The sequence below is a fragment of the Dendropsophus ebraccatus genome, chromosome 10, assembly GCF_027789765.1.
Source record: "Dendropsophus ebraccatus isolate aDenEbr1 chromosome 10, aDenEbr1.pat, whole genome shotgun sequence".
NCBI lineage: Eukaryota > Metazoa > Chordata > Amphibia > Anura > Hylidae > Dendropsophus > Dendropsophus ebraccatus.
This window is the reverse complement of record NC_091463.1, coordinates 84,875,769-84,947,857: the sequence shown is the minus strand read 5'-3', so window position 1 is coordinate 84,947,857 and position 72,089 is coordinate 84,875,769. Positions and strand designations below refer to the sequence as shown.

At 41.9% G+C, this 72,089-nt stretch overlaps 1 protein-coding gene across 1 annotated transcript; it reads left to right on the top strand.

The window, feature by feature from the left end:
• The first annotated feature begins 14,834 nt into the window (after positions 1-14,834).
• LOC138765662 (leucine-rich repeat and fibronectin type III domain-containing protein 1-like protein) lies at positions 14,835-49,469 on the top strand. The gene is made up of 6 exons (XM_069942624.1): positions 14,835-14,913; positions 19,854-21,245; positions 38,072-38,568; positions 40,543-40,614; positions 43,038-43,437; positions 49,418-49,469. The coding sequence occupies exons 1-4, from the start codon at positions 14,858-14,860 to the stop codon at positions 40,599-40,601; spliced, it is 2,004 nt and encodes a 667-aa protein (XP_069798725.1). The 5' UTR covers positions 14,835-14,857; the 3' UTR covers positions 40,602-40,614; positions 43,038-43,437; positions 49,418-49,469.
• The last annotated feature ends 22,620 nt before the right edge of the window (positions 49,470-72,089 follow it).

The window sequence follows — 72,089 nt, the reverse complement described above, 5'->3', positions numbered from 1 at the left end:
ATACTGTGTGAGTCTATACTATAGTGTAATACTATATGTAAGTCTCATACAGATCTGACTGTGTAGGTATACTATATACACTATATACTGTATGAGTCTATATTGTGTAATACTATATGTAAGTCTCATACAGATCTGACTGTGTAGGTATATTATATACACTCTATATACTGTATGAGTCTATACTATAGTGTAATACTATATGTAAGTCTCATACAGATCTGACTGTGTAGGTATACTATATACACTATATACTGTATGAGTCTATATTGTGTAATACTATATGTAAGTCTCATACAGATCTGACTGTGTAGGTATATTATATACACTCTATATACTGTATGAGTCTATACTATAGTGTAATACTATATGTAAGTCTCATACAGATCTGACTGTGTAGGTATATTATATACACTCTATATACTGTATGAGTGTATATTGTGTAATACTGTACTGTATGTTAGTCTCATACAGATCTGACTGTGTAGGTATATTATATACACTCTATATACTGTATGAGTGTATATTGTGTAATACTATACTGTATGTTAGTCTCATACAGATCTGACTGTGTAGGTAGTCTCTGTCCTAGGTGCTGAAAGTCAGAATGTGTCTCCTGCAGCTGAGGAGGCAAGTAGAGGTCATGTACAATCCAGTCCAGCTCTAAATGGGTTAAAGCTGTTTGTCACAAAAGCCATAAAAGTTTGCTTATCTGGGCCAGAGAGTCCCAGGGGAGAGCTGCCAGTCTGCAGTGCCTGAGTGGGAGGAATGGCTAATGGCTGGATGTGAGTGTGCACAGGTCACTGCTGCTGGGTGACTAGCCATTGGCACTGATAATGTGCCTCTTCCTGATGGAGACAAGCATTAGAGTGATCTGCAGACATCTATAGGGAGACTCCAATACCAACCAAGCCTTCTTCTGCCAGACAAGGGCTGGGGGAGCTGCTGGGAAGGAGAGGGAGAAGAGGAGGAAGAAGAGGAGGAGGAGGAGGAGGAGGGAGGAAATTTAGCAAAGCTTTCATTTCCCTGTTTGTGTTTGGAGGGGATTGATCTTGGCTGAGTCTATTGGTTTGTAATTAGTGATCAGCAAGCATTGGTCAGGACATAGGGGAGCCTGGTGCAGCCTGGCTCTGCATTGCTGAACTGTCAGTGAATCATGAAAACAGCAGACTATGAAGAAATCCACTGTGTGCATCCCTGCCCAGCAGCAGCAGCAGCTCCTTTGCCTTCCACTGTCTACATAGGAATTGCAGGCATGGTTTAACATGGGCTTTCCTCAGCCCATGGGTTAATAGGATCTAATAGCCAGCAGCCTGCCCAGGTAATTGCACCCAGCCTGAACTCTGGTGAGCTGGGCTCTGGGTGGCTGGGAGGATGTGCAAGCTTCCTTGCTTTGCAGTCTTAGGAGATAGTGCTGTCAGTGACTTGCAGCTTGGAGTCAGATGGTGGGAGTGCGCCTGCTCTCTTCCATATGTATGAAGCAGATCATACTCCCCCACATTCAGTCTGCCAGAGACAGGCTGAGAGCAGGACCACTGAGCTGCAGCACAGACCTGACAGCTTAACACATCTCTGGGGGGGTTGTATCCTGCACAAACCAAGGGGGGTACTCACTAGTCTCTTCACTTCTTAGTCATCTATTCCTGCAACCTGGAGAACAGCAGCTGAGATGTGGAGTCGTGACTGAGGACTGTGCCTATGGAATACATCTTAAGCACAGCTGATATTGGGGGGGTGATGGGCTTCTCTTCTTCTTCCTCTTCTTCTTCTTGGATTATTCCATGACCATGATAAACATTGGGCACTGGAAGGTGGGAGGCTATATCCAACCCTGGAGCTTCAATAGTGGAGAGGTCTTCTGGGTCCATGTCATGTAACAGGACCCCATACTTCTTAAATTATTACCTCCTCCCTTACGCCCCCTTGTGTTGTGTATTTAAAGAACAAAATTGCAAGAGCAAAGTGTAGAGCCCCTTCATATCCCAATGGAATAACTTACAGAGGACCAAACTCCTGACATGTACTGAGCACCATTACAAGCCACTGATCTCCTCTTCTTCATCCAGAGCAGACCACATCATCACTTTGAAGACCATTAAGAAGGAGAGAATTGCTCTACAAAGCTCTTGTGCAGAATTCTTCTCCTCCAGAGTAAACACTCTCTTGTTCTGAAGAAGCTGGCACCTTCTTAACCATTGCTGTTCCAAGTAGAAGCCAAGTAGGCTGACTCCTCTTCCCAGAGACCATCATTGACACCAGGATGGGTCTTCATAGGACCAGTGGACTTTATCCAATTTGTGTCCCACATGACCTTACAACATGTATGGGGTTCTGGTGCAATTTTGGAGGATCGGATAAAGAGTGAAGAAGAAGCTACCCTGATAGCCAAAGAGTTTGGCATGATGAGACTACAAGATCTCCTCCTGAGGCCATGAGCTGACATTGCTGATCTCAACTTTTCCTTCTGCTGGGGGGAAAACACAAGAAAATCCATTGATAACCAAAATGTGATCCATCACCAATGCAAATCAGGTACCCAGAATTGTGTCATGTGTGTATTGCCTTGTATTACTGGCAGGATATCTCATTATAGTTCTGCAAATTGCTAAAAAAAAAAAAAAAAAAAAATCCAGGGCAGGGAAATGAATTAACCCTTTCCACTCCATTCTCCACCCCACTGCTCAATTCAAGACTTTTGCAATAGGTATTAGGGTTGTGATAGGAAAGGCTTATACAGTAGCTGTTGCTGGTATTTCTATACTGATCAGTCATGGGCTTTTTTTCTATGTTTTGTTGGGTTTGAAAAGGAAAGAAAATTCTTTTCTTTATTAACCTAGTAGAAAAAAAAAATAGCTTGACCCCATCTTTTCACACCAATTCCCCCAGGCCGCTCTCCTCGGCCAGATAGATCATCAGTTATTAGCACATTCTGGATTGCATTGGGAGATGTTGGAGCTTGGTTGTCATTTCCAGTTTATCTTTTCTGAACAGACTGCCAGCAAGGTGAAAGGAGTGTGGAACCACAAGTCCCAGTTTAATGGTTCAGGGCATGATGGTGCTTGCAGTTCTACAAGCTAGGACTAGCTGTGGATGGCTACTTGTAAAGCCAATGTTATTGGTGCTGTTGTTATATGATAGGTGGTATTTTCTCTTGTTTTGGCTATGGTGGTCCATATGACCACCATATCTATCTATTTATCTATCTATCTATCTATCTATCTATCTATCTATCTATCTATTTACATATATGTACCAGTAAGTTAATTTTATGTGCTCCATAATATATATATATATATATATATATATATATATATATATATATATAATTTTTTTTTTACATATATGTACCAGTAATCACATGTCATATAAGCGAAGATGATGGAGCCTGTATAAAAGATCCATAATATTCTAAATAGCATAGTAATCATTGATAATCCAGTCTACGTTGCTTTCTTACAAACTAGATGACATATGGATTAATTGATTCCCCTCGTTGACGAGTATAATTAACATGCAGATTATTGAATATGCTACAATATGGCATCGGCGTTGGGTCCAGGACACATATTTCCATGCTCTTAGCATAACATAGCGATATCTCTTATAATGGGAAGCACATCCATCTACTGTTTTCTGTCATCATTTGGCCATTAGGAGCAGTGTTCCGGGGGAATCTTGTATTTAACATCCAAACAGCTTCCATTCAAATGTTATTCATGCCAATAAGCTCATCATCTTCTTGGTGCATTGTGAGATATGGATGTAGCAGAGCTCAGGATGTACAGTGTTTTAGATACAACTAAATCTACTTGATGCAAAAAAAATTAAAAATCTACCAGTGCATATTCAGCTCTGCTACATCTGCATACAGGATACACATTGTCCTATTTGTTTTGGATTTATTTTAATGAGCTTTAAAGGGATTCTCCTCCCATACAGCAAAACCTAATCAAATAAGACATCTTGTCAAAAGTAATATTGCAGTCTTACCCCTCCCCCCGTGGAGATTTACCGGCCAGGACCAAATATCATTTGTGAGATACCCAACCGGCGCACTGATTATCGCCGCAGGGAAAGGCAATTGAATTCTGAAATTCTTTTCTTTGACACCTTTGGTTCTGGGAGTATGTCTTGGACTACTGCCCGGCTTTCCACGGAGTCATCAACGCTCAGAAAAAAAGCTTGGAGGTATACAGTCACAGGGAAAGTGACTGTCAGGTACCAGGAGGCTAGCAGCTTGGGAATGTTTTATCATCAATAGTCATTGAAGCAACTTGCCTGATTTCTGCTTTACGTTCACCACTTAACCACTTTTAGACCAAAGGTAAGTGATGGCTTATTGCAATGGTCCCCAACTTGCCTGCCCAGCTGTTACAAAACTACAATTCCCAGCATGCCGAAGGCTGTCAGGGCATGCTTGGAGTTGTAGTTTTGCAACAGCTGTAGCTCCATACTGTGGGGTGGAGAATGGTCGCTTATCGGCAAGCCCTCAGCTGTAGTTTAGCAAAAGCTGGAGGTTGGAGGACAGTGGCTCAGTAGAGGTTGAACCACTGGGCCCCCACCAAGACTGATGGAAATACAGCTCACTCTCCCCATGGAGGTGGAACAGTCTCTAGAAAATAGCGAAGAATCCATTTGTACTGGGATCATAGTGGTTCGGGATTAGTTTTACCCTGTGTATAAAAATGGTGCCACTTGTTTTTGGGATCATAGTGGTTTAGGATTATCATTACCGAAGCTCTTTTTGGTCTTGCTGTGTTAATATCCCATTAGCCAAATGGTCCACATCATTGCTAGAGTTCCTACCAACATCAGGAACAGGGGGAAAGGCATATTCATTGGCTGATCATTGTGCATGAATAGTTGGGATTGGACACCATCTTTCCAGATAGTGTGACCTTACTGGAACTTCTAAGTTGGGTCAAGACATAATATAGGGGCAAAGTGTGTAGCTGTTATTGGGCCCTTGTGTACAATTGGGCCCAACCTTTGTTGATTTGATCTTCATGCCCCTGGGTGGGGAAAACCTGCGCAGGTTGCACCCATCCAGAGGAGCCAGCTTAGTCTGACACCTTCAGCTGGCTAAGGTGTATGGCGACCTCCTGATTCTCCATGGTGTCAGTGGAGTGAAGGGTTGGGCATGTTGGATTTTTACTGCCAAAACCTACTGTGGTTTACCCCTCCCTAGAGGCAACATGAACATTTGGCTGTGCCATGGGGGTGTGTGGGACATATCAGTAAACGTTTCACCGTTTTGGTCTACTAGGCATTGCTTTGGCCCATCCAGAATCCTGCTCCCTGAAACAGCTGTCTGTGGATGGATACCTGGCTTTGGTATTTCCCTTGTCATGTTCTTAGGGCCCTATTCCACCGGACGATTATCGTTCAGATTATCGTTAAATCGTTCGAATCTAAACGATAATCGTTCGGTTGAAATGCAGTAACGATTAACGACCGAACGAGAAATCGTTGATCGCTTTATAAGACCTGGACCTATTTTTATCGTTGCTCGTTCGCAAAACGTTCGCATTGAATAAGACATCGTTCGGTCGTTCGCAATAGATACGAACGCAATAGCGAATAAATACGGAAGAAGAAACGATCGCAATTACGATCATAAGTAACGATTATCGTTCCATGGAAATGAGTGAACGTTTTCAGGTCTTTCGCAATAGCGGTCGTTTGAGATCGTTAATCGTTAACGATTATGCTAACGATAATCGTCCGGTGGAATAGGGCCCTTAGACTGCTAAATTGAGTTGGACATTGACTTAAAGCGCCACTCAACATAGTTGTTTTGGTGGTCTTCTTACAGGAGCTTCTCCTTGGTTGGGCCTATCCTTAGAGGGATACTTCCATGTTTCGAGACTCTTAAATGAGGCTCCACCAACTATTTTTGCATATGGGGAGGTTTGGAGGGATAACTTACAGACCCATAAACATTTTAAGGTTCAAGCGTCATGGGAGGGGAGAACAAACACTACGACCTTATGTCTTGGGTGGCAATTTTTGGCACCATTTTGAAAGCCATTTTAATATTTTTCTATATATGCAACAGTAGAGGGCACAGTCAAACATAAGGGTGTCAGAGACTTCACATAGGGGAAGCCAGAGCCTCAATTGACATTTCACAGGCAACTAGAATGCAAACGGCTCACAAGAACTGTTTACAGCATAGTCGTACAAAGAAGCACACAAGTGAAGCGCTACTTCAAGCCGCCATAAAATTAGATCAAAGCAATTAATCCTCAATCCATTAATAACACAGTCATATGAAGTTGCTTCTCAATCTTCTCCACTTCTTCTCATCCCCCCTCCCATCATCCCACGGATCAAACACTTATCTAAGTGTCCATGTGTTTGAAGTCAATGACTAACATTTGATGTCCATTCCCAAAGTCACATTGATTGCCACTGCAAAATGGTTGTATCCGCCGTGCAGGTGACGGAAACTAATACTAATATGAAATGTCAATCACACCATCCTCCCACTATGGGATGACACCTCATTCTCCACCAAACAGAAGAAGATGATTGTATTAACTGCTCACAGTATTTTCCAGGTCCTTTGGGTTTGGTTCTTTCCAATAACATGGAGAAACGTGTCTCCGTCAATGCATAACCCAAGTCCTTGAGTGGCCCCTATTGTATCGATAGGCAGAGTTGTGGCGGCTTATTGTGTGTATATAATAGGTGCTCTGTTCCAAAGACTTGCATGTGTGGAAATTGCTTACTGATGTCTCATTGCAGACCTATTCAGAGAATGAGAGAAGCTACCAAAGCAGACAAAATGATCCAGCAAGGGTTGAATTTAATCATATACCCAGCAACCTCACGCCATTCAGTAAAGTAATGGGATTGACAATTATTTTTGCCTCGGTAAATCTGCTTTAGACGCATTGAAGGTTAATTCAGCTGAATAATGAATTGGATTTTTTTTTAAAGGAATTCTATGGGAAGACAAAAAGGTGGAATTCGATTTGTTTTGGTCGTTGGCTGCGACTAGAACACAGTACTTGTTGGAGGATTGAATATATGTAGTCATTAGTATATTAAAGGTAATCTGCTGTCACTACAGACTTCCTTTAGAACTAGGTGTACATACAATGCTATAGTTATAGATGCAATGACACTCGCCCGTAGAGGAGCCAATCTGGAGGTCGAAAGAAAGAAGACTGGACTCTAATGCCTGTAATGTGCAGAGTTGAAGTTTGTCACGTGATCCTTTTGGATCAGATGTAAGGCTATTGGATCAGATGTAAGGGGTATTTGAGATCACCTGGTTTACAGTTGATGTGTACAGTACCCCTTTGGGCACAATGGTTGATTATTGGGTCAAGGCATTGTGTAATAATGTTTAATGACTATTTCTCTTCTATAGTCTTTGCCTGTATATAGAAGGTGGCAGTGTAGATCAGGTTCTTTTCCTTCTGGAGGAGAGCTAAGTTGTATATTATTTCCCATGGAGGATTGAATGGCTTATGAGACTGTTCAAGGGGATGCACTACCCCCTAGTCCCATGCTGAAAGCCTAGACAGCCAATAGCCTGCTCTTACTGCTTACACGTGGATAACTCTTCCTCTTGGAAAATATTCCGGCTTGGCTTCTAATTGCAAATCAAGGGGGAGATTTATCAAACATGGTGTAAAATGAAGCTGGCTCAGTTGCCCCTAGCAACCAATCAGATTCCACCTTTCACTTTAAAAAGAGTCTGTGAGGAATGAGAAATGGAATCTTATTGGTTGCTAGGGGCAACTGAGCCAGTTTCACTTTACACCATGTTTGATAAATCTACCCCCAAGTTTTTAAAGCATTCCTTTTTATATATCTAAATTTCTGAAAAGTGAATGATGTTTCTACCAACCAACCAACCAACCAACCAAATAAGCAATGGATTAACCAAACAACCAACCATAAAGAGGCAGCAACTAGACACATGGAATGGATTTATGAATACAATCAGTTGCTTCTTCATAAACATTAAATGAAGGGTAAACAATTACACACCTTAAAGTCCTGAAAGGCCAACACTATGATGTTGCGTTTTGTCATTCATCTTCAGACTTTTTCTCATCGACCTGTTTTCTAACAATACAATAGCATTGTGGATGGGAAAACATGAGCAGAGCCCCCTCTCTCCAGGAGCCCTTAAGCAGCTACATGCTATTCCTTTGTTGTATTATGCCCTTGATGCAGTTTGGTCCTTTATGTTATAGGTAGCCATGTTAGGTTTGCTTATAGAATATATATATATATATATATATATATATATATATATATAATATTTTTTCCTGGAAATGGAACATTATTGGTAAAAAGAGAACATATAGCCCATACAGTGTATTGTATTATGAGATTGGTGCAATAGTGTCTGTAAAATTGTAGATTATACGGTGTGGTTATATTATAACCTGTATAAACTGTTACTTTAGTGTTTTCTATCATGCTGAGAGTTGAAGTATTACAGCAGCTACAAAAAGACAGGTAGGGGAGCACTCTTTAAAATACCAATTTTGGACTTTAAGTTATCAGGAAACTTGAGGTCAATGATTGGTTCTTGGTTTATAAAACATTGGGGGACATTTATCAATGGGTTTTGCGCCTAATTTTCAGTGAATAATTGCATTTTTCATCCATTTTTGGTCTAAGTTCTATTCATGAACCAGTATTCAACAGGTGAATATTTTTTAGATGCAACTTTTTTAAAATTCACCCAAAAGTTAGCATTATATGTGATTAGCGCCCAATTTATCATTTGCGACTTTTTAAAAAGTTGCATAAACAGGCGCCGGCTTATGTCTGGTCAGTTCCAGGTGAATAAAACTGCACATTTTTTTTCATATTTGTGCCTTTTTTGCGCCTTTTTAATTAGATACATTTACTATGGCAGTGCTACATTTTAATGAATCAGTCACAAGCTATTGGAACAAAATACTCACCAATCTCCATTAGAATAGTTGTACATATTAGACTCCTTAGTAAATGTCCCCCTTGTGTTTAGAGGTGAGCGCTACTCAAGCATGCTCGGGTCTAAGAGTTTGGCAGAAGAAGTTGGATGCAGCCATAGGCCAAAGGTTATATCCATGTTTTTCCGAACCCCCTAGGACTGCATCCTTCTTCTTCCACAACCAAATGCTGAACAATTGGACTTGAGCATGGTCAAGTTGCGCTTATCTCTATTGCTATAACATTCAAGGGCATACACAGAGAAGAAGGGAACCTGTAGTGAATACTAAATTGAAACCCCCATCGGGGACTGGTTATCACCATCACACCTTGGACAGGATGGATTACGGCTTCCTTGCCCCAATCTCTTTCCCATGATCCTTGGATTGATTCCTCGCCCCTTCTTTTCAGCCTGCAAACATGGGAACTCTGCAGAAAAGCAATTCTATCCCACAGCTCTCCGCACAGATCCTAAAGCATGAAAGAAACCCAGCAGCCCCCACCTGTTCCTCAGTTTATCTTTGCCCCTGGGAAGGAGACATCTAGTATTCTTTTTTTTTCTTTTCCCCTGTTGTTTAATACATTGCGGTGCTTGACAGGGTATAACACAGCACCATTATCTATAGAGGAGATCAAGTACAATGTGTTCCTCACACAAGAAGATAAATATAATATGGTTCACTTCTCCCCATTCATTCTCCAATTTCATTTCAGTAGATACTGTTCCAGATACATACGCAGCCTTCCAATATTTCTGTGATGCATAGACCACAAAGCTGTCTTATTATGATGTCAAGTCTGCTCCTCTTCCTCATTCCGTCAATTTATTTCCACCTCTATTCCATCCTGAACCACTTGTGAGGCCTCTCGATACCTTCCTTGCAAAATGATTTATTTCTCGTGTCTCTTGCTCTTCTTACTTTCTTCCTCCTTTCACAAATAGTTTTTTTTTTCTCTACCAGCGATGGCATTTTAGAGGAAGGACAACTTCCAAGTATAGACAATTACGCCTTCCTTTCTTTTGGGAACTTGGGAGTCCTTCCAAGGCGATCTCAAGTTCATGTACAGACGTGGCACAAATTGCTCGCTTTGCTGAGACGACGTGATGAACTAGAGCCCGGTTCTTCATGGTTTTTTTGGTCAATAAAACTTGTTATTCTACATCTGAAGAGAGTAAACTGTATAAATTAATAATAAGGATGATACACGGAAGATACATTTCCCAGACTTCTTTACTCATTCTATTTATTTCCTAACCATTTGCCCCTTAGGGCTCATTCAAGTGGGAATACGGAACCCATGTTTAACTCTCTGTATGCTAGATGAAGAACCTAGATCCTAATGGGTCTGCTATACTAATATTATGACCATAGATTCATATAACCATGTGTGTTAAATCCATGAACAGTATTTGGTGGGTTTTGGTAAGATGGAGCCTTTGTGGTGACAACTATATCCCTTAGAGGAGGAATGGGAACCTTCAGCCCTCCAACTGTTGCAAAACTACAATTCCCATCATGCCTGGACAGCCAAAACTTTAGCTTTGGCTGTCCAGGCTTGATGGGAATTGTAGTTTTGCAACAGCTGGAGGGCCGAAGGTTCCCCATCTTTGCCTTAGTATAAGAACACAAGGAAGAAGTAGGGTCCAGACCAAATGTTATGTGCAGTATATGCATGTCTGAATAAGACCATATTCTGCAAGGGTATCTTCTTACTAGAGCTGAAGCTGTTTCTTCTTTGGAAATTACTAGTCCTTCCATAACCTAGACCCCCACAAGTCTAATATGCCCAATGTACAGGACCATAGATCCTTATAGTGCTGTGGGTTCTGTTCAGTAGAACAATGTTATAGGTAATAGTGGGATGTCCAGGGTTTATACCCAGAAACAGTATTTGGTAAGTTTTGGTAAGATGGCACCTTTGCAGTGACAATTATATCCCTTTGCATACCAACACCAGGAAGACGTAGGATCCAGACCAGATGTCATGTGCAGAATATGCGGGTACTACAGATGAGCAAATCTTGAGCACGCTCAGGTTTTTGCAGAATTTGATTGCTGGTGGCTGAAGAAGTTGGATTCAGCCCAAGGTTATTCTGGAAAACATGACTACAGCCTATGGCCTATGGCTATATCCATGTTTTTAAGGCAACCTTAGGGCTGCATTCAACTTCTTCAGCCACTGATGATAAAATTCAGCATGCTCAGGTTCAGACTTACTCAAGCATACTCGAGATTCACTTATCTCTTTAGGGTACAATATGCATGTCTGAATAGTAAAGGCTGTTTCAACCTATTGGTCCTTCCATAACCTTGAGCCCCACTAGTCAGATATGCCAAATTTAAATAACTATAGATCCTTAAAGTGCTCAAAGTTCTGTTCAGTAGAATAATATGTGGGTACAATATGCACCTGTGAATGAGAACAACTTCTATAAGAGTAACCTCTATTAAAACAGCTTCTCTCGACTTTACCAGACCTTTCACAGTCATCTCATATGATTCAGTTGCCGTCATTGTTGGCTTTTTCATAGAACACAATGAACCAGGACTTGATTCCTTGTCATGGTTGTTGGCGATTACTCCATGCATCTTATATTCCCTTCTATTTTCCTTTCTCTTTTCTCTTCTTCTGAAGATTACATATCTATATGTCATGTGTTATACAAGAGATTATTCACCATGAATAAAGGGTAGTCTTTCACTATAGACAATACACTTTCCTGCCAGAAGAGAACTTGGCAAATCTTCCAAGGCTGTCTCAGACGGAGGTGGTGGCACTAGATCTCCATGTCTATGTGGACAACACAATAAGCTCCACGACTTGCTTCATGTTTGATGGTCATCCCAAGGTTATTTTCAATCACAATACACAACCGGTCTTTATGAATTCCTTGTGTTCTATTATACCGCCATCTTTCTGTTCTTCTCGGTATTTTATTGTTACAGATTCGATAAGAAAAATGCAAAAGTGTATAATGTTGAGATATTCTCGCATTTATTGGATAATTTCATCCTATCTTCCCTTGTTGCTATCTTTTTGGAGCCTCCCAATCTCCTTCTCTCCGACTTCCAATCCCCTGTTTCTTAATTATCCAATAATCTTTAACCTTCTTATTCTTTATTTGTCTAATAGCTTTACCTTGCTTCTTCTTCCACCCCACCCCCTCCCCTTCCCCGTCTCTCCTCCAGGTCTGTCTCTTCCCTGTACATCTCCAGTCTCTTCGTAATTCTGTCTGTCACTGTCTCCCTCCGCCCTCGTTCTTGTCTTGCCTCTATCACCGCTCATCTCTCCCTCCCTCTCCCAGCCATTAGCTGGCTCCGGGCAGAGGAAATTGAACCATTACTATAAACTCTACATATTGAATCATGTATTTCGCCCACAGATAATTTGCTTGTTAGCCTCTCATTAAAGGCTTGTTCTAACTGGCAGAATTAGGGTATGGCACATTGAGTTTATAAGGTTAGCCAAAGAAAGAAAGAAAAAAAAACAAAACGGTTGCAATCTGAGAAAATGTCGAACTATGTATATTTATTAAATGGCCACAATGTCGATGCAAAATTTTTTGCAAAGAGATGAGCAAATTAAGACGGGGTTTTATATCAGCGGCGGATAATTGTAGAGGAAGAAGACCAAAGCTTTGCGATGTACAGCGGCTCCGTGGCTACATATAAGTCATACAGTACCTTAATGATATCTTACTTGATTAATCAGAATAGTAGTCACCATTAGAGAAAAGGAAAACCTACCCTGAGGGTGGAATAGACTGAAGAAGAAGCCGAGGAGATGCCATTGTGGTATAGAATATAGCTCAGAAATGCAAAGGAAACTGCTTGCTTCAAAAACACTTTCAATCTCGATTCAGCCAGCAGTTGGATTCCGCCGATGCTAAGGCGTTTGTACGTATAGGAGCAAATTAAAGCGAGTGTCATGGGGCCTGGGAAGCACTCAAGCCGCGGGACGGGAGCTAAAAAGCATCTCCGGCATACAAATCACAGCAGCTTGTGTTCACATAGAAAAGTCAAGAAAGTTTTAGAAAGGGGAAAGCACAGAGGATCTAATTGTTGTGCCTAAAGGAGTCGTGGGTGGCCCAATTCTCCCAATGAATGGAGCAGACTTGATCGGGGAAGTTGATTGTGATTGAAGAACTATAAGAAAAAAAAAAAAAGATTTGAAAGCTCAGACAAGATTATTGTTAGTTTCGAGCTTGTTGGCTCAACGTGCCCCTATCTTAGTAATCTCCAACCTATGGCTGTCTGGTTGTTGTAAAGCAATGACTCCTGTGTAGCTGTAAGCTGTGGGAGACCACTGTCCCATAGATGAAGATCAGCCCAGTAATGGCAGATGCCTTAAAGGGGGTATAAAGGTTAGGATTATCAATAAACTTTTATTTACATCATGCATTTTGAAGTCATTCACAAAGGGGGGTGGGGGTGGGGGTTTGTTATTTTTACGTGTTGCCTATCCACAGGATATGGGATAAGTATGAGATTGCACGGGGTCAAACCTCTGGGCCCCTCAGGGATCTACTTGGCTATCTCTGGCAGCTCCATAGAGAATAAATGGAGCAGCGGGTCATGTGCTGACCCATGGCTCCATTCAAAACAAAGGAGTTGGGGCACTTTTTTAGAGATCCCAGAGGGTCGGACCCCCATGATTTCATACTTTTACCCTCTGACAACCCATTTAGAGGGGTTGTTCACCAGATTTTTTTTTTCTTTCAAATCAACTGATGCCAGAAAGTGCCAGAGATTTATAATTTATTCTATTTAATCAAATTTATTCTAAACAAAACTTAAGTCTTTCAGTATTTATCATCTGCTGTATGTCCTGCTGGAAGTGGTGTATTCTTTCCAGTCTGAAACAATGCTCTCTGCTGCCACCTCTGTCCATGTCAGGAACTGATCAGAGCAGTAGCAAATCCCCATAGAAAGCCTCTCCTGCTCTCTAAACTGGAAAGAATACAATACTTCCTGCAGGACATACAGCAGCTAATAAGTACTGGAAGACTTGAGATTTTTTAATAGAAGCAAGTTACAAATCTCTGGCACTTTCTGACACCAGTTGATTTGAAAGAAACATTTTTTTGGTCAACTACCCCTTTATTTTTAGTTTTATTGTGCATAAAGGCAGATACATGAATAAAACATATTTTAGGAGTAAAAGGGTGAGACATGATAGTAGAGAGAATGTCAGTCACCTTCATCCAAAATTGACAAGCAAACTAAAAATCCCAAATCAGATGCCAGACGTTGGCCCGACGAGTGACATCTGTGACAACAATTGTGGGAAAGTTTACCCATTCTGTACAGTTGTAGCTTTGGTGGATAATACACAACTGTATGAGTTTAGTGTTTGCCGCAGGACAGACATATAAATGTGACTCAGTTATCTCCGACCAGGGATCAGTGTCAGCCATCTGTTTTTAATAGACAGTTGAGTAGAGGAAATGTTATAGCCCAAGAGAGGGGTATAAGGGGGAGATATTAATACAGAGGGTCCCGGAGTCTTTAGGGCTCCATTATAGTGTATTGTAAGACACATTGGGGGAGATTTATCAAACTGGTGTAAAGTAGAATTGGCTTAGTTGCCCCTAGCAACCAATCAGATTCCACCTTTCATTTACCAAAGAACCTGTAAGGAATGAAAGGTGGAATCTGATTGGTTGCTAGATAAGACAATTCTACTTTACACCAGTTTGATAAATCTCCCCTATTGTCTTGAGACTACAAAACTGAGCATCACCAGGTGGTTCAGTCAGAGATACAGTATCTATAGAGTGCGGTACAGGGTAATCCATAGGATTCTTCAAACTTGGTAAAGGATCTGGTAGAGGTCAGCCATTGTGATACCGCCATTTTGTTTCCAGATTTCCAGGTCCGAGACTGTTGATAGTACCAGTAATATCAGAATGGGGGCAATCTGTTTACAGGCCATCCATACTCTGTGGAGGGGAGCAGGAGAATTGTAAGTACCTTGAAAAATGGCCCATGGGTCGGTAATATGTAGATCGTAAGTATATTAAAAAGAGCATGGCTCAAAACTGACCCCTGTGGTACCCACTAGTAACATTGACCCCTCTCATTCTGACCCCAGTGGTACCCACTTTTAACAGTGACCCCCTCCAATACTGACCCCCTGTGGTACCCACTAGTAACAGTGACCCCCTCCAATAATGACCCCCTGTGGTACCCACTAGTAACAGTAAACTCTCCAATACTGACCTCCCTTGTATCAACTAGTAATAATGACCTCTCTTATACTGACCCTTGTGGTACCCAGTAGTAAATGTAGCCCTAGGAAGTCCTGGGGAAAGAATAAAGCCATAGGCATCAAACTTTAGCAGCCATCATTAATCAAATTCCACACGCTCAGGTTCGGACAAACCCAAGCATGCTCAAATTTTGATCAACCCTTAATAGTGACCTCTCCAATATTGACCCCTGTGATACCCAATAGTAACAGTGACCTTTCCAATACTGACCCCGGCAGTCCCCATGTACAGTGCTGTTGCTTTGCAACAAGTACTGAGACACAAGTTGGAGACCAAGATTTCAAGTTGGATTGTGCCAAATAAGCAATGTTAAAAAGATTCTGTCAGTAGGTTTATGGTGACCACCTAAGGGTGACATAAACTAGTGACAGAGAAGAAGAACAAAATTATGTGCATGAGCCCAGTAGTCCTGGATATTCATGAGATGCAGAAAACTCCGCCCGCCAGCTTCTGATTGGCAGTTATCTATCCATGCTGTGTATAGGCAGTCAACTGTCAATCAGCGGCTGGAGGGTGGGAGGAGTGTGACAAGAATCCTATTCTCCTGCATATTAGGAGAACGGCTGAACAGAATGATATAAGCAATCCACTGATCTCTTCAGCATTTCTGTGACTAGTTCAACCCCTTCCCTTCTGGGCATGTATTCGTTTTTGCGTTTTCGCTTTTTCCTCCTCGGGTTTAAAAGGCCATAGCACTTGGCAGACTTAATTTTTGCATAAAATATATTGCGAAACCAGAAAAAAATGATATGCACAGTGAAATTGAAAATAAAACGCAATATTTTTTATTTGAGGTGTTTTTGTGTTTACGCCATGCGCCAAATGGTAAAACTGACTTGATATGCAAGTTTCTTAGGTTGTTACGATTACAACGATATGTAACATATAACTTTTATATTATTTGATGGCTTATAAAAAATCAAAACCTTTCAAAAAAACTAAATGTTCTTTAAAATCGCTCTATTCCCATGCTTATAACGCTTTTATTCTTTGGTCTATGGGACTGTGTGAGGTGTCATTTTTTGCACCATGATGTTTACTTTTTATCTGTACCTTACATGCTTATGTGCGACTTTTTGATCGCTTTTTATCACAATTTTTCAAAATTTGATGCGACCAAAAATGCACAATTTTGCACTTTGGGAATTTTTTGCGCTTACGCAGTTTACCGCACGAGATCAGGAATGTGATTAATTAATATTTTGGGAGATGACGCACGCTGCAATGTCAAATATGTTTGTTTATTTTTATTTATAAAATGGAAAAAGGGGGTGATTTAAACTTTTATTAGGGGAGGGGGCTTTTTATTATTAAAAACACTTTTTTTTTATTTTCACTCACAGTAATTAGAAGCCCCGTGGGGGACTTCTATATACACAGCATTGATCTCCCATTGAGATCAATGCTGTGTATGTAATAGAGCACTGATCCATCAGATCGGTGCTCTATTATAATGGTCTGCTGCAGACCATCTAAATGGGAAGGGGTTAAGGCAGCATAAACCTAGTGACAGATTCCCTCTAAAAACTAAAAACCCATCCTTACTAGTGTCCCCCCGATAACAGGACTGAGAATAGAAATGTACCGTAAGGGCATAAATTGTGAATAATGAGTGTAATCTGGATTATATCATATACCGTATCATGTTTGGCGCATAGTGCCGGACTTCTATGATTATTTCCCCATATTTCCAGGTGTTTTCTGTACTGTTTTTTCTTCACTGTAAGCCACTGCCGTGTGTTATAGTCTACAACCTTGAATTACTAAACCCTGGAACATCTACAACATATTGAAGAAGGATTTACAAAGCTTTTGTAAAACATCTATGAAAAATGAAATATCATTATTCATCCAAGACCCCAAATCGTCTCGGTTGAAGGTCTTGTGTATGAAAAGGATAACATGGTGACATTTAAAGTAATTGAGTAGAGCTTAGATACAAGGCTTTAGTTTAGTTCTCTGATTGAAAAGTGCCATACCTCTCCCAGCATGGATGCACAATGAGACTTGTAGTTCCAAAGCAGCTGCTTAGTTACCTGTTATGTATTACTGTAATGAAGTATGGCAGCTGTTCTAAGACATCATCCATACCATACGGAATACCTCCATTAACACTTGTTTAGCATGCTGACTGATTTCATTAGAATCTCCATATTCCACCATTTCCTTCTCAGACACGTCTACCATATTTTATCCAACCATTCTAGGTTTATTTGTCTTCATTTTTTCATCCTCTTACAGTAGCATTTAAAAGAATATTCCAAGCAAACACTGTGTTGGGACCAGTCTGGGGCCAAACTTCAGGACTTGAGGACTGTAAATGCCCACCCCCAGAGGGAGGCCCTGATGATGTAACTGTGTCCTCACCATATATGGACTGCCCATATATGGTAATTGTGCATAAATGGACAGTTACATCATCAGGGCGTCCCCAGGGAAGTCAGGTAATTCGGCACTGCCTGAGCCTCCTGCAGAGTGGTGGCACTGCTGGAGCATAATGTAATAAAAAATGTGTGGTTGGTGCCTGTCTGCTGTCCTGCCGCTCTGGAGGTAGCTCAAGAGAAGAAGAAAGGTTTTGTATCAATGATAGCGTTTATCATTAGATAGTGATGTCACTGGAGGTTCCCAAAGTGTCTTAAGGGGAAGCAGTAAGCAGGATTAATGTTAACAAAGCAAGGGCAGTGCCCTAGACTAGAGGTGTTAATAATAAGGTTTCTACCATGTCTTTATTTGGCAAATTACTCCTCAATAGCCATCAGGATAGATAACAAGCCATAACTAGTCATGGCTCTTTGCCTGTAGGCAAGACCAATCCATAACTAGTAGAGATGAGTGTAACTTGAGCATATTGATCATTCAGCATTTGAATACCGGTGGCTGAAGAAGTTGGATGCAGCCCTAAGTCTGCCTGGAAAACATGAATACAGCCTCAGGCTGTATCCATGTTTCCCTGGACTCCCTAGGGCTGCATCCAACTTCCTCAGCCACCAGTATTCAAATGCCGAACGATCACCATGCTCAACTTAGGGTACAATAATCGGAACTATAATCGGCCGAATCGAAGTTATCTGGCCGATTATCTTTCCGTGTAATAAACACAACAATCAGCCGATGATCATTGTCATCAGTTGATCGTTGATATAGGTTTGGACCTATAATTGTCGGGCACCGACTGCGCATCGCTACGTGTAATAGACGGCTGACGATATGGAAACAGAATACATCCATGCTGCAGGGCTCCTCTTGTGCTGTGCTTCTCACCAGGTCCCATGCGCTCCAGCTTCAGAGCGGCCTGTCTGAGCTGACAGGCCACTCAGCCAATCACAGGCCGGGACCGCCGCGGCCATTGATTGCCTGAGCGGCTTGTCAGCTGAAGTGCTCTGAAGCTGGAGTGTGCGGGACCTGGGGAGAAGCACAGAACAAGAGGAGCCCTGCAGCATGGACAGGTAATGTATACAGTTTAAGCAAGGGCTGCAAGGATCGGTAACGATGTCCATGCAGCCCTTGTTAAACGATTATCGGGCCATGTAATAGGCCCAGTAAATGAGCGCCGATATTATTAACTGGCCCCCATCGGCCCGGGTAATGATACCCTTACACTTATCTTTACTAGTCATGACTCTTTGCCTGTAGGCACACTCTGCTGGTGTGATTGACAGGCAAAGAGACTTGTATGACAGACGCTGCCAGGACAAGAAGCCTTCTTTCTTATCAATCACACCTGCAGAGAGCCATGACTAGTTACAGCTTAGTCTGTGCCCCAGTGCCAGAGTCAGTTGCATACACCATGAACTAGATTAAAAGCATAACTTTATAAAGCAAACCTTATAAGACACCTATTAGGCACTGCCCTTGCTTTTATAACATCAGTTGTGCCAACTGGTTCCTTTTAAACAGATACCTTTACTGGTAGCCATACGTTGGCATCCATCACCCTTAGGGCCCTATTCCACCGAACGATTATCGTTTGCATAATCGTCAACGATTAGCGATCTCAAACGACCGCTATTTCAAAAGACCTGAAAACGTTCACTCATTTCCATGGAACGATAATCGTTACTTATGATCGTAATTGCGATCCTTTTTTCTTCGCTATTTCTTTGCTATTGCGTTCGTATGAATTGCGAACGACCGAACGATGTCTTATTCAATGCGAATGATTTGCGAACGTTTTGCGAACGAACAACGATAAAAATAGGTCCAGGTCTTATAAAGTGATCAACGATTTCTCGTTCGGTCGTTAATCGTTAACTGCATTTCAACCGAACGATTATCGTTCAGATTCGAAAGATTTAACGATAATCTAAACGATAATCGTCCGGTGGAATAGGGCCCTTAGGCTAGTATGATTTGGTTAATGGAAATGTTTCTTTAAAAGATCTTGAGTTCTGAATTAATGCAGTCTACCAACGTATACCAGCCAGATGGAGGCCAGTAGACCCCCTATAGTCACAGTTAACATGTATGCCGGGAGCAAAACATGATGTGAACAGGTGTAATACATAACAACTTACCATATAAAGGGAACATTGGGAATAACTCTTTGATTATAACAATTAGTCATTTTATAAATTAACCTGAATTGATTGAACACCTCCAGCTATACTAACCCTATGTACCTCTTTCTTCATAGCTCCAGAATCATGAAGGGGATTATCCTCTGGATTTTAACCCTCACCTTGGGTGTAGCAGATGCTCAGATCTGTCCCAAAAGATGCGTCTGCCAGAACCTTGCCCAATCCTTGGCAATCCTTTGTGCTAAAACCGGACTGCTTTTCGTACCATCAGTCATCGATAGAAGGACAGTGGAGCTGAGGCTCACCGATAACTTCATTACGGTGATCAGAAGAAAGGATTTCACCAACATGACCCGTCTAATCCACCTCACACTATCAAGGAACACCATCAGCCAAATCACGCCTTATACCTTTGCTGATCTTCGTGGGCTACGTGCTTTACACCTGGACAGCAACCGCATACTCTCCATGGGGTACGAGCAGCTTAGAGGGCTGCAAAACCTGAGACATCTTATCCTTAGCAACAACCAGCTCAGTGAAATCTCTTCAGGATCTTTCCAGGATTTTTTAGGCACGTTGGAAGACCTGGACCTTTCCTATAATAATCTGGCTCAAATTCCTTGGCAAGCCATCGCAAAATTGACCAATGTAAATTCTCTGAGCCTTGATCACAACCTTATTGACTTTGTGCCCAGTGGTGTCTTCACGAATCTTCACAAACTGGCCAGACTGGACATGACGTCCAATAAACTGAAGACTATTCCTCCAGATCCTTTATTCCTACGCATTCCGGTCTATGCGAAGTCCAAAGGATCCCCCCTATCGTCCCTTGTGTTGGGATTTGGGGGAAATCCATTGCATTGTAATTGTGAGCTTCTGTGGCTCAGGCGGTTGACTAGGGAAGATGATCTTGAAACATGTGCATCACCTTCTAGTCTCATAGGAAAATATTTCTGGAGTATAGCAGAGGAGGAGTTTATGTGTGACCCTCCGGTTGTCACTCATCATTCCCAAAATATATTTGTCATGGAGGGAGAGGCTGTTGTTTTGAAGTGCAAAGCCGTTGGTGACCCAGAGCCTTCCATTCATTGGGTATCACCAGAAGGTAAGGTTGTCTCAAATTCTTCCCGAGCTGTCTCCTATGAGAATGGGACCTTGGAGATCACCATTACCACCGTGAGAGACAGCGGCATGTTTACTTGCATTGCATCAAATACTGCAGGGGATGCCACAGCATCTGTAGAGCTGTCGGTGAGCCCCTTACCTCATCCCGCCAATGCCAGTCAAAGGGGTCACAGACCCGATAAAGGACCATCAGATATTCTCACACCAGCCAAGCCTGGAGCTTCTGGCAATGACTCTTTAAACCACCCAGAGAGGAAGGTTATAACTGCTGAACTAAGCCACAACTCTGCTCTTATACAGTGGTTTCTGGATCGGAATATTCCTGGGATCCGGATGTATCAGATTCAATACAACAGCTCAACAGATGACAGTCTAATTTACAGGTGGGTTTCTGGAAGGCAATGAGTAGTGTTCAGTGGACCTGCTAAACTGTTTGGGTTCAGCAACTGTCAGGGCTGCATCCATCTTCTTGGGGAATCAAATGCAGAGCGTTTGGGTTTGGAGAGCATTTCCGAGTCCGACCAGTTTGACAGGTCTGCTAGACACTAAGGATTACTAAATGTGAGGAAATCCCCACTATGAGATCTCAGGTTTACGGTCTAAGGGTTGGAGTGAGATGGCATTCTGTAGTGTTGGAGTGAGATGGCATTCTGTAGGATGGAGATGCTCGACATAGGAATGGCTCCTAATAGACTGTAAAGAAGTGTCCCGGCACTCACCAAATTCTTAAATGCCTGTTTAATAAGTGTCACATCAAACAGGTACAGAAGGAAAATGCGTTCCGACCTATTGCATTCATCAGTTAATAAACAAGCATTTAAGAATTTGGTGAGTGCCGGGACACTTCTTTACGGTCTACGGGCAGGACTCTATGTGCTCATTTTTAAAACAGAATTTTTGGTTAGATAACAACCAGAGACATCTTGTATTTCCATATAAGTCATATATTTCTAATTCACAATGGTCGGTATTAACATCGGTCCAACATGGCTACAACTCTGCCAGCTGTATGCCCATAGAGCAGCACATCGACCTGACCTTATCCTGGCAGTGGCTTCATAACAGATGGACAGTTGTGGCCAAATCTCCTGTTGATCCTGACCTTGCTAGCCTTCTATCAACTGGGCAGCAACGCTGCATGATAAGTGTTTTTTCCCTGATGCCTAAATATTGGATTTCATACCATTGAACTATTCTGAATGCACATTAGTACAAGTTTCCATATACATAAGGAAACTATAAACAGCAATAATAAGAATAATAATCATAATATTCCTATACACAACAGCATCATTACATTATCATGCTGGATCTTTTACACTGTTTTGATGTCTTTTTTTTTTTTTTTTTTTATAAATAAAAATTAGAAACAGCACCACTCTTGTCTGTGGGCTGTACCTGGTATTACAGCTTAGCCTTATTTAGCTGAATTCTAGACAAAGCCCAGGGACAGGAATTATGCTGAAAAGGGGTTAAAATAAGGTTTTACAGATTTGTATAGTACTTATATGTAAAAAAAAATTTCAAGCCTTTCAGCTGCTCTATGCCCCATGTCAAGGATGAGGAACCTTCGTCCCTCCAGTGGTTGCAAAACTACAATTCCCATCATGCCTGGACAGCCAAAGCTTAGCGGTTTTGCAACCACTGGAGGGCCAAAGGTTCCCTATCCCTGCCCTATGTAGTTCTTTCCAATTCAACTTGGTGCTCCCTGCTGCCACCTCTGTCCATATCAGGAACTGTCCCCAACAGGAGCAAACCACCAGACAAATGCACAGTTCTGGACAGTTCCCGGAACGGACAGATGTAGCAGCAGGCAGCACCATGTTCCTTTGCAACAAATTTCATATCTATCCCCCTACACTAATACCCTTAGGACCTTGTTGCATGCACTGATACTTGCTGTGATGACCAACATTACTATTTCCAATGAAAAATACACATCTACCTTGTCTCATTCCTAATACTGGGGTTTTTATACATGGTGGAGGGACTCTCGACCTCCTCAGTAACTAGAGCCCAGGTGCGTCAGCCACCATTGCGTCCCTAAAGCTATGCCCATGACTGTTCCTCCATGTCACAGTTTCAGTTCTTAGCTCCTCGTATGTTCTGTCTGAATTCTCAGCAGCCGCTCACAAGTACCTCAATATTGAACCGTTGTCAAGAAGGTCAGGAAGACGTGTGACAGACGAATAGCTACTGGACTTTGTTTGTCTGTTCTTGACTTATCTGCTGTTTGTATGAGATCTTCTTGCCGTTATGGATTCTTATTGTGAAGCTCAGAGAAAACAGAGTGATTACCGTGCACTCCCTGCCAGCTGCCCGTCTGCTTACAGAAGAAACGACAGGAGTTTGGATGGATTTGTACACTCTCCCGACACACAGGGTGATTGTCAGCTTTTCTTGTATAGGTTGGTATACATAGAGGACTGTCAATAACTTCATTCATAGGCTTTCTCCAGATTTGCATCCCCACCAAGGGAGACATTTTGCGATACGCATCTGCAGTGACAGTCTGGACAGGGGGTGCATCACTTGGGCCAATAGGAAGACCAGGAGTTCGCACCAATCAGCTGTGGGGGCAGCATCCAGGCACTCCAATGTAGACTTCTTACCCCCCCCCCCCACAGCACGCTAGCAGCATAGGGACCATTGGCCAGTTGGGGTCTTCCACCTAATGCAGCACATCCAAGAAGGTAGAAACAGTAAGCTGGGATTAGTTAAGGCTCAGTGCTCCCCTATGGACATGACATTGTTATTATCTATTCAGTCTCCTACCCCCAGTTTTGAGCTGCTGCTTTCTGCTGAAGACACAAAAATCTGTGTGTGAGCTTTTCTCTCTGTCTCCCCCCTCCTCCCTTCCAAGGGGGCTGATGTTAAAAAAAAAATCCCTATCTGCAACTTTGTAATGCCAGGAGGGTAAATCATAGTAAGTTCATCAGCAAGTTGACCTTCGATTAACCCTCCCAGTTTTACAAAGTTACAGAAACAGCCTCCAGGGATTTGTTTATATCAGCCATCTCAGAAAGGAAGGGGGGACACAGAGTGAAAAAGCTCAAACACAGATTTTTGTGTCTTCAGCAAAAAGCAGCAGCTCAGAACTGGGAGAAGGAGACTAAATAGATACTAACAAGTACAGAAGGAATTGTTAGTCTCGCCATGGGGCAGTAATTTTTATATATAATTTTGCTCTTGCAGCATTCTCCCGGAGCTGGGCCCCATTGCGCAACAATTCCAGCATTGGGGTTGGTACTAGGTATAGTCAGATCAGTGTCCATAGTAAAAATTCAAGGTCTGGATATTCTGAAAATGTTAATTAGCTTCTCTGGAATGCTGGAGGTGGTCACAATATTCATAACGTTGCAACACAAAAAAGCAGCTAAAGTGGTGAACGGGGGCATTGGGGCATTGGGCCATTGGGGCCACCCACAGTGCTCCAGAGAAGCTCATTGGCATATTAGATATGAAGGGATTTATTCAGGAACCAGATCTCGAATTGAAACAGGGGCACAGAATTCAGCGCGGCTGCACCCATCTGACCATACTAAAAAGTTTATATGGGAATGGTTAGTCCTAGATTCACTTTAATCCATAGAAGTAACATCCAGTTTCTACTAAGGCCATTTTAATCTAGAAGCCATTAAAGAGACTCAGTTAGTAGGTTTATGCTGTCCTATCTCAGGATAGCATAAAGTAGTGACAGAGAAGCTGAACAGAATGATGTATCACTTACATTGTTCTGTGCATCGGATTCTGAGACTCCTGAATAACATGGACAATGAGTAGTCCTCTCCATTATGAGCATGAGCCCAGTAGTCCTGGATATTCACGAGAAGCAGAAAACTCCACCCACAATCTGCTGATTGGCAGTTATCTATCTAACTGTCAATCAGCTGCTGGAGGGCGGGGAAGGGTGTGGTAAGAATCCTATTCTCCTGCATATTAGGAGAACGGCTGAACAGAATGATATAAGTAATACACCAATCTGTTCAGCATTTATATCAATACTTTATACTACCCTCATTTAAGGCAACATAAACCTAGTGACAGATTCCCTTTAAGCCGCATTTCTTCTTGATACGTATTTTCCATTGTACATGTGTTGTTTATTCATTTCATCATATTGTGCCAAGACAGTTTGTTCTGTTTTTACTAGTGACGCTCAGTAGATCCTTCTCGTCTTGGATTGAGTTCCCTCGGTTCAGCCCTGGAGAGGATTGATTCACTTGAGTACCTAGAGATGATTGCGCTATTGTTGTTGTAACAAGGATCTGATCAGCCCTTGTGTTTCAGCTCCTGTTAATTTCATTACGTAGAACAATCTCCCAGTCTTCTATCTCTTTATATGTTCCTTGGGCTTAAATGTGATTGTATTCATTTTATCTTACAGCTTTACTAAGGCTAGGTTCACACTATGTATATTTCAGTCAGTATTGTGGTCCTCATATCGCAACCAAAACCAGGAGTGGATTGAAAACACAGAAAGGCTCTGTTCACGCAATGTTGAAATTGAGTGGATGGCCGCCATATAACAGTAAATAACGACCATTATTTCAATACAACAGCCGTTGTTTTAAAATACCAGCAAATATTTGCCATTAAATTACGGCCATCCACTCAATTTCAACATTGTGTGAACAGATCCTTTCTGTGTTTTCAATCCACTCCTGGTTTTGGTTGCGATATGAGGACCACAATACTGACTGAAATATACATAGTGTGAACCTAGCCTTTAGGCTATGTTCAAACGTGTTTTTGGCCGTCTAATGGCCATCAGAGTCCAAATAGCGGCTGTTATTTCTTAATGACGGATGTTGTTGTCCAAATAAGGGCCGTTGTTATGAAATAACAGCTGTGATGATACAAAACTACGGCCATTCTAAAAGGCGGCCAATAAATGGTCAAAAAATGGCAGTGTACGAACATAGCCTTAGGCCTTCACACATCGTCAAAAAGACGTCCGTTTTTGTTGCATGAATGTCATTAAATGGCCCTTATTTTATGACAGTGGCTGTTATACATATAGTAACGCCCTTCGTTGTACAATAATGGCCGTCATTTCCCCATTAAATTACATTTGTCCAAAAAAATGGACATCATTTTGACCAAGCATGAACATAGCCATGAGGTACTTATACACATTAGACTCAAGTTGATGAAAACAGAGCAATTCAAACAAAATAAGGATAAGTTTACATCATGTTTTTGCTGTCCATTTAACATATACAGTAGTGTAGATTATTCATCAACATGAATGAATAATCTACACAGGTGTATATGCATCTATAATTTTTGCAACACTTCACCCGCTTCTTGAGAGCCTATTACACTTGTATATATTCATTCATTTATCTATATCCCGTTAGCGCTGGGACAGTAGTGCACTCGAAGAGGGTGGATTCCATTCACAGTAGTTAGGTGCAGCAGACCTCCACTAATTTACTTTAACATATACAGTAAATGGGAAAAAAACAGATGCAAAAAAAAAAAGAAAAAGAAAAAATGCTACTGGATGCCATAGTGCAGGAAGCGTTCCCTTTGACTTGCATTATAAAAACAAAAGGGTAAGCTGCAGATAGAAAGGGTCAGACAGTGAAAATCCATCACACTTGACCCGTATCTCCACTAGAGATGAGCAAACCGGTTCGGCCGGTTTGGGATCCGGGTCGGATTTTCCCAAAAGTCCGTGTCCGGTCGGATTCGGATTTTTGGAAGTCTGCTCCGAATTCTTTTTGTTTTTCTTTCTTTGCTTGCTGCTGCTGCCATTTTAGAAAGCAGGAAGTGTTCTGGGCAGGAAAAACACTTTCCCATGATGCCCGGAACACTTCCAATCAGCAGGAATGTTGCACTAGCCCACCCCCTGTGTCTCGTCGGTATAGCTTTAAGAGGAGCAGCCTCCATGTTCACTACTGCTGCTTCTGTACTGGCCTCAAATGACTATTGCTGGACCTCCACTGGCCTCCAATGACTCCTGCTGCTCCTGTACTGGTCTCAAATGACTATTGCTGGACCTCCACTGGCCTCCAATGACTACTGCTGCTCCTGTACTGGCCTTAAATGACTATTGCTGGACCTCCTCTGGCCTCCAATGACTACTGCTGTTCCTGTACTGGCCTCAAATGACTATTGCTGGACCTCCACTGGCCTCCAATGACTACTGCTGCTCCTTCACTGCATTTGTGACCTTTTTCCTACATAGACCCTGTAATGGTGAATTTCCTGCATAGACCCTGTAATGGTGAATTTCCTGCATAGACCCTGTAATGGTGAGTTTCCTGCATAGACCCTGTAATGGTGAGTTTCCTGCATAGACCCTGTAATGGTGAGTTTCCTGCATAGACCCTGTAATGGTGAATTTCCTGCATAGACCCTGTAATGGTGAGTTTCCTGCACAGACCCTGTATTGGTGAATATTGAAGTATAAAAAAAAATTGACTTTGAGATAAGACAGTGACACTTTAAGTCGATCAACAGTTGTGCAACCCTCAACCTCCTTCTTTCTAATGCGCCCATGCACAAAGCATTCCCACATACAACAGCCATATTGCGGCACTACTATTTAGACACTAGGCGGCACTAATATTTCTAAATATTATTTAATCTCTATATGGTCCTTACTGTATATAAACGAATTAGAGACACTAACGCACAGATATCACCTATAAGACCCCTGGTGAATAGTCCTAAAGACCAGGCCTTAGAACATTACTGTTTACTGCCGATGTGGGATATATTAGGAAATCTTTACTTATTTTGCTAATTCAAGGTCATATATTACATACAATTAGCTGTACAGGCTTCTTGTTCTGCAGGGAATGAACCCTTGGGCCTTTTTAGATTGCCCCTGCTGAATAGCCCTGCACTAAATGGCTGATGTTACATTTTACATTCATGGTTTACTCTAATATGAAATAATATTCCCCAGAAGGAATTAATCTCACTATATTCTTCAGCAAGTGATCTGTACAGAAGCGTTCTCCCCGGCCTTGCAGATTGACGCCGGTAAGCCCCTGTATTATCTCCTGAGGCTTTATGCTCTGCCTGTCATCCAGCACTTATCTATGGCTTCAGTCTTCTGTCTTCATTGGGTCTTTTCTGACTTGGTCCACTAGCTTCTTTATATCCCTTCGCTATCAGTTCTATTTCTTCTGCTTAGGCTGCCTTCTGCCGGTAATCTTCAGTTTTGGTCTTCGCTCTTGTTTGTGTTCGCTCTACTCTGTCCGGGTTCTTCTCTGTGGCACGAGCCAGCTTAATCCCATTTTTGTGAACTTCTAATCTTTCAATGTTTTTTCTGTTGCCTTATCGGAGTTGGAGCAGTATTGGACTAAAATGCCGTTAGACCTTGGTGGGTTCCATTGGTCCCAGTTATTCTATTACAATGTTTGTACCCCATCCCCTTCATATTGTAGAAATTAGGTGGACCCTAATTCCCAAATTGGGTTGCTCAAATTTTACTGTCCCTGATGATAAAACACATATTAGAATTACTTGTAAGAATATTTGTACACTTGAGTTCACTATACTGTTCCCGGTAGAACATGGATGTGGGTGGCCGGGGGGTGAACTGTTTAACAGCTTGACAACTTTACTGGTACAGATGCTTGATAGTTACAATTTCTGTATAGACAGAGGCACAATCTTATTAATGGTTACATAGACTGATTGTTTCCCCAACAACAAATGTCAGCTAGGCTGTCCTAGGCCTTAGGGGCCTATTCAACGGAGCGATATTCTCCAAAATCAGACTGATTTGGGCAGATATCACTCCATGTAATAAAAACAATGACCAGCCAAACAGCCGATTATCGTCTCATCGTTGGCTTTTAGTAAGTTCAAACAATATCGGACAATAAATAAAGTAAAATAATAAAGATTATACTTACCTGTCCAGGCTCCCCCAGCTCAACGCAACTGCTGTTAAAGCTTCTAAAGCTGTCTTTGAAGTGACAGGACACTCAGCTAATCACTGGCCACGGTGCTGACCCATCTCAGCCAGTGATTGGCTGAGTGACCAGTCACTGCACAGAGCTTCAATGGCGGCTGCGGTGGGTGAACAGTGAGCAGGACACCGGGGGAGCCTGGACAGGTAAGTATAATCTTTACTACTTTCTCTCTAAAACAAATGCTACAGGGACATCACTAGCGATATATACACAGACCTTGGTGCATGATAATCGAGCCATTTATTAGGCTCTGTAAGCAAGTACCGATCGAGCAGGTCTGCTCTCGCTCAATCACTGTGTTATTCAGGCCATGTAATACAACACTTATTGACTAGCTTGGGCCAGATAAGTCACTCGTATAAATCTCTCTTTCTCTTGTGTACGATGTGTCTCTGATCAGTTTAGTGCCGTCCCTCTTCCCTCTTGAGCACAGCTTTCTTATGTCTAATAGCTATCCAGGTGTCCTAATCTTGCACCCTCAGGGGGTGCACCCACTGGACAAGCTGTCCCTGATCTCTCATCTAGTCTATTCTGCAAGCCTTTATATAACATAAGCCACACTCCTAGTTACAGGGAGCACTAGCTCTGTGTTCACTGTGAGAGAATTTCCATTCATCTGCTTCTCTCCCCGCCGCCCTGTGCTGGGGAACCATTGACATCTGAAAGTGTACAAAAACAAGGTATATAAAGGAAGGTGCATGAGAAGAGAATCAAGTGTTATACATTATTATATCATTGCTAGCTGGAGCGCCCCGGTCACTCTGCTGTACTACTGCAGCCGATAACTACACATAGTGCAGGAAAGGTTAATGCATAAGTGTGAACAAGGCTAGGAAAGCACCATTCCATTATGTCTCCGGCCAACTACATCTTTATTTCTCCGTGCAGTTACACAGACGACCATTGTTTGGCCGTGAAACCAGCCGGAGAAAGCTGGATAGATCCAACGGAAGACAACAAGACATATCACGTTCCTAGGTCCCCTGCCGATTCTTTATTGCCTTCACCAATAAACCGTCTAAAACGAGCAATGAGATATCCCGTATATAATGTAAATGTTTATATGTAGATGTAAGCTGATGCTATAAACACCTCTTTAGGTATCTTCCACTAACCTTGAGTAACTGTACATCATGCCGAGGACTCCATTCTTGCTTCAAAGCTATATTGAGAATTCTGCAGCTTCCTCTGACCGCTGACCTCACATATCCCAGCAGAGCCCGCTCTACTGATTCCAATTCTGGGAAGTGTGGTATTTACACACTCATGGTAATGTACTCCCATACAGAGAAAAAAAAAAATTAACCCTTCCAGCATGCAAAGCGTAAGACGATATTGCATCATAATAAATTCAGCACTGATGGACTGGATTACCTTGGTGCACGTTGTATAGATATACATATATACATACACTTTACTCTTCTTATTATTGCATGCAGACTGTATCAGCTTTGGGGTAATATATAACTAGATTATATGTACCTAATTTGATCACAAAAGCGATACAGGGTTCTCCTCTGGATCAGTCTGGTTCTTTTATTTCCCGCAGGTTGTCCAGTCCTCGTCTTGATGCACACGGAGCCAATACAGTGGCATGCATTCATCGCACTACATGGGCCACCATTTAGTAATTTAGACTGCAATGGAATATGCCATAACTTGGAGACATATATAAAAGTACTATATGGGCCTATAGATGTAGAATAAGGAATTTGTACAAAATGGATATGTAATACAGTTGGGTGCAAGAGCCTCTAAAGGGTTACTCCCGAGGTGTCAGAGGTGTCCAAGGTGTCCAACTGGTGTCAGAAAGGTATACAGATCTTTAAATGACTTCTATTATGAAAATTTTCAAGTATTCCATTACTTATCAGCTGCTGTATGCCCTGCAGGAAGTGGTGTATTCTTTCCAGTCTGCCTACTACTACTCTGGACAATTCCTGTCACGGACAGAGAGCACTGTGTCAGAGTTTTCTGCCTTAACATGAGCTCACCTACCACTAAAATACAAGTTGTGTTGCAATACTAGCATGGGGCTCGTAGCTCTTTAGTTACAGTACAGGCCACTATCATTCATGGCACAACCTAGTTATGTATCTTCAGACTACTAAAGGTGAACACACAGCCGTTATAGAGCCCCTAGAGGCCCTTCCACAGATATTTCTCATTATCTGCAGTTTAGGTGGTGGGATCAGAGCGGGGCTGTTCACAGTATTAAGTGCTTTCTTACCCATACTTCTCTGGCCTAGTCACACAAGGGGTTAAATTATGCACTGAACTGAGAGGGAAGCTGATCTTCCTTCTTGCTCTTTCTCTCTCCTGCACATAGTAGTAGTTAAGCCCTGCCCCCACTTCCTGTCTTCTGTCCTGGTCTCTCTGTTACTAGAGACAGAATTCCCCTTACAACAGGTAGTGGACAGCAGAAGGCAGAGAAGTGAGACACCTAGTGGTCACAATGTTGGAACTATTTTACTAGGGTAAGGAGTTATTTTTGGTAAATGTTTGAAGTGATTTAAAAAATTAGCCTTTACATAATCTAATACATGAAGGGAAGTTGTTTAAAATGATGGTGACCATTCGATACACTATTAGTCATGCAAAGGCTGCAACTAAATATGATTCTTGTCCATTGGCTATGTCTGCTACTGTAGCTCATCCTTATTCATGTAGCGCATCGGCAATTCCAGACTAAGCCCAGGGGCGAGAGTGATGTTGTTACTAAAAAAGAAGTAGACCCTGTTTTCTCATCTCGGGTAACCCCTTTAAACTAGCTGAGGAAAAGCAAGGAATGTTCTCTGCCACTTCACAAAAAAATAGAATCTAAATATTAGGAGGCATCTGAGGTTATTTCGGAACAGATGGTTCCTCGCAAAAGGATTACACAACAGTTTTTTTCCCATCTTCTTGTAATATCTGATGACTTCTTCTGCTAGCGTGGTGCCTGATATCTCTCACACAAGTGTTCTTAGCAATAATCTTTGCTCAGGCTAATGGGTAGATCAGAGAGTCCCCTAGCTATATTAATACCGCATGAATGACTATGCTAGAATTAAAGGGGTAAACTCAAAATAGACTCCATAGACTCTACACAGATTGCCTTATCTGGGTTATTCATTTCTCTATCGGTCGCCTTACCAACCTAGACATGTCCACCAGTGGTCCCAGTTATGGTGGCACTGCTTATCTGGTTGTCCTGTCTTCCCATGCTAGACTTATACTCATGGAGGACAAATACAGTTGGGTCCACCCATAAATCAGTGCATAGAAATGAAGAGGAAGACACTGGGTATGTGCATTAGCCATAATCCAGCTCATAAGTACAAAGAACTTGATGTCTTTCAGAGCACAGTTATAGCTAGACTTCATTCAAGTACCCAGGCCATGGCAGAGGGTCCTCCTGGTACCCAGCACACGGGACACATGCCCACTAGTCTTACATTTTTGCTTGAGTAGGTACAAGTAGCAACCATCATACGGCAGCAAATAGTGCCAGTCCAGCCATGGTGCTTTATGGCCATGTGGAGATGAGCTGTAACTTTGTCTACCAACCTGGAGATGAAAAGTGGAGGCCCAAAGGTTACACGAAAGAAATCTATACCGTCAAAGGTGACATATTCATGTCTTATTGTTGCAATAATAAATTCTACAGCGATCCAAAAGCCATAGGGATGGTATCCTCCCTCCTGATGGTGTCCTCCCTCCTGATGGTATCCTATCCTCCCCCGCTGACAGGTTAAGTGCAAACAGATAAAGGGTTAGTTACAAAATCGTTGAAACTGCAGCTACATCTCCCTCCTCCCTGGCTTATTATTTTACTGTATCTTTCCTGTTGACAATTTGTAGGTATCAACAGGGACTTTTGTTTTATATTAAGAATAAACTGAAGATAGAATATTTTTTATTTCCTGAGAGAAGGAGATTGCAGCTGCATCCCCCTTCTCCCTGAATTCCTTATATTATATTTTGACTTTCTTTTTTATGGACCATTAAAACGAATGTACTGTACCATCTCATAATTGATACCCCCCACCCACCCTGTGTAACGATATCCCTGCTCCTCGCTGACACGATTCCATTAGAATCAAGTCTGGCCACTGGGGATATCGTTACACTGGGGGTGCCGGGCAAAGTGCACATGACAATGGCGCAGAGCATGGGCAGGGTACTGCCAACAGGGTAATAAAAAATGTTTTAAATGCGAGATGGTACATTTGCTTTACTTTAATTTTGCAAAAATTTTAAATAAAAAAAATTAAAACTGGATCCCCTGCTTCAGTACAGGGTGCAGCAATGCATAATGTACACTCCATGAAGCATTGGTGCTTATATTTGCAACAACATGCATGTCTACTTGGAGGTAAGCTCCAAAGCTGTATGCATGGACACTTACATTCACTACATTCCTTAGGCAGGCAAGATGCAATGTATGATCCACCGCTCATTATACAGGAACAGGGACACCTTTCATTTAACAGCAGTCCCTGCTCTCTGTGCAAATCTGAACCAGCCATCAAATTCGAATGACATTTTAACAATCCCACTCTATCGAGGATGTTTAGGAACATCTAGAGCTCAGATCCAATTTATAGTGGGTCAACAGGCTCTGGAAGATGCATCAATTATCTTGTATTACTTTTAAGTATATGTATGCCCCACTGCTTTTTATACAGGAACAGGGACTCCTGTCATTTAAAAGCAGTCCCTGCTCCTGTGCAAATCTAAATCGGCCATCAAATCCAAACTTTGAGATTTGAATAATCCTACTGTATCAAGGAGGTTTGGGAACATGTAGAGCTCAGACGCAATCGGCAGTAGGCCAACAGGCTTTGTAAGATGCCTCTATTATCTTGTATTACTTTTACGCATATGATTTTCCTTTTAAATAGCGTTATAATTGTATTCTTACATTCCATTAGAATCTTTGTAGCATGTTGATTCCCTGATAATGGTGTTGTTGGCAAGGAAGGGACTTGAGAAGTGAAGGTCACTGAACGATGGGACCCTGGATTTTCATTACTTGTGGAGGCAGGGAGTTAATTACAGTAATAAATTATAGTGGAGAGCTCCTTAATATGTATGATGTGGAATTATCCACATATAATCCCCTTCTTTGAGCAGGAAACTGTTCACACCATCTCAGCCTGTGTAAACAAATTATTTATAAATAGGTTAGTAACACACACGCCACTTGAAGTATAATCGTCCTCATCGTTTCATACATCATTCCCTAGAGGTCGATTTTTTCAGTACTTTGTTGTACAAGAAGTTTGATTTTTTTTTTTTCCCCACTTGCACAAAGCCTGGCGAAAGGAACAAGACGTGAATTAATAAGATGTAAAATCTTACAGAAGGACATTAATCAACAGTGTGGGAAGCTGCGTACCCTGACATCTGGTGAAAGGGCTAGTCCTCACTTACTGTATACACGTCTTTTTAAGTTTAACGCGTTTCCGGTCTTCATTAAACGTGCCCCTTCTTCTGGTCAGTTATTAAAAAATGACATTTACATATTTGTCAATTACTCCTATTTAAGAATCTCAAGCCTTCCAGTACTTATCAGCTGCTGTATGTCCTGCAGGCAGTGGTGTATTCTCTCCAGTCTGACACAGTGCTCTCTGCTGCCACCTCTGTCCATGTCAGGAACTGTCCAGAGCAGGGGCAAATCCCCTTTTAAGATATATTGCTTGAACACATGTTACCTTATGATTTATTGTTTACTTTTCCTTGCTTTTCTTTATACTTTATACAATGTGTTATATAGGTTGTCCGTTTTTGATTTGCAAAAAATTGCAATGTTTGCAAAATTATATTGAAAAATTTTATAAAATATATTGAAACAGAAAACCTCTCCTGCTCTGGACAGTTCCTGACATGGACAGATGTGGCAGCAGAGAGCACTGTGTCAGACTGGAAAGAATGCACCACTTCCTGCATGACATACAGCAGTTGATAAGTGCTGGAAGACTTAAGATTTTTTTTTATATAAGTAATTTACAAATCTATATAACTTTCTGACACAAGATAATTTGATTTTTATTTCTCTTTGACTACCGCTTTAAGGGTATGTTCACACTGAGGAATCCGTACACATTCCATAAGGAATTAAAGAGGAAAGATTTCTGCTTGAAATTCCTTGCCTATTCAGCTATGGCAGAATAGGAGCAGAATCCAAGCAGAATTCAAGCTGATTTATAGTAGAATGAAAGCAGAATCCAAGCCCCATCGACTACTATAGGATTACTCTAGCGCAACCTATCAATTCTTCGGGCTGAAAGTGGATCCGCATTGACATTTTCTGGACGGAAATTCTACAGTCTATGTACTGTATGTGTAAAGTACATAAAAAAATACCCTACTGTATTTTAGAAAAGCATTTGAAGGGGTTATTTGGGATAAGAAAAACACGGCTGCTTTAATCTGAAACAGCGCCATGCTTGTCCTCAGGTGGTGTGTGGTATTACAACTTGGCTCTATTCACTTCAGTGGAACTGAGCTGCAATACCACAGGTAGGTAAGCTTATTCAATGTCTTATACTACAAGGGGATGGTGCCTGAAACAGGGATTCAAAGGACACCAAGTTGTTCATGTTTCTTGCAATGTTTCTTTAAGGAATGGATTGAAATAACAGACTGTAATGTACACTAAATAATTAATGGGAAAGAGATGAAGACTGAAGACAAAATACTTCCTGACAAGCCCTGCCAGGAGACAAAGATGGACCTTATCATAATAACTTTAATGTGGCGCCAAGGTTTGGAAAATAGGGTTTCTTACTCTAATATCCATGTGTATAAATGTACTGTCCCTGCACCTCAGTGGTAATAAAGTAGTATTTTTTTTTTTTGTAGATTTCCCTGAAAATAGGATCATTCATATTTTCTGCTGCCAGTACTGCAGAACTTGGCAGGGAAATCTGGTAACAAGTGTTGAATTTCTCTGCAGCACCCCCAGAGGGCAAATGAGGCATTACATGATGCTGATTGAAATCAATGAACTGTAGCTGTAGCTGATTTTCTATCCTGTTGAAACATTAAATGGAAAAAATTGTTAAAGACTACTGAAGGCAAAGTTGTGTGAGATGTGTCTGTACACTGCTGTTAATTCTTCGGAGCTGCTTTATGGCCTAAAATACAACATTAGATTAGGGGTAGGGGCTTAATTACCCGGCTCTTTGCCTCGGGTAGGCATTCTCCTAGTTATGGCGTTGATTATTTACTTTTAATTGATTCAGATCCCGGAGCCGGCTATAAAACCCGGTCTCTTCTCTTGTAATGGTTTTCCGTTTCTAAAAAAAACAACACTTGATTTATATAGACTTCCGTTTTTCTTTTCCGAGCTTCATAGCATTATCGCATTGTCTTGTGTTTGTTTGTATTTGAAAGTCATTAGCAAATAACCCAATTACTTTTTTTTTAATGAGATTTAAGAGTATTGTAGTCTAGTATGTATTGTATGTACACTGAACCATTAAACTACTGCGTACTACACGGCTATGCAAATGGTGGGTGACAGCCAAGACTTGAACCGGTTCTTACAAGGTTATGGGTGACAAGGGTCTAGCAGAAGTCAATCCTGTTTGGAGGTGACTTTGAACTCACTTGTCAGGGTTTATAATTTATGGGATAATTCATCAATAGCCTCAATGATAGCAGCAAAGGTCATAATGTAATTAAAAGTGGATGTGTGTAGAATAGGTATATATGGGGGTGAAATTTATAATATTTTGCCCTGGTAGATCCAAGGATCATAGGTTCCATCATGGCTTGTTATATGTGATCTCTATATGTGAGTGAAAACTCTAATTAGGTTGCTGTATTGGGCATGATCCTTTGTAAAGTAACAGTGCCAACTTGCCATTCCTTGATCACCTAAGAGTGATCTGACCACGTGATCACGTTAATTTATGGAGACCCTGGTGACAGGAGACTAATCGCTCAAGCTGGCCACATGCCCTTATTGCACAAATAGTCACAATCTATGGACCATATTTCAAGCATATACTAAAGTAGACACTAAAATGGTATAAATCTACTTCCATAGGGGCAACCACAGAGAATAGGCAAACAAAATGTGCTTATTGCCAGGGCTTCCAGAGTTAACTGATTCTAACAAAATTTGCACCACATTTCTCAAAAAATTCAAATTTATTTAAAGTATGCGCAAGAGCAGGGACTCCTATCAAAACAGGAGTCCCTGCTTCTATATCTTGTCATTCGGTTAGCATCACTGGGCAGAGTGATCTCCCAAAAGTGAACAGTAATGCTGTATTTGATGTTGGTACTCAATACATTCACTGGGACATCATGCCCTAGGCCTGGTTAATAAAGTAACAGTGTACAGGAGCAGGAACGCATGACAGGTGTTTCTGCACCTGTCTTGTAACTTTTTAATCCATATCGAATTGGGATTTAAATTGAATCCATTTAGTAATCCCTAGTGCTAAGCAGACTTGCTCAGGTTTGCGAACTCTCTCCAAACCCAAACATTCAGCATTTGACTTTCAGTGGCTGGAGAAGTTCAATGCCACCCTATGGCTGCCAGAAAAACAAGGATACAGTTTATCCATGTTTTCCAGGACTCCCTAGGGTGGCACCTAACTTCCCCAGCTGCCGAAAGTCAAATGCCAAGCATTCTGGTTCGAAGAACGTTGCTGAACCTGAACAGTTTAGCAAGTCTGCTCAATACTAGAACTCACTAATACACAGAACTGACTAATATTATAGGTTTTTTATTACTCATCATGCCAAACAAGGCAATTTGAAAAATTGGTTAATATTAATCACAAACAACCTTGCACTCCAGTATTAAGAGCATAAAACTCAGCATAACAGAAACGTGAGATTCATAATCACAGTAAAGATGGGAAAGAACACTGCATAAATCACCAGCAGACAACCCAAATGCCAGTAAATCAAAGAACCTCCTCAAGGAGAAGAAGTAACCAAGTCGACAAATAAATCCATGTTAATAAAATAATAAGTAGCACTATGAATAATTAAGAACCTTGAAAAGTTTTCCTAAAGACTTCTCGATAGTCAGCAGGTAGAAGAACGAGACACTGAGACATGTGGATAAGATAACAGACTCCATATATATAACGGAAGGGTTTCTTCTCTGGTGACCATGGACCCATAAAAGCATAATATAACCCAAGGGTAGAGTACATGGACCAGTCGTTCTTTTTCTCACCACAATCTTCTATGGTGTTAATATTCACCAGACTTCTTTATTTGTACCCTTATAATTTTTTTTTCTCCTTTTCATACAGGATGATACCTCCAAACAATCGAAGCTTCTTGATCAATGACTTGGCTCCAGGACGGGAGTATGACCTTTGTGTCTTGGCTGTCTACGACGATGGGATGACTTCACTCACTGCCACGAGAGTTGTAGGATGTGCCCAGTTCAACACGAAAGAGGAGAATAGCCAGTGCCAACCGCTGCACACTCAGTTTCTTGGAGGCACCATGATCATCATCATCGGTGGCATCATCGTGGCTTCTGTACTGGTTTTTATCATTATCCTGATGATCCGATATAAAGTATACAGCGGTCAGGAGGAAGGAGGGAAAGCCAGGGTCAGCAATGTATATTCCCAGACAAATGGACAACAAGGCATGGCCTGCGCCCACTCTTGTGTCAAGCTGACGGGCGCTCCTGAGGAACTACCATTGACTACAGATTTCACTACAGAAGAAGAAGTGTCGCAAAGCACAAAATCAACACAAGATGCATGTGATCCAAAATGTTCTGTACCTGACCAAGGTGAGCAATATAAGTATATAGGGAATTAAGGGCAAACAATAGGATGGGTTTACAAATTTAAGGTGGGTTTACAAATTTGTTGGTATAGATTAGAGATGAGCGAACCTCGAGCATGCTCAAGTCGATCCGAACCCGAACTTTCGGCATTTGGATTAGCGGTGGCTGCTGAAGTTGGATAAAGCCCTAAGGCTATGTGGAAATAATGGATATATAGTTATTGGCTGTATCCATGTTTTCCAGACAACCTTAGAGCTTTATCCAAGTTCAGCAGCCCCCGCTAATCAAATACCGAATGTTCGACTCGAACCCGAACCCGGTTCGCTCAACTCTAGTATAGATAGCAAAATGCCTCTTAATAAACTTGTCAGACCAAAATCTTAGGGTTATAAATGAGAAAAGTGGGCTTAGTTTAGCTTTCTACGAAGCACAACTATCCGCTTTTCAACCCTGCTGTATGCCTGCTCTGTAAAGAAGGTGGAGACCACCTTGAAAACATTGATACAGCCATAGACCGTATCCATGTTTTCCAGGGCTGTATCCATGTTTTCTAGGCTGCCCATAGGCTGTTTCCACCTTCTCCACGGAGCAGGCATACAGCATAACTCAAAAGCCAATAGTTCTACTTCATACAAAGCTAAACAAAGCTGGCTTCGCTCATCTCATCTTAGGGTCCTTTTACAAGGTCGGATATGGGGCCTGATATGGGATGCAGGTTAGTGCCAGTCTGAAAGATTGGCGATTGTTTGCAGTACCTTTGGAAGGCCTAACTAATTACGTGGCTGGGCTGGACGAACAATCACTGTATGGTTTGCGTGGCCGTTTACACAGAGGGATGTGTGGCTGATAGCAATCAATTTTGAATTGCACCAAAGATGAGTTCAGCATTTTCCTGCTCCTCAGCTGATCACTGACACTTCTACATAGGCCAAATACCAGCCAAAGGAGTGTTTCTACCAATGCTCCTTGCTGATAATTACTATGTAAAAAAAGCTTTTGGCTCCTTACTTCTCCAGCAACTTCCTTCTTTTTTGCTCACTTATATAGGGTTTTAAACAGTAATAATACGCAGGAAAGTGAGTAGATAAGATAAAGTTGGTAATGAAAAATAGGTGGTAAGTTGGGGTGGGGTAGGTAGGTCCCCTCTGTTAGTCGAAGAGACTGTGTCAGCAGGTTTATGCTGTCCTATGTAAGGGTAGCATAAACTAGTAACAGAGAAGCTGAACAGAATGTATCCCTTACATTGTTAAGTAGTCCTCTCCATGAGCCTGGTAGTCCTCATTATTCAAATGGAACAGAAAACTCCGCCCACCACCTGCTGATTGGCAGTTATCTATCCATGTTGTGTATAGGCAGTCAACTGTCAATCAGCAGCTGGAGAGCGGGGGAAGGGGTGTGGCAAGAATCATATTCTCCTGCATATTAGGAGAATGGTTGAACAAAATGATGTAAGTAATAAACCGATCCGTTCAGCATCTCTGTAACTAGTTTATGCTGTCCTACTTTAAGGTGGAATAAACCTAGTGACATAGATAGATTGCTCCAGTAAATAATGTTTCTCTTTATGTAGGTGACCCCAGTATGTAGGTGACCCCAGCATGTAGTAAGCTAGTACCCCGGGTAGGTAGTTTCCCCTAGTTTGCTGATATCTTTTATAGGTAGTTTCCCCAGTATGTAGTTTCTCCCAATATATAGTGTGCCCCTTGTATGTAGATCCCTTGTAGATCTTTTGCCAAACTCCACGTGCAAGCATACCCTATCTTGTTGTTGGCCAGAAAGTGATAGAGGCACTAAAATCAGATTACAACCACTATAAAGAGTTATTCTAATAAAACCTGGCAGGATTTTAGGAACTCAATAATGGATATTGTCATCACATTACAGGTTGACATGAAAAGTAGAATGTAGAAGAATATGAGACCGTTCACATACGGTATGAAAGATGTTGGGCTAATTTGGTATCCTTGACATTGACAGGCTGTACGAATACCGGGGAGAAGAGGTTATCTTGTGAGTGGACAGATGTCAACATCTGATGGAAGCTTAAAGGTATGAAGAACTAGCTCCTGATGTAGTCGCAGAACACTATTATTACCAGACATTAGGCTCCTGATGACAGTCATCAAGGATTTGTCACATAAAATCTTCACCAGAATAACACAGTAGCAAATCATCCGCCGAATATAGTAACTGTAGAGAGTATATAGGATGTCACTCGGCTGAAAGGGAAAGTTCACTTAAAGGGAATATGAACCTGTGCACCAATATATCTAACATAAAGCAACTTTACATAAAGTATTGATTAAAGACAGCCTAATGTCTTGTGTACACATCTCATCTATTCACAGATCTATTCTCTCTTTCATCTAATGGATATGTGCTGGTTAAAAGGACAAAACATAAGAAAGAGAGTGCAGGATCAGACTACACAGGATTAATTTGTAGTCAGTAACCATGGAGATACATAGGTCTGCATGTGGGCTGCAGACATGATATGACAGGAAATGTTCAATTAGAACAAGTTAAAATGTTGGCAGATCCATTTTAAAGGGGTTATCTAGGACAAGAAAAACATGGCCGCTTTGTTTCAGAAAGAGTGCCACCCTTGTTCTTAGGTTGGGTGTGAGTTTTGCAGCTCAGTTCTCTTGAAGTGAATGGAACCAGTGGCGTTGCTACCATACAGGCAGGGTAGGCAGTTGCTATGGGGCCCGTGCAGAAGGGGGGCCCTGGGGGAGAAGGTAAGAGTGTGTGTCTTTCTGCTTAACCCCTTATGTACTGCAGTTTGTAAGTGACCCAGTGTTTACTTACATGCTGCAACACAAAAAAGATAAGGAGATCTGCTCTGATAACCCCTGACCTCTGTTCTCCAGCTGTGCCATCAAGTAGGAAAATAAGCAGAGTTCCCTGCAGAGGTCAGAGGTTATCAGTGCACAGGCAGTAAAGCAGATATAACCTTGTCTTCTGAACATTGGGTCACTTACACACTGCAGTACATAAGGTGTTAAGTAGAAGGCTTTCTTCTCTGCACCTATGTATTTAACCATAAGGGCACCTAATGGGCCCTTATAGGTAAAAACAGAGGACTGTCATAGCAAGCAGCCATTGGCTCTCTGCTCTGCCAGTCACTCTTGTTGCTGTAGCCAGGATTCTGTCACTGGCCACAAGAGATTTTATTTATTATTTATTTATATATATGCAGTGCTTTGTGTTGTGTGCAAGGGAGAGGGGCCCCTTAACATTTTTTGCTATGGGGCCCTGTGGATCCTAGCTATGCCCCTGAATGGAACCATGTTGTAATTTTACAGATGACCTGAGGAAAGGGTGGCGCTGGTTTTGGAAGAAGGCAGTGATGTTTTTCTAGTCCTGGATAATCCATTTAATGCCTACACATGCTTTCACTTTGGTGAGATTCTGACTACTGATCAATTCTTCATACAATGCTGTTTTGAAACATATGTCTTTCTGACTGATGTTTCCAATACTTCATTGACAGATTGGTTAGGCTGTATTGAAAACACAAGAAAATAACATAAATGTCCATCTCTGAAGCCGTGTAATAGGGAACAATAAAAAAAAAACTAACAGTAAACCTAGAGACGTGGCGAAGCCATAGGTCCAGGTGGCCTTATGAATGTAGAGAAGCCAGGGGTCTTGGTTGTCTCATGTAGAAGAGAATACATGGGTGTGGGTTGTCTCATAAATTTATAGAAACCATAGGTCCAGAATGTTTCATTCATGTAGAGAAGCCATGGGTGTGGGTTGTCTCATGAATGTAGAGAAACCATGGGTGTGAGTTTTCTCATGAATGTAGAGGAGCCATGGGTCCAGGTTGTCTCAGGAATGGAGAGTATCTATAGGCAATTTAATAAATGTAAAGAGGCCATGTTTTTGGGATGTCTAATGAATGTTGAGAAGCCATAGGTCCGGGTTGTTTCATAGATGTAAAGAAGCCTTGATTCAATGTCTAATGAATGGTAAGAAGCTATGGGTAGTCTCGTGCGTTTAGAGCAGCCATAGGTTTGGATATTGATGTGGAGCAATGCAGGCCTCGAGTTGTCCCTAAAATGTAGAGCCAATGTAGATCCATTACATAAGAGCCATTAGAATGGATGGCTATTCTTGAGATGCTTGGATTTGATGGGTCTAAAAGAGCATATAACCAATGTTGATACAAGGGATCCCCTCTGTGATGGCCATATATCCCAATAGGACACAGGCTTAGAGGTTGCCATGATGCAACTTATTAGACTTATTATAACTGATTACAACACGACTTCCCTACGAGGACCTTGCCCACTAGAGATCTCAGAATTATGTAAAAAATTACTACTTAAAAAAACAAACAAAAGTATTTGCTGTCCAGGCCGGGGTACCACCGGTTGGGCCCCCCCCCCCTCTCTGGATGAGCATACGATGCATTATTTATTACTATGATGATTTATTTAGTGTTTGTTTGTGTTTGCTATCCCAAGGATGAAAAGATGGCTAAATGTGGAATGTCGGAAATCTTCGAAGTGATCAGATGGTTAAAAGCTGATTCATCGAGAGGTTATAACGCTGCTGTTTCCTGACCCTCTCATCTGCAGTCGGATTGCTGTTACAGACTTGTTGCCATGGAAATGAGCTGGATAAAGTTTCTGATCCCCCTTCCACATTATTCTCACAAACACGATCACCCCCCCTGTTTCCTAGCCAAACGGTATCTTCTTCAAACCACCTTGGACAATGATGGTCTCAATTCCATTTCTATTTCCCACCGGACCTGAAAATGTTTTCTAGTTTTTTATATATACTTTTGTAAATCACCCAGATATTTTGTAATAAAAATCTCTTCAGAGGAGGCCGGAGCTGTGGATTTCTGTACACCCACAAGTAGGTCATAGCAAATAGTACCAGCAAAGCTTTTCGCAAGCAACCCACAAACATATTGCCTTGTACAATAGCCTTTGCCAAGGACATAAATAAAAGCAGAACAGTATGGGGGGTGTACAGTCTGAGGATACATGGTGAGAGAAGTGAATGCATGAAACTACATATCAGATGGGGTTTCGGAGCTTGCTACAATGGCACTTACCTTGTTATAAACCTGAAAGGCATCAATGGGATTATAAATCCAGTCGGGAATTGGAAAGACGTAAGGATAAAAAAGATTTTGCATGATCAAAGAATAAAGGTTCAGGCTGTATACTGTACTGTAGGGCAACACGAAGAAACCAACATTCATTATCTCCGGTCCCTAGAGGTTTCATTTCTCTTTACACACTATGCTTCATTCGGTGGTGGGGCATCTTAAAAAGGATTTTCACGGAAAGTGTAAACTTGGCCATAGATGAAAGAATCTGAGCTTAAAGGGGCATACTCATCTAAAATACTTATTGCCTATCCACAGATATCCCCTAGATCCCAGAGCTACGTAAACTGTGTAACTTGAAGGCTACACCATCAATAGGAGTTGTGCGAATTATATAGCTTGCTGGATTCGGCTGTTTTTGGCTTCATGATGACCTCTGGCCAGATGGGGCTGGGGATCCCTTGATTTAAAGATAGGTGTGGTCCCAGAGGTGGCACCCACATCTAGGGGATGTTTATGGCACATTCTCTGAACATGTCATAAGTATCTCAGATGGGTAAAATCCCTTTAAAGCTAAAGCCAAAGTTCAGTAATAAAGCCTGTTTTGCTTACGGAGATATCACTATTAGTGTTGAGCAAGCACTTAGAGGGGAACTAATCAAACCTGCTAATAGCCCCTTATAGTGCCCGGGATGCTGAGTAGGAAGGTATGTGTCTCACCTTCCTTTTCAGCGCCGCTCCTGGCCTATTGGAGTAATCTTTGCTTCAGTGCATGGTTAGGAGCACTGCCATGTCATCAGGCCAGCCAGCTCCATTGATTATCATTAGATGGAGCGGGCCGATGACGTGGCAGTCATGAGTGAAGATTACTCCTACTAACAGTTGCTGAGGAGGAAGGGAACACACAGACTAAACCTTCCTCCTCAGCGTCCTGGGCGCTATAAGGGGCTATCAGCGGGTTAGAGTCTTCGGACATCAGTTCTTGAAGGCGCATGGCCGACTTTACTCAATCACCAAAAAGTTTTTGGTTGGGCATGGAGCTTGATGGGGCACCCAGATGGTTGGTCGAACAATATGCTCAAAGGAGCATGCTTGCCCAACAATAACCATTATCTTTCCATTCACATGTACCAGACATTTTTTTTTTGAAAAAAATATAAATTAGGCAAAATGGATGGCAAAACTGTCTCTTTATAACTGATAGCTAATAAAATGTTAGTTATCAGTTTCTAAGAAACAAAACAAACAAAAGTGACAACCTATACACCAGCACTTCCTGTTCTCACTTCCACAAAAATTTCCACAACTGAATAGAAACATACCAGTATCACAAATGTTGATTTTAGTAGCTTCCATGTGAAACTTTTTCCATTTGGTTGACTATTTGTACTTTTCACTAAATAGTCAGATGAGCGGGAACCTTATTGCAGAATGGGGTTTAAATGCTAGGCTTAGGGGGGTGTAAATACAAGGCATGTAAAGCTTCTAACCGCACCTACTTAGCCTCATGCAATTGTGCAATAAGGTTCCCAACCATGTGACTATTTACTGCAGAATACCGAGGGTCTATGAAATACTACGGGTCCTTTTTAAAGGGAATCTTTCACCAATTCTTGGTGCCCCAAATATGCTGACAGTACTATACAATGGTTGAAAAGATGAGTTTAATGATAGCTTTTGTTTTTGTCATTCAGCAGAGAAAAATATAATGATAAAGTCCTGGCCCAGCTGTGTGAAGTGTCCAGGAGGTGGGGTTTCTGCATTGGGTGCACAGAGCTTTCTGTATTGAGTACTTCCAGGGGCCCCTCTCTCTATACTTGAGCTCCAGAAGTCTCCTGATTGGACACTAGAACTGTCATTCTCACTGAGAGGAGAGACTATAGAGAATTCTTAGCTCTTACCATAAAGAACCCTCCTCGTTGGCATTTACAGTCAAGATGGGTGGGACAAAACCTATGTTTTTCTCGCTATGCAGGCTGCTTGTCGAAACACAAGATATTGTTATCCTCACTTCCTCAAACTCTGTATAACGTATGTATGAGTCAAGCTTAAAGCAAATATACCACTGATACATCCCTTTTCTGATTTTTAAATGGATAGACTGGTGCCGGTGCGGGGATGCTCCTGCCATGGTCCTTTTTTTGAACCGTGGCCCGGTTCCTACCTACGGCACCAGTCTATTCCCGGGTGCCGACTGGGGGTGAAGCAATGGAGGCTGGCTGGCCCGCTCCAAGGTTAACAGAACCCCCTCCCCCCTATGATGAGGCTCCATTAGAATCGTTTCTGGACGGAGATGCCAGTCTATCCAAAAATCAGAAAAGCGATGTACATTGGCTTTAATGTTCATGGCGGTAACACCTTATAGTACCTCCATATAGCATTGCATCATAGAAATATTTTTTCCTGAAAGCAATGCTTCTATTTTAAGGCTTCTTAATATACAGTTGCGCTACTATATGTTGAAAACGGAGACGTATTAGGGCCATTGGGACAACTAGGGGTGCCAAATGGGCTCAACCTAAAGGATGACATACAAAGTGCCTTTAAAACCATCTCTTTAAAATTCCCTCAAAGCTTTGGATTAGAAAGGTAAAGGTGTTATTTAATAGGGTATATGAGATCTACAGCAGCCACATCATGTCTTTTATTATGGCCTGCAGTCGAGAACAAGTCAAAATGAGATGTCAAGATCATGGTCGAGCAGGACCATAATTCACTTTGAAGTTTTGTGATTATTTTATGCATGCCGAGCTGTTTCCCTGAGGAACATAATCTCCAGGGATAGTTCCAGGCTTCATAGATTTGTCCTTGGAAATGTCAGTTTTCCTAGTGTTGACTGAAATCACAAAATGTCCCTCTTATTTCAGATGTAAAAGTGAATCCTTGCCTTGGGCACAAGCACATTTCTTGCCAAGGGCCAGATGTAGCATTTCACCTAACAAAGACAGTCCGTCCACTTCTTAAGCTGTGTTACCGAACAACCCTCCGATAAAATAGAAGCCTATGGCCAAAAGGACATTGCATTATGAACAAAAGGCAGATCGACTGGGACTTAAAAGTATAAGACCTAAAAATACTATGTATGTGCTAGTAAAAAAAAAAACACAACTCTTTCAGTTTTGCAACTGATTGCGAAATGTTTTTTCATTTCATGGGTGTAAAGAAGCACTCCAGAGGTTTCTGTTTTCCCTACAGTGGCATCTCTTTCATCCCAGCACAGCTGCATCCATCGGTTTCAATAATGTAACTAGGTCATGTGATCACTAGTCTGACCCACAGAAAGTCACAGTGTTTAAAGTGTCAGAGGAAGTGGTCTGTCCTGGGTCAGCTGACTTCCTGTTAACTTCAAGATGACATCATCACCTATTACATTTCTTCTGGCTATGCTGCTTATTTTTAGCTATGATTTTCCCAAAATCAAGGCAAAATGGCACTATTTTACAGTGATAGTAGAAATCGGGAAAAATGTAAAGTTTAGCAATTTGGGTAGATAAATACAAAATTTCCGGAATGCTTGTTTAAGTCAAGGGTGACCAAGCTTTTCTATTATGGGATCTTTTTTTGTGGAAGCTGAATTAGTTGATGTATCAGAGAAAATGTATCTTGTGAAGGACAGAAGATTATTGGTCCAGAGAAGGACCACCACCAATTTTTTTTTTACATGACACCAAAGTTAAATCCTTCTCCCTTTCTTCTTGTTTTTCCAAAGAGCCTTTAGAAAGAAACAGTTTAAAGTGACTCTGTACCACAATCTGACCCCCCCAAACCACTTGTACCTTCGGATAGCTGCTTTTAAGATCTGTCCTGGGGTCCATTCGGCAGGTGATGCAGTTATTGTCCTAACAACAACTTTTAAACTTGCAGCCCTTTACCAAATGGCAGTGGCCTAGATTGTGTATGCATTAGGCTGGCACAACCTCTCTGTCCCTCCTCCCCGCCCTCCTCATCATTAGGAATGCTCCAGGCAGATTTTCTCCTATTCATCACCTGTGTGAGCACGGCACATGGGCTGGATCGTTAAGGCACCTGTGCAGTGTTCACTGCAGAGGAATAGGAAAAATCCTGCCAGTGGCATTCCTAATGATGAAGAGGGTGGGGAGGAGGGCCGGAGAAGGGGTGCAAAGGTTAGGGCACGGATACTCTAGGCCATGGCCGTTTGGCACAGGGCTGCAAGTTTAAAAGTTGTTTTTTAGGACAAAAACTGCATCACCTGCCGAACGGACCCCAGGAGAGATCTTGGAGTAAAAGCAGCTATCCGAAGGTACAAGTGATTTGGGGGGGAACGATTGTAGGTCCAGAGTTGCTTTAAAAGACTCTAACTTGCTGATATGTCCCTATAATGCATGGGGTGCAGAGGATGAGTTTAATCTTTATGTTAATTAGCCATTTTGGTGCACTGGGGGTGGGCCAGCTACATTGGTGCAGAGAGTGGTAGTCCCACCCCCAGTGCACTAAAATGTCTAATTAGCATAAACCGGAAACTCCTAATAGCACAGAAACAGTGCCGAGGATGAATGTGAGAAACTTACCTTCAGCCTCAGCCTCCCTTGCGCAATAGGCATATATCAGCAGATATGTTTCTTTTAACTTGCTGATAGTTTCCCTTTAACCTCTTAAGAACATGACCTGTTCAATAAACATTTTAGCACCCCGTAATCATATAATGTGGCAATCATATTATTCGGAAGGCACTTCCTCTAAACCTTCCTTCTAAAGGTTAAATGGGCAACATTGGAGTCATCGCTAATCCCAGCCATTAGAGCACAGTGACAGCTACTAGAGATGAGCGAACCTCGAGCACTCATGGGTTCCTCCAAACCTGAGTGAGCGGCATTTGATTACCGGTGATTGAAGAAGTTGCATGCAGCCTTAAGATTGCCTGAATAACATGGATAAAGCTGTAGGCTGGTGGCAAATCATCAAGATCTACTGGTTATAAGCTGTATCCATGTCTTCCAGGACTCCCTAGGGCTGTATTCAACCTCTTCAATCACTGGTGATGAAACGCTGCAGGTTGCTGGAGTTTGGACCAATCTGAGTGTGTTGAGGTTTACTCATCTCTAACCTCTACCTGACAGGTGTCCATTAGAGATTATTGTACTCAAACCTTATCAAACCTTCTGCATTTGATTCCCGATGCCTTCCCGGTCTGTGGGGAAGGAGGAGACAGCCCGGGTACCGCCTGGAATTCCGGGATTCAGCCATCAGGAATCAAATGCGGAAGGTTCGACAAGGTTTGAGTTCTATAGAACCTAAGATTTTCCGCTGTTCGTTCATTTCTAGTGTCCATGCCTTCACTTTACCCTACATTTACTCTACGTCAATATGTCTCCCTAGTTTTTAAGCATAAAAGTACTGGAGTGGGCAAGGGTTAGGTCTTGTCTGGTGGCAAGCACACTAAAACATGAGGAAGCCAACCAGTGACCTGGTGGCCAAACATGAAGATCTACTGGTCAATGTTCCGCAGCCTATAGGTAGATCGTGATCAGCTATTTGGCCACAACGTGACCTAAGTTCTAAATGTATTGTGCTAGGTTTTGCATCTTTCCCACACTATGATAGAAGAGCAAAAATACGCAGAAAAAACAGACACTAAACTAAACGCCAACTTAGGCAGCTAATTGAGTGTAACGCGAGCTGGTCCGTCCACCAGTCAGCTTCACTTCTAGGATTAATAGTTCAGCCAGAATAAGGCCTTGATCCTCTGTACTGTTAATGATGAACAAGCTGAACGCTGATAATCTGCTTTCCCTTTCTGTCATTTGTCTCTTTGCGGGACAGACTTGGATTCAGCTTCTCTCAGGCTACCGATTTCCAACCAATGACACAGACAGATCTCAGCTGCCAAAGCCGAAACGGAGAAAAGATACGAGACGAGAAATGAGTATGCCAATTCCTTCTATTTGGGGCAATGATTTTCCATTTGTACAGGCCAAGCAATTTATCTAGGTGGAAAAAGACTCACTTAGGACTCAATACAGTACCCACACAACACTATGGGCCATGCTATACCTAGACCGAATGAGCCTCGGACTTCATATGAAGGTATACAGAGGATCTTCTCATTGATTCCTTACAGACCTATTACTTTTAATAGTGGACGGTTTAGTACAGTTGTTTCCAGTGTTGATCCCCTATTAGGTTAGGTTCACATCACGATTATCCCATATATGAAACGTATACATCATCATCCTGTCAAAACTCTACTATAATGTATCAACACGAAGCCCAAACTGGTTAGCTGGTTAGCTCCTAGAGGATTGCGTGGACTGGATACAATCAAAGCAAATGCTTAGGTGGGGGAAGTAATAGGGCTGAATTCACACGCCGCAAATTTGTAGGTCCGCAGCAATTTATAGCACAATACACGTAGAATAGGATTTTAAGAACCTCGCCACGTTGCAGAAAAAAAATCCATAGAGATTAAGGAACATGCCGAGGAGTTTTAAATCCATACTGCGAAATTGCTATGGACCTTCAGGCTATGTTTTTTAGCAGTACTATAGACATGTAAAAAAAACGACCGTAATTCATAATAGTAAAATATGGCCGTTTTTCATCTACCTTTAAATTATAGGCATAAGCCTTAGGATACGTTTGAATGTATACTAAGGTTTTTATTCTTTGGATGTTTACAAGAATATTTCACCCACTGACAGCGAAGTGGTATATTAAAAATAATTAACAGGTAAAATCTAATGGGAATTTATTAAAGGGATTGTCCAAGGAAAGACATGTAATAATAATAATAATAATAATAATAATAATAATAATAATAATTTTTATTTATGTAGCACCAACAGATTCCGCAGCACTTTACAATTCTATTGTAAGACATTTGTTTAAAAAGGGGGTCAATGTAGTTTAAAAATAACAAAATGCAGGATACTCAGTCTGGCTGAAACTGGCAGAAGTGGGGCACCGGCACAGCTGAGACCAGGGGTTTGCTGAGTGGGCATTTTTGGTTTTAGAAAGTGATATATAAATTGGTATCAGGAACTTATACAGATTTGTAAATTAGTTTTTATTTAAAAATCTTAAGTCTTCCGGTACTTATCAGCTGCTGTATGTCCTGCAGGAAGTGGTGTATTCTTTCCAGTCTTACACAGTGCTCTCTGCTGCCACCTCTGTCCATGTCAGGAACTGTCCAGAGCAGGAGAGGTTTTCTATGGGGATATGCCACTGCTCTGGACAGTTCCTGGCATGGACAGAGGTGGCAGCAGAGAGCACTTTGTCAGACTGGAAAGAATACACCACTTCCTGCAGGACATACAGCAGCTGATAAGTACTGGAAGACTGTAGATTTTTAAATATAAGCAATTTAAAAATTTATACAAATTTCTGGCAACAATTGATTTAAAAACATTTTTTTTTTCCAAAAGTAGCCCGAAGAAATGTATGAAGAAACAATGTTTTGTCCAGGGAGATGATTTTTTTTTCTTTTTAAAGAACAGCTTGGATTTAAAAAAAAAAAAAAACACTGTCTGGGGATCTGATGGGTCTCAGCTTTCTTTCCTAAATTAATCTCACTGAATAACTCCTTTAAATGGCCATAAAATCCCATTTAAGCTCAGAGGGATCTAGAAAACATTACTTGGTTGTCAAATGGCTCTGAAGACTCATTATCCCCCACACTAGGTCAGGTGTCTGTTATATTACCGTCAGCTTCCACCAGTGAACACCATTATGCTTTACAGTTCAAAATTAAGGGAGTCAAAATTCCGAGCCCCTCCCTCAGTTGTCATAACACCAAAAGATGTCACCGAGGACACCCCTGTACTGTGACGGACTGGGTTATCTAGGGCCCACCAGAGGAAATGATCCTGGGGGCCCACCAATAAAGAACCAGTGAGAAATAACATATCAATCAGTGTTAGTGCAGGTTCTGGGCCCACAGGAGGATTGTCCGGTGTTCTGGTGGGCCAGTCCGACCCTGTATCACACCCAACAGGCACTTCAGATTGACCCTCTCTTTGAGGCAGTATTTTCCACCCTTCCATCTGTCGCCTGTAGCAGCATTTTTTGTTTTTTCCATCAGCTACAAGATGCACAGAAGGGAGATTTGCTGATGGATAAAAGGGCTTTGTCATAGAAATTGAAAGTGCCGTGCGTTTATATTTTTCCTCTTCTCCACCAGCTTCAATAGAATGAATAATAAACAAGAAAACTATGTATTGATCCATATTGTATTTTACCGAAGGCGAGACCTAATTACAGGCGAGGATCTTGTTCTCCAGAAAGGGCGACGACTGGGACGGTTATCAGAAAGTCAGCGAACAAATAGAAAGGGAAGACATGTAATCTTATTATAAAGCTACTGCTGCTGATAAAGAGCAAAGCGGCGGGAGCGGCGAAGAATAGAGCAAGATCGTGCGAGGAGAAGACCTGGGGGACAGCACAAGCCTGGTAGACGGGAAATAACTGTGGTTCCAGAGCATGGTCACAGGAGGGTCCAGGGGAGTTCACAGGGAAGAGAAGAGGAGGCTCCCCACCGATACTAGTACATTACCTGGTGACTGGATCCTGCCTAAGGCCATGTTCACACAACGTATGTTTAGCTAAAATCACGGCCGTTGTTGCAATTTGCAGCAACAGCCCTGATACATGCTAAACACATGTTGTATTTGAATGAATGGAATCCCGGCCGGAGCGTATAAACATTGGAGGGGATTTTACGAAGACCGGCGTACAAGTATGCCGGTCTTATATTAGGCTCTGCCCCCTTTTTCGCGGCACCCCTTAGTGAATCCGCCTGTCCGGGCGCACAAATCTCTGCCAGGCGTAAAAAATCTGCACCTTCTTCCAGCAGGTGTAGATTTGCGTCATGATTTGTGTCTGCAAGCAGGTGTAAATCATGATAAATGAGGCACAGGAGGAGGCCACGCCTCCTCCCCGCTTCGTCACCCCCCCACACACATGTCCATCGGGGCAAACCAGGCGTACGGGAGGCGTATGCCAGGGATTATCCCAGACAACCCTTTAAAATGTTATAGGTAGTTGGTGGCAGGAAAGAGTTAACCCATGCAATGATGGGTAGTCGGGTAGTCTTGCTTGAGCTGCAGTTTCCTATCATAGGAAGCAGGTCTGATCGGAGACATGACATCCACTGAAGCACAGGTTCTGGCTGGAGGTCTAATTCAGATTCAATTCAGTATACAGAAACAATGGCCACCGAACACATAAAAAGGCTCTGATAAATGAAAAAAAAAATTAAAAAAATCTGGGTGATAAAAAAATCTTCACCATCTTATGTAGATGGCAGCCACCTGTCTCTTTTCCAATGACAGTTGTTATTGGGGAAGATATTGATCCTTTAGATCTCTGGCTTTGGCGAAGATATTGATCCTTTAGATCTCTGGATAAAAAGCCATCACCAAAAGTGTACGGCAGTGGCTTTCTCCTGTCTTCTTACTTAGAACACAAGAAAGTCTGGTTAAGCTGAGTGAGTATGGGGGAATTGGGAATAATAATAGCCACTTTGGGGGAGATTTATCAAACATGGTGTAGAGTGAAACTGGCTCAGTTGCCCCTAGCAACCAATCAGATTCCACCTTTCATTCCTCACAGACTCTTTGGAAAAATGAAAGGTGGAATCTGATTGGTTGCTAGGGGCAACTGAGCCAGTTTCACTTTACACCATGTTTGATAAATCTCCCCCTTTATATGCATGGTCAACATAAGATTTGGTCCTAGCCTTAGTCCAATGACTGCACAATGCAAATGATAACCCCGAGCCATCAGTTTCAGGGATAAGGTGGCTACATAGGGACACTCTTTTGTCTTCATGTCTTCCATTTATCATAATGGAGTCAACCTAAGCCTCGTTCACATCACATTGGAGCTTCCGTTATGAATTCTGGTATATTTCATAGAACAGTTATTGATGAGTTCATTATAAAACAACGGGGTCCATTGACCACCACCAGTGTCCATAGAGTGACAGATCTGGCACTGCCTGGTGATCTCCATTCATCACGATGCACATGTGAACAGAGTCTTAGGTTGATCGCCAGTCTCCATCCGCACATGATAAAACCTCGAGCAGCAGATGAATGCCAGTTCAGTTACAATGGTTGCAAGAAACTAATATTAATTCAATTAGAATCATTGCGGAAACGAGACGTGTACATAAAAGATAACAGAGCAGAATGTTCATTGATATTTAAAGGTTATGGGTGAAAAACATTGAAACACTGAAATATTCAAAATGTATTCAAACTCTAATAATAATCTGCTTTGTATAATGGGGAAGGTTGTTACTTTTCGATTAAAAATCGGCTTAATGATCATGCTATATAGATCGTTTAATGAGTTTCATTATACATCTTAATTAAAGTGTAAGGTCTGAGTTGTCGGCGGATGTGGAAAGTATGACTGCTACATTTGTTACTAAACTCTTCCTATCTGCTAAATGTGAGAAGCTGGAATCACAGATACAGATGCTCTTTTTACACAAATGTTGCTACCTGAACACTGTACGCGGCTCCCATAGAGAATGTATGGCTTGGCAGCATGCATTGGTAGACCCCCCACTCCATTGTAGTGGGAGACTGGGATTCTCGAGATTGGGGATAACTTTTTCAGATGGGAAAACCTGTTTAACCCCTTAAAGGGAAGCTGTCAGTTGTAAAGCACTTCAAGAGCTCAGGAACGCCTTTTTGACTTTTTGATCTATGGATCATTTCTCTATGTTCGGAAAACACAGATATTGTGTCTCCTTGATCTAAAAGTAGCGTTGAGGGAACTTGCTGAACTGTTCGAACCCGAATGCTCCAAGTGGCTGTAGAAGTTAGATGCCGCCCTAAGGCTGCCAGGAAACTATGGATACAGCCTGTAGCCCTATGGCAGTATGCATGTTTTCCAGGATTCCCTAGGGCAGCATCTAACTTCTCCAGCCTATGAGCGTTCAGGCTTGGAGAACACAGCCGAAGCCGAACAGTTTTGTAAATCCGCTCAACAATAGAGATGATCGAACATCGGAAAATCTTAGGTTCTATCGAACTTGAACCTTGTTGAACTGGGTACCGCCTGGAATTCAGGGATTCAGCCTAGGTAATAGGCTGAATCCCGGAATTTCAGACGGTACCCGGCTGTCTTCTCCTTCCCCACGGACCGGGAAGGCATCGGGAATCAAATGCAGAAGGTTCAACAAGGTTCGAGTTCAATAGAACCTAAGATTTTCCGATCTTCGATGATGAGGGTGGTATCCAACTTCTCCAGCCACAAAGAGTCAAATACCAAGCGTTCTGGTTTGGAAGAACCTGACCGTTTAGTAAATTGACACTTTCCTAGCCATAAAAATCCCCTTTACATGTAATATTACATGTTGGCCATTCAGTGTATGTATGAATGACTATATAGCACATGGTCAGGCCATGTTATTAGGCTATATGAAAAAAGGGTTATCCTTAAAGGAGAATTCCGGGCAAGGAAATTTTTTTTTTTTTTAAAGTCCGGGGAGTGGGATGATCAAAAAAATAACATGCACTTACCTCCCCGACTCCAGCGCTGGTGCCTGCAAACCACCGCTCTGGTCACCCGGTCTCTGGCCGCTTCCCTGTTTGAAAGGGGATCTGGGATGTGACATTCCAGGTCCGCTTAACCAGTCAGTGGCAGGACCAAACTACAGCTGCTGACTGGCTGAGCGGGCCTGGAACGTCCCAGGTCCCCTCTAAAACCAGGAAGCGGCTGAGGACAGGGGGACATGAGCGGTGGTAAGCGGGCACCAGTGCAGGAGTTGGGGAGGTAAGTACATGTTATTTTTTTCATCCTCCCTAGCACTTTTGAAAAAAAATCTCCTTGCCTGGACTTCTCCTTTAGGCCATGTTCACATGGTGTGAGACACCGGTTGTTCCGTGACCTGGCTGGGTCACAGAAGATTGTGGCTGTGCATTCTCAATTTCTTTTGTTTGCTATGGGGTCACAGAAGATCATCCTGGCCAGTACTGCAGTACCAACCGGATGAGCTTCACTGCAGTTGAATTCTGATGCAGGCGCATCCGTGCATGCCCGCATTCATCTTCACCGCTGCACACAATTGAGCGTGCGGCTGGAGTCGCATGCTCTATTGTGTGAACTGACCGGCCAGTTTCTTACGGCGCCGCTAGGGATCCTGGCCGGAGTGTGTCCCATGTGTATACACTCGGGCTGGGATTCCCTTAGTTGCAGCACTACGTAAGTACCGTATTGATCACGGCCGCTGTTACAACGGCCATGATTACTATGGTACTTACTTAGTGTGAACATAGCCTTATGGTGTAAGGACCCGTTGTATTTCAATTGCCCATTTCTCAACCCATTTTAGGCTTTCGGCTGCTATCTATCTAGTTGTTAAGTGTTATAGCACCTAATTGTTTTTGTACCATGTTATTGGAGGTTTTATAATCAGTCCCGAGTCTGAAGACTGAGTAATGCGTTTAAGGTCAATTCTCCGTAATGCATTTACTGATGATTTTCTGACACTCCAAGTACTTTTTCATTGATCGCAGTTAACACAATGCTTCAGTTTTCTCACTGGGACATCAAGCATCAGTTTTAGCCGTGTAACTACAAACGTCTAAATGTATTGGAGAGATGATCTGGCATAAAAGTATATGTTTGAGGCTTATTATTCTGAGGAGTCATGGCTCCCTATGGACAGTACTGGCTGAGTCTTATGGCAGGTTTACTAGAAAAATAGATAGACAGCAAAGGGTTCTAGGTCTAAGTAATCAAGTGGGCAGTGCTGCATTGTGACTGACAGCTATGTGTGTGCATATAGAGCAGTGAATTACTGAACAGGACTACCCACTTGACTAATTTTGCCAGAATGAGCAGAGATTGCAAAGGGTTCTAGGCAGGGCCGTATTAACAGCTGCTGCTGCCCTAGGCACTAAACCTGAAGACGCCCCATCTTTCTTCATCCATTAGCATCATGATTTTCTAGATTCTGAACATCATATTGATATCTGATCAGTCTAACCAACATACACCCCCTCCCCTCCTCGAAAAGACACCAGATTTACTGACAAGTCTAAACGGGAGGTGTGAGACTAAAAAAAGAAAAAGAAAAAAAAAAGTTGTTTCTTTCCCCTTGTTCCCTGGTGCTGCCCCCAATCAAGGTGCTTCCCTAGGAACCGGACCACGGGTGCCTAGTGGTAAATATGGCCCTGGTTCTAGGGCTAAGTAGTCAAGCGGGCGGTCCTACTTTGTGACTGACAACTATCTGCGTGTATATAGAAAGAGCTGTCAATTACTGAAGAGGACCACCCAGAATGAGCAGAGATAGACTGCAAAGGGTTCTAGGGCTAAGTAGACAAGCGGGCGGTTCTACATTGTGACTGACAGCTATGTATGTGCGTATAGAGCTGTCAATTACTGAACAGGACCACCCACTTGACAAATTTTGCCAGAATGGGCAGAGATAGACTGCAAAGGGTTCTAGGGGTAAGTAGTCAACTGGGCGGTCCTACATTGTGACTGACAACTATCTGTGTGCATATAGAGAGAGATGGCAATTACTGAACAGGTCCACCCACTTGACTATTTATGCTAGAATGAGCAGAGATAGACTGTAAAAGGTTCTAACGCTAGGTAGTCAAGTGGGTGGTCCTACATTGTGACTGACAACTATCTGTGTGCATATAGAGAAAGCTGTCAATTACTGAACAGGACCACCCACTTGACTAATTATCCCAGAATGAGCAGAGATAGATTGCAAAGGGCTCTAGGGTAAGTAATCAAGTGAGCGGTCTGACTCTGACTCTGTAACTGACAGCTATCTATGTACATGTAAAGAGAGCTGTCAATTACTGAATAGAACCGCCCACTTGACTACTTACATAAAATACATGAATCCTAAAACTATATATCTATAGATCAATCTGCTCAGCTCTTCCTACTCTGTAACATACTGTCTGCAGACTGCATTGCATTTCCAACATGACAAGTTCCCTTTAGGGAAATAAAACAGGAACAGATGATGATATGGAGGCTCGAGTTCCAGAAGAACGCTCTTCTCTCAACTTACTTTAGTAAAGGATCCTCTTGGCAAAATTATCTATTCACAGCAGGCTATTTATAACTCTCTCAGTCCAGATGAATTAGGGTCGTCACCCTTTTAGACTTGCTCTGACAGAGTAACAGTTCTCTGCTGAATCTTCAAATTAACAGGAAATTTTATAGCAAAATTATCTATCCGTATACAGTCGTGGTTACTTATATGTCTATTGTTGTACATTGTTGAGCACAGGGTAAAAATAGCTTTGTCCCCCTGCCGGGACCTATTTGTGATCGTCTGTAATCTTTGGGGAATTCTAGCAGTAAGTTTTCAATTTCCCTGCAGTGCCCCCACAGGAAAAATAAAGTATTACACAGAGCTTGTTCAACCAAAGTGTCTACACCAGCCCATTCAACTTTTCATTTTTTTTAGCATCCTAACTAGAGATGAGTGAACCGAGTTCGGGTTCGAGTCGATCCAAACCCAATTGTTCGGCATTTGATTAGTTGCTGAACTTGGATAAAGCTCTAAGGTTGTCTGGAAAACATGGATACAGCCAATGACTATATCCATGATTTCCACATAGCCTTAGGGCTTTATCCAACTTCAGCAGCCACCGCTAATCAAATGCCGAAATGCTCGAGGTTCGCTCATCTCTATTATTGACCACCTGTGGTCGCTGTAAGGAGGCAGGATTGATTGGCAGGCCTTTGGTCTTAAAGGGGTAGTCCACTACAACATAAATTTTCATATGTTGCTGCACGTAGTGCGACTAACAATTCATTCCATAGCTATTATCTGTTCAGTCTCCTTCCCCCAGATCTCAGCTGTTGCTTTGTGTTGAAGGCACATAATTCTCTGTCTTCCCCTCCCTTCTGAGACAGCTAATGTAAACAAGTCCCTGATTGGCTTTATCTGCAACTTTGTAGCTTCTTTGTAATCACAGTGAGTTCATTAGCAACTTGATCTCAGGATAACTCTCCTAGCATTACAAAGAAGCTACAATGTTGCAGAAAAAGCCTGCCAGAGGCTTGTTTACATCAGCAGTCTCAGAAAGGAGGGGGGGAGGAGACGGAGAGAAAAGCTCACACGCAGATTTTTGCATCTTGCGTTTTGCAGCAGCTCAGAACTGGCGGAAGGCGACTGAACAGATAATAACGATTATGGAAGGAATTGTTAGTCTCACCATGGGCAGCAACATATGAAAAGTTATGATTGAGCAGAATACCCCTTTAAGAAAGGTTTAGGACCCAAGTATGGGATCCATATATTTCATATCTTAAATATGCCATAAATGCCTAAGAACTTACTCATTGATTGCTCTCATCTAAACTTAATTAATAATTATAGGGCTTGTAGGGCTCATCAAGTTAAATTTTATATATATTATAGCTATACATACCAGCCAGAAACTGACGGGTCCTACAAGTATAATTATGTAAGTTTAGATGAGAATACCCCTATAATGTTGAATTATAGGGACTTGAAAAACTCAGAATATCAAATGCTCCTGATTACTGGACTGAGTAAAAACATGTGTCAAATGGGAGATGACTTTTAGGAAAATCAACCCAAGTAATGGAAATCCAATATATGACTACCATTTTTTTTCATAATCAGTTAATTCATGATTTTGATAAAGGGACATTAAAAAGTAACTTCCATAGAGCTTATTTGAACAAACTTTTTAGGGGTATTTTATCCCACTTAAAATAAATAAAAAATACTTGGAGCTTAGCAATCAACTGGTGACTGAAAAAGACAGAGATTTGTAATTTACTTCTATTAAAAAAAATCTCAAGTCTTCCAGTACTTATCAGCTGCTGTATGTCCTACATAAATTGGTGTATTCTTTCCAGTTTGTAGAACAGGAAAGGTTTTCTATGGGGATTTGCTACTGCTCTGGACAGTTCAGTTCCTGTCACGGACAGAGGTGGCAGCAGAGAGCGCTATTTTAAAATAAAGAGAGAATACACCACTTCCTACAGGGTATACAGCAGCTGATAAGTACTGGAAGACTTGAGATTTTGTAATAGAAGTAAATTACAAATCTCATACACTTTCTGGCACCAGATTATTTGAAAGAATTTTTTTTTTTTTCTTAACGACCCCTTTAAAAGGGCTGTACTCTCCTACGGCCCAGTACATTTGTTGCAATTTACTTCCTAAACTGGCCTATCCCCAATCATAGTTGGCATAGATATCAAAGTTTGACGCACAGATAGTCACATAGGCCAGCATCTTTTATAAAATTTGAAACTTTTAATCCTAGTGCATTACTTTTTTTTTTTTTAAGATATGTCAAAAGTTTTGATCAGTCGGGGGCTGGACGTTTAGACTCCCAACATTGTTAGATCAAGAAGAAGCACACAGCTCAGTACTTCAATCTCTAGTTTGCTGCTCTATCCTACTCGTAAGTAATCGGGCTATGCTAACACTATGAGTCAGCGAGGTCAAGTGGAGGTCTGAAAACCCATACCCCAAACTGCTCAAAACTTTTGTTATGTCTGTGACAGGAACACTTTAAAGGGAACCTGTCACTATGAAATTGCTAACTAAGCTATCAGCATCATGTTATAAAGCAAGAGGAGCTGAGTGGATTGATATATATCTTTATTGGAAAAGACTCAGCATAACTTGTAATTTATTGATTGAAATCTCTGATGTTTCCAGGCTAAAGAGTCCAGTCCATTAAGAGGCACCGCCCACTGGACTCCTCATCACATAATGAGCAGGGATTTAAATCAACAAGTTACAAGTTATACTGAATCTTTTCCCATTAAGATATATATCAATCCACTCAGCTCATTCTCCTCTATAAGATGACAGTGATAGTTTAGGTAGCATTTTCATGATGCCAGGTTCCCTTTAAGATCAGCATGTAGGTCTTTATCAAACTCTTTTGCAGCACCAGGAGCTATACCATTTCTATATACTATAGGATTTTTACTGTCTTTTATATTTTAGAAATAGTCTCTAAAACAGGTTGGGGCTTAAACCCAATGTCAGTCTGCGGCAGCAAAAGCCTACATTTAATTGTCACGTTAGCCATCTTCCCTCTACTATCCCTCGAATAACCTTACAAAACAATAGTTAAAGATATCTCGAAACTAGTAGTTATTGTACACTTTCAAGGGCCTTTGGCTGTCATATAATCATTACAGGTGGCTGCCGGGTGATTTCAATACGTACCGTAATAGCAAGGTTGTGTAGCAACGCTTAAGAAAGCGTCTCCCATGATGTGTCCTGTTTACTGAAGTCAAGGATCTCTGCCGTGCTATGTTGACAGAGTACACACTGATCCATTGTGCATTATTTATCGGAGCATGATAGGAATGTACAGAGCTTTAGTTTGCACTCGGAGGGTATAATTATATAGACATCGGCCGCCACATTAGTGTTTGACAAGATAATGGAGAAGATTCACTAAGTGGTGACACAGCTCTCCAATTAGAACTCCTCATCTCCCACGTTATCCTGGGGAGTCTCTTTATTAAATTATAAGAGCGCCGCTCCTGACAGTGTTACTGATGTTTCCTTCTTTATTCTCCTCCTTATCAGGCGCATTATCACTGTACAGAGTTTGGAGGTGGCCACTCGGAGGAGATAATACAACAGATTGGACACACGTGGTGTACAGACGTTCAGCTGGCTGATATTTTACATACAATAATCCTGACGGAACTTTAAAGGGAATGTATACCTTTTATCACGGTGAATGGAAGTCCGGAGTTTTGTCCTGAACAATTTCTTATTATAGCTGTATACTGTAACTATGCATAGAAAAAGTTACATGTTAATATTCTACCGCCTGAAGCCAACACTAGGGGGAGCTTGGGAGCTTACTGCATACTGTGCTATGATTGAGTTCAATGTATTTACTGTATGCAGTGATCTACTGAGATAGCAGGCAGATAAAATATTTTAATTTAACTATAAGTATTTGATTGGAGCTCTGTATCAGAGAAGGGAGGAATGAAATTATTCAGCACAAACTTTTGAACCTATTTAGATTTAAAAAAACAAAACAAAAACAAAATTATATAAACTTCTATAAACTTCTTTTCAGATGTGCATATGCGTTCCCTTTGACTTAAAGTGTCCTTGTCATCAGCAAAGAACTTTTGACAGGTGACAGAGATGTCGTGAGTTTTGATTGGGCTCCATTGCAAGTCTATGGAGATCACAGTGAGCCAATACCCCAAGATACCAATTCAACACCATGACCCAGATTAACTATTGATAATTCACCAGAGTTCTTTCACAATATTCACCATAAAAGTGGCTTACATGCCACACAGCTCATTTATTAAGTGTTTTAGGCACTTTTTCTGCTGCGGCTGACAGAAGGGCGTGGCTTTGGAAAAGGAGGAGAGGCTTAATGGGCAAGTGATGTCACAGCTCACAAATAATGCATCAAGTGATGTCACAGTACAGGGATAAAGTGATGTCACAGTACAGGGATAAAGTGGTACTACAATACAGGGGTCAAGTGGTGTCACAGTACAGGGGTCAAGTGGTATCACAGTACAGGGATAAAGTGATGTCACAGTACAGGGATAAGGTGGTGTCACAGTACAGGGATAAAATAGTGTCACAGTACAGGGGTAAAGTAGTGTCACAGTACAGGGGTCACATGGTATTACAGCACAGGGATAAAGTAGTGTCACAGTACAGGGATAAAGTGGTGTCACAATACAGGGATAAAGTGATGTCACAGTACAGGGATAAGGTGGTGTCACAGTACAGGGATAAAGTAGTGTCACAGTACAGGGATAAAGTGGTGTCACAGTACAGGGATAAAGTAGTGTCACAGTACAGGGGTCACGTGGTATTACAGTACAGGGATAAAGTAGTGTCACAGTACAGGGATAAAGTGGTGTCACAGTACAGGGATAAAGTGGTGTCACAGTACAGGGGTCACGTGGTATTACAGTACAGGGATAAAGTGGTGTCACAGTACAGGGATAAAGTGGTGTCACAGTACAGGGATAAAGTGGTGTCACAGTACAGGGATAAGGTGATGTCACAGTACAGGGATAAAGTAGTGTCACAGTACAGGGATAAGGTGATGTCACAGTACAGGGATAAAGTAGTGTCACAGTACAGGGATAAAGTGGTGTCACAGTACAGGGGTCAAGTAGTGTCATAGTACATGAGCAATGGACAAGTTGTTTTCACGGCACAGGGATAAAGTGATTGAAAGGGGGGGGGGGGCAGGGGTGCTTTCTATAACAGACCAATAACTAATTGTAGTTCAACAAAAAAGAACAGAGGTATGCTATAAAAAGGAGCACTCCAACAAAAAAAAAAAATGCAAAAACTATGAAAATAAGAAAAACAAAACAGAATCCCTATACACTATTTAAAAGCACTTTAAATATCCACAACCATGAGGGACCCATACAATAAAAGGACCCCCCGGGCCTGCAACATGATAAACAGTACAACCCACAGACCCTCCTCCTATAGCATAGAAAGTGCCATGTGCTGAATAAGAAAGTGTGACCACTATATCAATCAATGGCAAATAATATTATACCACACACCATATGAACAAATATAATGTATGAGTAAATTAACAAAATAACCTAGTGTAAAAAATAAAAAAAATTCTAACACACATAAGTACAGGAAAAAGCAATTATACCACCATTTCAAGAGGGAGGGGAGTATACATGTGGAGACCCATGATACCCTACGCGTTATGTCCCAACAGGAACTTCCTTGACCCCTGACGAAGTTCCTGTTGGGACGTAACACATAGGGTATCATGGGTCATGGTACATGAAAAATGGACAGGGTGATGTCACAGCATAGCGGTAAAATGATGTCAGTACAGGGGTAGAGTGATGTCACAGTACATGAGAAATAGACAAGGTGATGTCACACAAGGGTAAAGTGATGTCGCAGTACAAGAGTAAAGTCATGTCACAGCACATAAAGAATGGACTAGGTGTAGAGATGAGTGAACCTGGAGCATGCTCGAGACGATCCGAACCCGAACGTTTGGCATTTGATTAGCGGTGGCTGCTGAAGTTGGATAAAGCCCTAAGGTTATGTGGAAATCATGGATATAGTCATTGGCTGTATCCATGTTTTCCAGACAACCTTAGAGCTTTATCCAAGTTCAGCAGCCACCGCTAATCAAATACCGAACGTTCGGGTTCGGATTGACTCGAACCCAAACCCAGTTCGCTCATCTCTAACAAGGTGATGTCACAGTACAGAATAGTGATGTCACAGTACAAGGAAGTGATGTCACAAGAAAAGGGTAAAGCATAACTGATGTCAGAATACTAAGTAATAATATTTACAGTGATGGCTGCCCCTTACATACTGTATGAGTGGGGTTAAGCTGTCCAAGTTGTTGAGCCCGTCAGCATCTGATATAGCTGCTACCCTGGTAGTTAGTTGATATACATAGTCTACAGTTCTATGATGCAGTCCCATTCTCTACAGACCCAGGCCATTGCGAGGGCTTAGAATCTGCAGATTAGCAGTGTAATCCAGATGGATTTTACCTCAGCTCATCCGCCTCTTGAAGGATTCATACCTCGCTTGGTGACCCCGCTATAATTCTGCACAGACACATGGTTTAATTGCTTAATGGGGAATATCCCAAGTGCCTTATTGACATGGTTAAACACGAAATCTTTAAGACGGTGTGTAGTGCCCCTCCAGCTCGCCTATGAATTATAAATAAAAGGACGGTAAAAAAAAAATGTAAAGCACATGTTTGATGGTTAGGCCGGGCCATTGAGCAAATGCATGACTATTAATATTTCATTGGAACACAATTATTTTCAGCAGCGCAGCACATTCGGGAAGCACAATGAGATAATATTAACAAAGGAGTGAATAGAAGAAAAGTTAGAGAACACTCTGCTTTCAGCTGCACCTCACGACATTATTCAGGGCTGGACTTGTAGTGGGTGATGTGCCCTGCGGTAGTCTATACTGATGTATGAGTATTAGTGCCATACATTGACCAAATAACACTCTCATACAGTATACTGTGCCACCACCATCAGACACTACAAAATTAATATATTTTCTATATTATATACATATATTGCCTTTATGTTCAGCTTAAAGGGGTATTCCAGAAAAAGTAGGAGATCATGGGGGGGGGCGACCTCTCTACCCCCTGCCAATCTCCGCGTCGGGCATCTCTGGCTCTGTTATGAATAGATCCGTGGGAATGGCGCAAGAGCCACAGCTCTATTCATTCCTATGGAACGGCAGAAAGAGCCGAGTACCATACTCTTTCTGTCGAGTACTCAGCTCTTTTCGCCAGCATCATAGGAATGAATAGAGCCGTGCCATACCCGCAACTCTATTCATGACAGAGCCGGCAGGGTCCAATTAGGAGATTGGTGTGTGTGTGTGTGTGTGTGTGTGTGTGTGGGGGGGGGGGGTACAGAGGTCAAACCTCCCCACAACTTCCTATTTTTCCCCTATCCTGTGGATAGGGGAAATGTGAATTTTTCTTGGAAAAACTGTGTTCAGCACCATAGACAGCACCTCTGCATTACAAGAGATGCTACTTGTTGGCATTACAACTCTCTGGGGGGATTTAATAACACCGCGTACTTGTAACTCTAGTCTTAAATTAAGTCCTGCCCCCTTTTTCACTAAGAGGCACACACCTCTTAGTAAATCGGGACAGCTGTGCGCCCGAACCAGCGCCTGACGCAACAAATCTAGTATCATGAGAGCAGGCATAAATCATGATAAATGAGGCACGGTAGGCCCGCAGAGCCCCTGCTGCCATTTCGACTCTCCCTGAATAATCTTTTACCATTCACGGCCAGTAATTGCTAGATACCTTAAAGGAAATGTATCTCCTAGATTTCTTTTTACTGATTAGATGCTTATACTGGAACATGTTCTTTTTTCCAATTCGTTTCCATCTTTAGATTGTAATTCTTTTTATATTACTTTTATAACATTATTATTAAGGGCTGTCATCTTGTCTTAGTTGCTTTTAACAACATTTAGTCACATGCTTTACAGCAAAACCCATGGACATAGACAGCAATGAACATCCCAGGCTCTGTAACCTGTGCAGAGGTCATTCTACAGGGGAGGGGGAGGCTAAGCTCCTATTGTGTTCTCAACTGGCATCACTTTTTGCTGTAATTCTGCACAGATCACTTTCCAACAGCCCCTTACTTATCACCACAGCCAGAGCGGGAAGTCTTAGCTTAGTTTTAGGCCTAGTGGCCAGAATGAAAGCTGCAAGATTTTAGGAATATTTTATAATATAGACAGTAAAATGGAAAATTCTTAAAAATCTGTTTAAAATAAAATCTTAAAGGGGACCTCTGAGCAGCCCTGTTGAAAACAACAACAACAAAAAAATACTAAAAAAAACTCCAAACAAAGCAAGATTCATACCTATGTTCCCCATGTTGGTTTACAGTAGTCCTGCTTCTCTGATGCAGTTTTCTCCCTGCTCCATCTCTCTTGCTGTTCCTCTTCCTGTGCACTGCTCTCAGACTTCATCTCCCAGTAGTCTTTGTGGTGCACGCTCAGAAAATCTGTAGTTTTGTGCCGCCATATCCCATTCCCCACCCATGAGCAGCACAGGAGGGGGCGGACTGGGCAGGCCAAGCTGGTGCTCCGGGCCGGAGCCCCAAATGCTCCTAGGTCCCTGATTAGCATGGGGGCAATTAGGGGCTATCTACAGAATGTGGGGGAGAAGAGGAGAATGAGTCACAGCCCTGCAGTCATGAGGTAAAAAACTTCTGGGGCACATCAGCAGGTTCATTTGGCCACTTTAAAGGGATATAGTTATGCTTGTAGGCCTCATTAATTTAAATATTTTTGCATATACACTTAGCAAACTTGCCTCCTCCTCTTGATATGCTTCTCTTGTTGACAGGTCATTGTCTAGGTTACCAACCACCACTCTGCTCTAAAAGCAATTGTCTAGTTAGTGTTGGATATAGCTATAATGTAGATGTATAGACATTTAGGGGGAGATTAATCAAACATGGTGTAAAGTGAAACGGTCTCAGTTGCCCCTAGCAACCAATCAGATTCCACCTTTCATTTTCCAAAAAGTCTGTGAGGAATGAAAAGTGGAATCTGATTGGTTGCTAGGGGCAACTGAGCCAGTTTCACTTTACACCATGTTTGATAAATCTCCCCCATAAAATATATATATATATATATAGTGGTGCCTTGGATTACGAGCATAATTCGTTCCGGGACTGTGCTTGTAATCCAAATCCACTCTTAAACCAAAGCAAGTTTTCCCATAAGAAATCACTGAAATGCAGACAATTGGTTCCACACCGCAAAAATAGAGAATTTATATTCTGAATAACATGTAAAACAAATGAAACAAACATTTAAAAACAGCTGAATATGTCCCATTATAAGTTACTGTACAGTATGGAAATCAGCATGTGGTGTATAATATATTATAGAGTAAGTGCAGAAACCTGAAAAACAGCCGCAATTTGTAGATACAGAATGGAACTGCAGATGCCCATAATGCAGGAGCGTAGTACAACAGGCTCGAATAGAGAAGGAGGGCTGCTGTCAGAGGTCTGTGTGGTTACATGACAGCAATGGGAAAGAGGGTATTTTCAGCATGGACCAATCAGAGCTGACAGAGACTGCAGGGAGCATGAAGGAATGAGCAGGGCAGATGTGGGCACATACATGCAGCACTCTCTATCCGGGGAGAGAGGGGTTACAGCTATGAAGAGATTACCCCCCACAGTCCTGTCCCCTGATGCAAGCCCCAGCCTGAAGTGGATCTGCTATGATTTGGAAGGTGAGGGAGACTTCCTGGGTCAGAGTACAGTGCTGTAGACCCCACTGTGCATGCCAAGCCCCTCCCCCACTCGCCCTCCCGCCCAGTACAGGGAGCTCTTAAACCAAAACAATGCTCTTAAACCAAGTCACAATTTTGAAAAACTGTGAGCTCTTAAACCAAAACGCTCTTAAACCAAGTTACTCTTAAACCAAGGTACCGCTGTATATTGTATATATATATATAATAATAAAAAAATATATATATATATATATATATATATATATATATATATATATATACATACACACACACACAATGAAAGAGAAAGGTAAATCAGGAGAAAAAGACAAGTTTGCTAAATGATTTTTTTGCAAAACTAACATGTGGACAAGCCCTACAAGTATAACTGTATTCGTTGAGATGAGAATATCCCTTAAATCTACTCTGTTGCGCTCGGTAAAACAAAACTTTTTTTTTCCCCCCAGTTAAAATAAATTGCTTATGTCTGGATATTGCTGTTACATACTTGTCACGATGTTCCCTGCTGTTCTTTTGATTCAATCTCACCATGTCCATCTACTGTGTTCATTGCTGGTGAGAAAAAAAATCCAACTCTATTACACGGATTCATATTTTCTGCTCTGTTCTATAGCAGAAATCTCTCTGTATAAGATAATCCAAGTAGTAGGACTGAACAACTGAGCATGTGCGACCACCAATGCTAACCACTAGGTGGACATGTTGAGGAGAAATCAAAAGAACACCAGAGGGCGCCATAATAAGTATTGAATAGTAATATCCAGACATGAGAGATATTTTCTAAAAAGATTCCAGTTGAGTAATGGTTGTTTTTGTGTCATATGAAATCATGGAACAACTTCCTTAAGTGCTAAATTGTCCACTTGTAATCTACTGAAGTGCTTTATTCCATCCGGATAAATTATATAAAGGGCTCTTTATCTGTAAAATCCACGCTCTTCAGTGGAAAACGGAACCTTCTTGTGCAAACCTTGGGTAGCACCATAAAAGAAGAGTACTTACCCAGCTATTCTGCACTTTTTCTGATCATGTATAACCTTTGGTGACAACCACGACATCCCTTCTTCTAATTATACCAGCAATAGCAGCTGTGCGAGGCAGGAATCATACAAATGCCGAGAAGATAAAAGGAGCAGTCAGGGCTTATGTTCCACTTGCAGCGATTTATAGTTGTCTACAATGAGGAGAGTTGGGAGGTTTTGGCACCATTTGTTGGCTTTTGACATAAAGTTGACTTCAGATTAGAATTCTGTGACTCACTTTCCTGTTCTTTATAGAAAACTGTAATTTAATGAAGCCAACCCCTATAATAGAGGTCTTATGGATGACGATAGGGAATGTGCTGCACAACGTACAGATAATCATGTGGGCAAACATAGCGGTTGCTCATTCTCCTCGGCATGAACATGGAATGACCAAATTATATCGGGCCATTTAACACTTTAGTGATTGGGCCTTAAAGGGGTTTTACAGGTTTAGGACAACAAAGTGTCAGGCTGGGACCCAGGGACACAGGACAAGTGAAGCTCTAACGCTGGCACCTGCCCTGCTGTCCTTTCCTCTTGAAATGATCGGCTCCTTAGCAGGCCACCCCCAACCTAAAGATTGGTCGCTGTGCTGGTATAAGTGAAACACGAAGACAAGACAAAATGATAACAATAGCTGCAGGGTCAACTAGCTGGGTTGGTTACTATTGGTCGTCGCAGTACAGAATCGGAAGTCAAGGGAAATATTCAGAAAGTTCTCTTTTGAAGGCAAGGATGATGATGAGGGGAGTAGTTTTATGGAGGCTGGAGTCCCAGCCCCAGGCATGATTGGGGCAGACACAATGGGCAACACCTGAGCCGATCGGGTGGTGTGTGTTTGTGAAGCCCCGGCAATAACTAAGAATGCTTTGCCGACTTGCCCCTAACAACCAGCCATTGGCACGCTACCTGTACCAGTTGCCAGAGACGCCATCAGCACTTACAGGATGCCGGCTCCTGACACAAAGTTACTTTCTTGCAAAAACCGCACCAACCCTGTCCTCAGTTTATGTGTTACTTCAGTGGCGCTGATCTGCAATAACCCACCTAAACTGAGGACAAAGGTGGTGTTGTTTTTGATAGAAAGCAGCCATGTTTTTCAAAGCCTGGACAACCTCTTAAATGACTACTGGAATTGAGCGAATAAAATGCTCGAATGCTCATGACTTAAGACAAGTATTTTTTAATACTCAAGTGCTCAGCTCGAGTAAAGAGTCCCATTTAAATCAATGGAAGACTCAAATATTTTACCAGGTGCCCCCTACTCGGCATAGCGGAACTTGCCCGGTTAACCCAGGCCATTATGTTTTGTTAACTGATGCGGAACAATCATTTGGTTGTCAGTTATCTGTCCTGCACAAGCAAACCTATTTAATTTTTTTTGTATATTTTGGCCCTATAAGGGATATTTAAGTGAAATAAACAAAAAATTTGAGTGAAAAACTGAAATTGGTTTGCCCTAATTACCGCATCCCGTCAGACTAATGTGTCTTGCACAAGCCTATTTAATTTTTTTTGTTCTAATTTATGTTTATTTAGTTTAAATATCCCTTGAAGGGACGAAATACACAAAAATTTGAAAAAAAAAATGTTTTCTTCGGGAGCTATAAGTCACAGCTAAACAATATTTCGGCCGTCAATTATTGAAAGTATCCTGTGCATCCGAACATGCTCGCTCAACACTAATGACCATATTTTTTTATACCTTTAATTTTTTCCGCCCATATAGCCATGTAAGGGATTATTATTACTATTTTGGCACTTGTTGAATTCTAAAGGCACCATGTTGGGCGACATATAGCTTATTATCTTTATTAACTTTTAAGAACACAATTCTGTCCCTTTTTTCCCCGCATTTTTTAAAGTTATGAGCTACAGAGTTAATAAATCACACAGTAACTTTATTCTGTGGGTCAGGACAATTACGGTAACAAATTTAGTTGTGGCATCAATTTTCAAGAGCCATAATATTTTATAGGCTCGTTTTTTTAAAGGATGATATGTAGTTTTCATTTCGAGGTACATAAGAATTTTTAAAGCCATTTTTAGGGAGGTGAGGTCAGCAACAACTAAAATTGCAATTCTGGCATTATTTTGATTTTTCTACCACAAAGTAAATGACATGATAAATTTATAGTTATTATAACGTTATGTCACTATTGGAGGCCGATACCAGTTATGTGTATTTTTTTTTTATGTATTTCATACTACAGTAAAGGAATTTTATAGAAAAGTTTTCACTTGGTATTTTTTTTTCTTTCGGTAACATACTACATAAACATCATTGTAGCAACGTTCTACACTCATAGTGGTGCACATCCAAAAAGTTTCAACACACTTACTAACCTACCTGACCTGGCTCCAGCATCACATCCTGCAGCCTCGGACCATCAGGAGATGGTGACATGTGCCAAGTGATGTCATGGAGAGTCAACAATGTCCCTGGTAACCAGGGTAGCCGAGGGCCCACGTTACAGGCTAAGCAGAGCCACTGATCGCAGCTGTACTGCGTTCATGTGGGGGTTGATTGGTAGGTGTTTCTGCCATTAAGCCCCAAGTTTCACAAGTGTTTTCACTGGGAACAGAGGGGACGGTCCAGTCAGCTTTTGGACCGGACCTCTGACCCACTTTATAGTGTTAGTGATGGTAATTTGATGACCACAGTATATCGGAAGCCCACGTCAACGAACTCACTCCTCCACTGGCAGAGTAGCCATCCGAGACCCCTGAAATCGGGAATACCAAAGGGGCAATATTTACGTATGAGGCGGAACTGCTCTACGGAGGAGGAGTTTGAGGTTCAGGCTAAGGACCTACGGGTGAGGTTCCTATCGAGGGGCTACCCAGATGATGTCCTAAAAAAAGCGTATCGTGATGCCAAGAATAAGACAAGAGCAGGCTTGTTAGTGCCCCAGCAAAAACAAGGGGACACTATGACCACTCGGGTCATAGGGACATATGATTCGGGTGCAACCCAGATACGAGAGATCCTCAATAGGCACTGGGACATCCTGCGGATGGACCCAGATTTGGATGGTAAAATTGGTGAAAAACCAGAAATTACATTCAGGAGAGGGAGAAGTCTAAGAGATCGACTTATTAAAAGTCACTTTGTGTCCCCCGTGAATAAAACTTGGCTTGATCGACCCCTAGTGGGCTGTTTTCGATGTAGCGGCTGCGTGGCGTGTAGCCACATAGAAACAGGTAGAGAATTTAAGAGTAACATCACAGGTACAAAATATAACATCAGAAGTTTCATTACCTGTAGAAGCAAAGGGGTGATATATAAAGTGACATGTAGCTGCGGTAAGGAATACGTGGGTAAAACGATCCGCGAATTCCGTCGCAGGATCGGTGAACATCTGTGTGACATAAGACGTGAGATGGATAAACCGTTGGCGAGGCACATCAATACTGAGCATGGGGGAGATACAAGTGGCCTTAAATTCATGGGTATAGATCTGGTGCAACCCCCAGTACGGGGGGGTAATTGGGACAAGCGAGTCCTTCAGCGAGAAACTGAATGGATATTTAAGTTAAAAACCACAGCACCGAATGGAATGAATGAACAGCTCAATTTTTCATGTTTTTTGTAAACTAGGTGCCTGCTACTAACATTGAAATTGGTAGTCTCTT

Excerpts from the sequence above, each read along its gene's own strand:
- LOC138765662 (XM_069942624.1), top strand. The coding sequence starts at position 14,858 with ATGGGGGCAATCTGTTTACAGGCCATCCATACTCTGTGGAGGGGAGCA. Across the intron at positions 14,914-19,853 it reads TGGAGGGGAGCAGGAGAATT|CTCCAGAATCATGAAGGGGA; the intron begins GTAAGTACCTTG and ends CTTTCTTCATAG. Across the intron at positions 38,569-40,542 it reads ATGTTCTGTACCTGACCAAG|GCTGTACGAATACCGGGGAG; the intron begins GTGAGCAATATA and ends TGACATTGACAG.